Raw genomic sequence first — 72,089 nt, forward strand, 5'->3', positions numbered from 1 at the left:
ATTAATCATATAAACTAAATAAATAACCTAATCAACCATATAAAAGATAAACATATAAAAGAATCAAATGAAAAATTGTTTACGGATTATACACTAAGTGTTATAATTGCTTTTCTTTTAAAAGAATATAATATAGTAAATTTGTGATTTTCTCATTTTAAACTAGACTAAATAAACTATCAAGAATATTATATTGAGTAATTTCACAGTTTAGTCCAAAATGCAAATCTAGTGATGCAGCAAATGTATATTGTTTTTGCTTAAAACTACTGATTTTCTGCTTTTTAGAAATACCTAGGCTATGGTTAGTAACTTTCGATTTCCTACGCTAGACTTTTTCATATAAACCTAATATTGTTTTTGCTTTATATACATTATATTAGAAACTAGATGTTTGACTCGTGTATTGCACGGGTTGATTTAAAAAAAGATTAAACATTAAAGTATAAACATAAAATATTTTTTAATGTATAACTTTAAAATAAGAAATAGAGAAATGTATTTATTGCAATTCAATATCATATATATATATGATATTTAATACTTTACATATATAAGTATATGAGTTTAATTTTAAAAATTAAAATAAACCAAAAATTGACAAGTGTATAATATTTATTTCAAAAATACCACAGAATGACAAGTGTCAAAACTCATAAAAGATTGACATGTGGCAAAAAAATCTTCATTTATTAAGGAGGATAATACTAAAATGTAACTTTCACTTTTTGAGTGAAAGTTATTGTAGCACACGTCTCCATTCTTATGCACAAGGTACAATTGACATGTAACCATTTTCCAAACGCAATGTACAACTCACTTTTAACTTTCATTCCATTCTTTCGGTACCTTCCAGATATACGGCCACCACCAACGATTACAGTCGATCTCTTTTTGTTTTCCCTCTTGCTTCTCCTTCTATCCTCTCTACTCTCTCCGTTGTTCATGCCACAACCCCCAACATCACTTCATCTGGCTCCTACATCTTTTCCGGTAATTTTCCACTCTGTTTCATACTGATTTTAGCAATTTGTATTTCGATTTTGTACCTTAACAACGAATCAAAGGAAATTTATTTGTAATCATTTATGCTAAATATAAAGTATCTCATGTAACTTTCAACTCAATTTATGTCTGTGTATGTGAACATCAGACATACAACTTACCCTTTTTTTAATGCTTTATATATACAAAACAAGAAGATAATTGTGTTGTATTGATATCATATGCATTTTTAATATTTATTCGCTTTAAAGGTCTGCACCTAATACTTCTTGTTTTAACGTATAAAAAGAATGAAACTTCAAAAGGGATGTGCTCCCGGTTGCTACATATATCGATTGCAATTAGGTAGTGCAATTTTGATGATTTGCCTTTTTTTTGTTCTACGAAAGACTCAACCCTTTCTTTGTCACTGTAAATGCTTGTCTTTCCTTCCCATGTATGTAATTTTCTTATCATCACACCCATTTTCCCAATTTCTTTTTGCGTCTTCATATCTACTCAAAATAAGAGTTGGAACATACCTAAACAATAGTCACTTTCAGCTAAATATGTGTTTACTCATACTTTTCATCTTAAGGACTCAAACCTTTCTTTGTCACTTTAAGATGAAAAGTTTGTCTTGCCTTCTATCTATGTAAGTTCCTTATCATCACACCCATTTTCCCAAGCTTTGTTTTGATTTTGTATCTTCATAGCCACTTGTCTACCCGTACTTTTCATCTTAAAGACTTTCTCTTTCAACATAAAATTATAATATGTGTTTACTTGATACAGATCACCAACAGACACATAACTATGAAGTAAGTATTCATACTTGTCATCTTTAGCATCTCCTGTTTTAACATATAGAATGTGTTTTCGTTTGCTTTCTGTTAGAGCAGGTGTTTGACATTATTACTGTCTAATTACCCATCACCTACATCAATTGCATTTGGGTAGTGCAGTTTTTATAATTTATCTACCCTTTTTTTTCTATGAAGGATTAAAGGTTGTCTTAGAGATTAATGACCTGTGTTTAGTTGTGGTAAACATTTCAAATCATAGGTATTATTTTTTATTTTCCTTTCTTCTTATATCAGATATACTCACATTTTTATTGCTATTATCTATTTAAATACTCGTAATTTAGCTGTCACTATATATAAAGAAGGAATAATGGCAACAAAAATCACAAGTTCACCACGACCACCATTTTGTAAGGTGTTGTTTATTTTTTGGAAAAAACCTCTTCAGACCTCTTATTGTTGCGCGGCGCAGCACACACGCAACACTTTTCATCTCGCAGTTGGTTGCAGAAGTCTTCGGATTAAAAAACATTTGTACGTGTTTCCTTGGCGCAACATTTGTTTTGCCTCTTCTTACCTCTTCCAACCTCTCCTTTTTTTGTTTTTTTTTTTTGCTAAAATATTGATTATATATTACTGAAATCTTATTTCATGTTTTTTTTTCGTTTATTCTTGTTGATTTTTTTTTTTCGTTTTTTTATATTGAATAATAATAATTTGTGGATGAAATATCATTGTTTTATGCTAAAATATCTTTATTTTTTTTGTTAAAATATCATTATTTTTTGCTGGAATATCATAAATTCTTGCGGAAATGTCATACATTATTAAATTTTCGGTATTAAAAATTTATTTTTGAATTATAAAATCAGTTTATTTTAATTTTTAAATATCTGCAGCAGCATGCAGATGTTAAAAAAAACAAACACGCTTCTTAATACACTCTGCAGCCGTTTATTCCACCTCTTCTACTAAAAAGGGTTGCAAAGATGGTCTGCAGACTTTATGGATTTTTGCTTCAAAAAAAACAAATAACACCCTTGTTTGTTTTTTGGAAAAAAAAAACATCTTCAGACCTCTTATTGCTGCGTGGCGCAACACACACACAACACTTTTCATCTTGCAGCTGTTTGTTTTTCAGAACTCTTCAGATTAAAAAATATTTACGTGTGTTCTTATTGGCACAACACTTGTTTTGCCTCTTCCAACATCTTTCAACCTCTTATTCTTTTTTTTTTCCTTGTTAAAATATTGATTATATATTGTTGAAATCTTATTTCATATTTTTTTGTTTTGTTAATGAAATATCATTATTTTATGTTAAAATATCTTTTTTTTTTGTTAAAATATCATTATTTTTTGCTAAAATATCATAAATTTTTGCTAAAATGTCATACGTTATTAAAATTTATGTATTAAAAAAATATTTTCGGATTATAAGTTCAGTTTATTTTAATTTTTTAATATCTGCAGTTGCATGCAGATGTTAAAAAAAACAAACACGCTTCTTATTACAATCTACAGCCGTTTGGTCCACTTCTTATACTGCAGAGGGTTGCAGAGATGGTTCGCAAACTTTATTTATTTTTTTCTTCAAAAAAACAAACACCACAGTTATGTTTTTTTTTGTCCGCAAAGCTTCCTAGCCTCTTCTGTCTGCGCTGCACAGACCACACGCAAACATTAGTCTTCACAGACTGTTTGTTTTTTTTGAAGACTGCAGACCTAAAAATGTCTGCGCGTCCTCTTTTTGACACATATGTGGACCAGAGTCTTCTAACATCTTCTAGCCTAAAAAAACACATATACTTTACTTTTTTTAGTTTTTTTTAATTTATATTTATTCCAACTTTATTAGTGATAAACAATTTGAAAAAAAAAAAGTTACAATACTTACAAAAAAATTCGATGACACAAACATGATATTTTTGACAAATTTATAAATAAAAGTTTATTACAATAATGATCGTTGAAGTTGTTTATATATATATATATATATATATATATATATATATATATATATATATATATATATATATATATATATATATTTTGTGCCAAATTTTATAAAACATTATTAAAAAAAGCATCGTCAATTTCTTAGAAAAAATATTTATGAAACGTTTTTAATTGATTTAATTGAAAAAAAATCGAAATTTATTTCCATTCATTTATATATCAAATTCTTTGATTCATAATTTAAACGTTTAGGCATAACTTTGCGAAAAAAAACTGTTGGTTTTTATTAAATATATACGTTAATTTGTACGATTTTTATTTTCACTTTTTATATAATAATACATAAAAGTTGATTTACATTTATTAATTATTTATAACAAAGTCATAAATATATTAAAAATCACTTTGTAGTTAAAAAATCAGTTTATTTAGATTTTAATTTATTTTAGTAGCCTGCAGATGTTAAAAAAACAAACAGTCTTTTTTTTTCAGACTGCAGACATTTGACCCACCTCTTCTGCTACAGAAGTCTACAGATGTGGTCCGCAGATTGCAGACATTTTGCCTATGAAAAAAACAAACAACACCTTAATGAATCTTGAAGACCTCGAAATTTTGTAGTTATTGAAATTAGCAAACGGTTTTATCTACCTAAATAACTTTATGGTGTGTTTACGGCGACCCTTTATGAATCATGGAGCCAAATATGGATTGTAGCCTTAATTAAATAATTTTATCTAGGGTAATTATTTTTAAAGAATTATTATATCAAACTAATCGGAATCTCATTTTGTAGATGTTAATCCCAAATAACAACACCAGTCTTCATCCTCCTCTTCTTCTACCAACTAAAAACTCTAAAATTCTTTTCAAATCCATCATTCCTAGTGTAAATACTGAAAGATTTAAAATCACTAAATCTCTTATGGAATGTAAGCATAAAGACGGGAATCTATAAGTGTGTATTTTCATAAGATGAAAACATAGTTTGATAGAATGGCTAACCTTGGTATTTAGATTTAGAAGACGTATACCATTTACTGGGTATTGTGCTCTCTTCCCACTTCATTTCATGACTACTTTATGAACAACAAATTGGACAATCCCAATATAACCTTCATGGAGTTTCATGAGTAGTTGATAATAGTTAAAGCTAGCATATAAGAGACTATTAAGTTCGTTAACCCCATCTTGGCCATTGATCTTGGGTCTGCTAAAAGGAAAAGGTTTTCTCATCCTAAATGAATAGGAAAGGCTAAGGTCGGACAGTCTGACCAAGACCATAAGAGAAAGGTCTAAACTGAGATAACTTCCACCACTAATTTGAATGAGGCCATATGTTTCTACGGCCAAACCAAGGGACATTAGAAATGTAGATGCCCTAGATACCTAAATGATATGAAGAAGGGAAAAGGTCAAAGTGGTTGCCAAACCAAGAGACTATCAACAATCTTGAGGACTATCAACAGTCCTACGCGATCACAAGAACCTTATGGGTTATCAACAACCTAATAATACACATAAAAACAATTAACAAATAAGACTCAACTAGTCTAGCATGCACACCACTATGACATATGTAATACAATGAGAAGAATCACCTGAACGAAGAGCTTAAATCCACTACTAAAAGTGTAACACCCAATGTTTTAAAAACCGGTTTTTTAGTTGAACCGGTATGGTGACCGGTTCTCGGTTCGACCGCCGAGTCAACCGGTTTCTATAGTTTTCATGTTTTTTTTTCTATTTTCCTACACATACATAAATATATAAATCATGAATTTGATGTTTACAAATTCAAACATTAAAATACATATAAAAATAAGTTGTAGATGAATCCAAATACATTAAAATAACACATAACCATAAGTTTTAGCGTTTTACATCAATCCATATACGTCAAAAAAAATAAAGTATAATACTGCAACAAAATATAGTTTTAAATGAATAAAAACACATCAAAAAATTTATAACATTTATCATATGTTTTTATTTAGAGAAAACTAAATAGATATGAAAAAAAATCACCAAAGTTTATTGTAAATTGTCCTTTTTCATGTGTTTTTATTCGATTTAACCGGTTCAACCGGTTTATCTTGACCGGTTCAACGTTTTTTTTTCTAAAAACCGACCGGTTCAATCTGGTTCAGAAATCAATGTAAAACGGGTGATAGTTGAACTGCTCCCTCCACCGGTTCCTGGTCCAACCGGTTCGACCGACCGGTTCAAACCGGTTTTTAAAACATTGGTAACACCAGTTTCGAGAAGGTTCATTTCTAACCCTTAACTCTTTAAGTTTGCATTCCTGGTGCGTATGTTATGCGTACTCGAGGTGTACGCATGGCGTACTCATGCATGAGGAACATGGGTTCGTGGGCGTACGCAGGGTGTACTAAGCATGTACGCGGTGCGTACGCTGTTCATACCAAAACCCTAATTTTGAGGGTTTGCATCCTATATAATCCCCTTTATGGACCCAATACCTTCCCCCTCATCAGGCTCCACCTAAAAATCGTCCCTCTAGCTAACCCTAATTGTAGAGAGTGCACGTTAAGCTTATTTGTGTGTTTTGGTGGTATTCTTGAAGAAGAAGAAGAAGAAGAAGAAGAAGAAGGTGGAAGGACTTTGGAGCTTGGAAGAAGTTTAGATATGGGATTCTCACCTTGCTAGCAACCTTCAGGAGGTAAAAAGCTCCTAGCTTGATCATCTTTTCTTATAGATCTAGTTATTCCTTCATTTAGGGCCCAACCTCGGTGATTCTTAATCATGGCATGCTCTTAACCAAATAAGTCGTCCTTTCAGACCCATTGAGGGGTCTTGAGTCATAAAAATGAGATCTTGATGCTTAGTTCTTCCCAATGCATGCTCTAGAATGTCTTTAGGGATTAAGAAGTTAGGATTGTTGATATTAAGCACTTAATGGACATGCAAAGTCATAAAGTTGGAAACTTTATGACTCTTAGTGGTAATTTGGCCTTAGGTCTATAATTGGAACGTAAGAGCTTAATGCATCAAGATTTTATTATGGAAAAAGTGACTTCGGTGCGTACATCGTACGTAGCTTCTGAGTACACCGTGCGTATGGGGTCAACGGCTCGATCCCGGTCAAGGCTCATGTACGCCCAATGTACAAGCTGAGTACGCCCCACATACTCAACTGAGTTAACCGAGTTTACTTGTTGACTTTGACCTTTGACCAAGTTTGACATACGGGTATTTTGGGTACTTTGAGCTGTTAATTAAAATTAGGTCATTGGTATTGGTTAGGTGATTGTTGAGCCAATTTTTGGAGTCGTTCACGGTGTTGTGCATTTTTCCTTTTCTTGTCCGATTGTGAGATGAGTTCTTCCTCATTATCCTTGGGGGTCGAAGGCACCGATGTCGACCCGATAAATTAGGTATCCTGGTTTGAAGGATATTGATATGCTATAGTGACCTGTTAGATCTGTATGATTAAATGTATTAGATGTTTATCCTGTGTGTGTGTGTGTGTATATATATATATATATATATATATATATATATCGAAATATGTTCATTGGGTTGAGGTCACTGCTTTATGTGGTAGTCAAACAGATTGATGAAATCCAATCGGGAGATTGTGGGTCAGGGTAATCCAACCGGGAGGTTGTGGGCCAGGGTAATCCAACCGGGAGGTTGTGGACCCAGTGTTATGGCAATCCAACTGGGAGGTTGTGGGCCCAACATGCATCATATATGTCTATTTATTTGTTATGTGTGGTATCTTGGGGAATCTCATTAAGCGTTGGACTTACGGTTTTAGTTTATATTTCAGGTACTCCAGATGATCGGGGCACTGCGACGGCGTGATCGGGCACATCATCCTTGATTTGATTTGATATGATTTCCTGGGATACTTTGATTTATGATTTTCTACTTTTGAAACAATGATTTGTAAACAATGATGTTTTGGGTTGTATTTTTAAATGAAATTTTTTACTGTGATTTTGAGATGTTACACAAAGTCCCACAGAATCAGCTATATGAAGCTCCCAAACCAATCACAAGCTAAACCTCATAATATAGCTCAACACATCTCAAAGTTTGATAAAAAGTCATACTAGTAAAAAAGTCAACGACCAACGGTCAAAGTCAACAACCAAAAGCCAACATAGTTGATCACCACATCGTGGACATGCACCTGCCATAATGCGACAATCCCTCAACAAAACAGTCGTGAAGAATCCACTCTACGTTGTCACAATGTGAAAACTGTCCATAAACCACTTAATGGGTTAAGCTCTTAATCCATTAAGTCACATATTCATCTCTTCCAGAATACTTCCATATGTCTATAAGCTTCATAAAAGCCCTTGCTTTATGGACATGCATGTCCAATGCATGTCTTGAACTTGGTTAGGTGAAAATGGTGAAAATAAGGTCAAAATCCCATGTATTAAACCAAAACTCAACCAAAATCCAGATTTAGCACACCAAAACTCAAAGAGACCCCAAGGATACATAAAGTTGCCAACTTTATGGAATCCAATTAATCAAACTACCCCAAACATGAATAACAAAGCATAAAAGACTAAATCTAGAAGCATAACACAAAAAAATAGAATTTGAGGGCTTGCAATGGTCCAAAATATGTGCTCTAAGGTGGTGACAGAACTTGTTTGTTGGAACTATGCACCAAGACCACATTCTTTTTCTCCAAGGCATCAAAACAAAACGAAAAGCTCACAAATTGGTGAAAGAGGATATGGGAGGCTCAAAGTTGTGAAATTGAGGCCATGGTTTCATTTAGGAAGGTTGTAGGCCGAAGAGGATGTCCTAACCTTGAAGTTATAGACTTTAAAAACGGAAGAAACCCTAAAAGATCATGGGCTTGGGCTGCCACAGCCACCACGTCGTGGCGCTTACTAGAAACGCATGATCATAAAAAGTCGTGTCACCTCGTGGTGCTTCCTAGACACGCGTGATCATAAAAAATCATGCCACGTCGTGGGTATCCATACACCACGTCGTGGAAAATAATTTTCCTCAAAAACCAAACCTAGACTCCTTCAGGTCACCACCGATCCATCCTGCAAAATAGGTGTTACACTTTTTAAAATATGTTTCACCATAAAACCATATACTTGTGAAATTCTCAATCAAACACATATATTAACAGGTAGATACAATATATAAAACCAAAAACACATATAGCGAAGATATTGTTGGAATAATCTACAAATATCAAAATAATAATCTATAAAACTAATTGGATATGAACTTATTGGGTCGCATACTCAGATACATACTAATATTATGGTGTGTAAATCTATTTGTTATCATTTGATAAATAATTAGATAATAGTTGTTCAATATTTATTGTTCAAAGACATAATAAATAGATAAATATTTTATTTATCAAATATTATATAAAAGTGTTTTTAATTAAAATTTTAATTTAATTAATATTTAGAATTAATTGATCATGAATTTGGGCTTTTACTTTAAAGGTAAGAGAAAAAACTTTAATAGTCCACCAACTAAGTATTAATGGATATTCTTATGACTTAATCGCATAACAATCATTAACATAAACTAAGACCATCCAGTATGGGCAACGCCATACGGCGTTATGCTAATTTGGCAGCTCCCATAATGGCGACATAACACCAGAACATCGCCCCCCTCTCATGTTATTTGGTGTTATGTTAAGAAATATTACCATGGCCACGACAAGTAACATGAGAATCAACCAATCAAAATCCATTATCTCTCTCTCTCTAACTCTCTTTGTATCTCTTAACATGTTATAACATTTGCACACCATTTCCTACATAAATCAAATGGTGTTAAGGATGACATGGAATATGAGTTGGCAAATTTTGGGTATGATAACATGTCTTAACATGTTTCCCACACCCACCAGCCTAACATACTAACATATGTACTTTTTTCCTTAATTGCTTGTGATAGGCTCCGTCGTCTGCTCTCTGTCCTTACTCTTTTTGTTCGTTTAGTGGTTTGATATGTTGTTTGGTCTAACGACCATTGTTCCTGCTTTATGTGGAAATATGTGAATGTCACATATTTGTGTTAACTTTTCTCTACACCAACAATCGATGTATTAATTATTGAACCCTGTACAGTTGATGTTAGTTGATGTAGTAAGTTCTAATTGGATCAATGTATATTAGGGATAATTACAAATTTAAATTCTTAAATGTTTGACATTTATATAATTGTTTTGAAATCATTAATCCCTAACGTTTGTGTTATAGTTACTTTTAGAACAAATAAATAATTAGTTTAAATTATTTATTTATTATTATTGATTGTTTTCTTCATGTCTTGGCAATCATTAAAAATCAATTTAATTGGAAATGGGTTCTCATAAAGTTTTGATGTTTTTAAATACTTTTAGAAAGTATCAATATAATTACTATTTTGCATACTTGATATAATGAAACCATAAAAGCCATTTATCATATTATTAGGTATTTATATGTTGTTCTTGTATTTTTTTTTTTGACATATTTTGGTTGCTTATGATTATTGTTACAATTATAGTTCGTGGTGAATGTTTTTGGTTATCTATACTTGTGTATTTGATGCATCAATTAGTTTCTTATTGTATTTTAATTGTTCTTGTGATAATATGTATTACAAAGAGGAAACCCTAGCAAATCAGACACCAAATGGGTCAAAAACCAAGACTTAATTGGAAACTAACGCCCAAGCTATCATGCCTACTTGGGAGCAATTAACAAGGCTTAAATCAAAACAACTCAAAGTCATACAAACGCACCAAGAGTCGATTCACAACCCAACATGCTCCACCGAGGTGAGGCTTACCATACTTGGCACCAACCAACAAGGCCTAAGACAAGCCAGTTAGATGGGATACACACCAATAGTCGATTCGCCAAGTAGGTAGCCCAACAAGTTTAGTCCAAGATAGGGTTGCCACCTTTCCTTTCTTCTCATCGAATCGCTTGGCAATGCCTCCCTACCATCAAAGGTAGGTCGTGGTGGGCAACATTGGCCAATTGCCGATTGAAATAACATACCCTTCTTCGTCGTATAATATTTATGATTTCTCTAAATTTTCCAATAATTGCTTTGCATGCACCTATCCACCAAATATTATGTTCTCATGCTACATTAACAAGCAAAATGTTAAAGCTCAATAATAACAACAACGTGAATCTTAAATTGCTCACTTAAATATGTGCAAAACAACATTTTCATGGGTATAGTACAACAACCATAAAACTAATTACAAAATATGTATAAAAAAGACTAAAAAACATACGGAAATCTTGTTTTCACAAGTGAAATCTTAAAATGAAGATTTTCACAGCTCTACATATGAAAATGTTGCTTTAACAAATATAATACAACATATATATATATATATATATATATATATATATATATATATATATATAAAGAGAGAGAGAGAGAGAAAAAAAAAGTGAATATGTGGTTGTTATGTACCTAAATTTAGGTATAAAACCTTTTAAACGACGTTTGTTTTAAATAAAACAAATACAATTTCTTTTTTTCTTAAGTTTGTTTTAATAGAATACCATTGAATCGAGTTCAATTTATGGAATGAAAAAGATCAATTATATATCATTTTATTGCAAAACATCATTGAAGTTTATAGGGAATGTAAAAAAAACTTTTTGACAAATATAACTCTAACATTTTGTCCTTCAATTGCAAAACTATATCGAATGATTTGTGAAAAGCTTGATTGAGTTATTGCATATTTCTTTTATATTTTATTCTATTAATTTTCATTTAAAACTAAGTGGGGTTGATTAAATGATTATGACTTTTAATGTTTTAAGTTCTTAGACACAATGAAGAAAAATAACATAAATTTGATCGGTTTAGTAAGTAACATGATTAAGGAAGAATAATTAACGAAATATCATGATTAGTTTGGATATACCAGCCACATATTCCCTAAGCCGATATATATATATATATATATATATATATATATATATATATATATATATATATATATATATATATATAGAGAGAGAGAGAGAGAGAGAGAGAGGTTCAAATGTTTTTAACAACTATTGTGTGCCTGTGTGCACCAATAAGAATTCAGGAAATAATTAATTATTAAATAAATCATTTAAGGGTATTATAGTAATCTTGGCATATTTAAATATGGTAGATAATTAATATGTTCTTAATTATTCCTTTAAATATGGGATGTAGTCAAAATCTGTTGAAAAAAACCCTAGCCGATCACGTATCCAACGATTTATCCTCCCTCTCGTTTTCCCAGCATTGGTCCCTGCTATTCAACGGGGTTTCGGAGGTTTTGGGCTACCGTAGAAGGGGAGATGTGCTAGAGGTTCGATCAGAGGGCAGGAGGGGTTCCGACGAATCTTCATAGGCCTTGATCGATGGGAACAGAAGAGAAAGAAAGCGAGGGGAGGAGGCATCGATCTCCGATGAGTGACTAGACCGAAGAACAAAGGGAGAAGCAGCGGGGTGGGGCTGTTGCTCCGATCGAAGAAGGTCAGGAGGTGGAGAGGATGTGGTGGTGGTCACTGATTCTTCTTCTCCGGTGAAATCTAGGTATTTTTTTTATTCATGTCTTCTGATTATGGTTTTAGTTAATTATTTATATGTCAATTAGTTTATTTGTCAAGACAGGAAAAATAAAAAAACATTGCAAGATAGGATAAGTAAAATAACATGTTGTTAGAATATATTGATTTGAAGATTACATTATGTTAGAATAAGTTACAATTTTTTAATGTTTGCTATATTCTATCAGAATTACAACCCACATTGCCAATTTAAAATATTGTATGCATTCTGCCAAAATTTAAAATGACATATATATATTCTGTCAGAATAATGATAGTGCAGTAATGGTAATTGCACTTTAGAGTTAATGATTCTTTTAGAATTTGTGTTTGCCTTTTTTGTAATAGATTTGCTATGATATTTTTCCACATAATGAACAGGTTCAGTAAAATCATTCTTAAAGAATACGATATTTTTTTTAACCATTCTTAGTTTTTGTTGCATTTTTTATAGGAATTTATTGGAGAATGGTTTGAAGACATGATAGGAAATGCTTGAAGAATGAATCAAAGATTGATCACACTCACATTTTAAGAATCTTGTTATGTTTTAAAGAATTACACTTGTTATTCTTTCAGAGTTTTGTTATTATTCAAGAATGTTCTTTGTATCACAATCATACAATGTAATTATTTGATATATTATTAGTGCAAGAAGACATGTATTCTTTATAAAATGTTAGTGTTGATAATATGTTCTATACTTCTTTAAGCATGTTAATATATATATATATATATATATATATATATATATATATATATATATATATATATATATAAATATTGAATATAATCATATTCTGCAAGAATAAAATCAAAAATATATTTACTAGTTTATGGTTGATTTTTATGTCATTCTAACAGAATGAAATTGGATATTATTAAAAATTATATTCGAATTAAATTTAAAAAATTCAGATTTTTAAAAATAAAGGTATTAATTAACCCTTAAAATCTGGAAATTTCCTTTTTTAATATAGGTTAATTGACCAAAATACCCTTATGTTGAAATTTATGTGATTATATGTTACATGTTACCCTATTTTAATATCATAGACCCTCAGATCAAGATCATTGATTCTATTCCATCCGTTGGTCCAGATTTGTGCTTACGGGCACACAATAGATGTCAAGAACATTTGAACCTAGCCCTATATATATATATATATATATATATATATATATATATATATATATATATATATATATAGAGAGAGAGAGAGAGAGAGAGAGAGAGAGAGAGAGACACACACACACACACGAAAAAGCTTATTTTAATTCGTATATTGTTATCAACTTGTCTCATTTTCTCTAGAGATAATTTATTCGTAGATACGACACAAACGTTTAAAAGATGAAAAATATTTTTTTACCTTATATATGAGACCATAGTCTAATAGTCATGCCCATTTTGAGCGTGTTCGACAAAACTAGCTAGTAGCGAGTAGCTGCTAGCCGATAATGTTTTGTTAAACGCTACGTGATGTAGATTTTAGATTTAGAGTGTTTAACTAAACACTTAAAATTGCTAAATGAAGTTTTTTGTTCAAATAAAACGTTTTATCAAACTCTAAAAACTGAAACCTCTCAAACGTTTCATCCCAAACACATTTTAAAAATAACATTTTCATAGTCCAATATGATTTTTCCTTGGCCCATTGATAATATATTATTCATTTGATGATTTCGTAGGTGCTATCGACGAAATTAATGATTATTTTTGAAAATTTTCCAACTTTTATAAATATCTTAAATTACAGTAAATTAGATTAAATGTTATTAACCTTTTTCATTCAAAAATTATTGTTAGATAAACATAACGTATGATGATGAATTATTATTACTATAACATTTAAAATTAGTTAAAATATCTAAACACCAATGATATATACTTATAATTTCATTTAAGTCCATCAAAATTTGTTTTGTAGTAATTAAACTCTAATTTTTTATTTATTTATTTATTATTATTATTTTTTTTGCATTCTGTTAAAATATATAATAATTATATATATTATTTCACTAGGGGGAGATATTCAAATAGGAATAAAAGAAGGTTATGAATCTCTTATGAACCAAATTCACTACTAAATTGTAAATACAAACTATTAGGCTGAAATGGGCACTATGAATTTAACCGTAAATAACACCAAATCATTACAATTATTAAACTTAACTGTGAATTTATAGTTATTATGAATTTATAGTTATTAAACTGTAAATACAAAACACTACCTCCATTTTCAGCCAAATTATTTATGTCCACAATTTCTATACGAATGTGGTTCGTAAGTGGTTTATAACTTTTTATTCACTATCAAATCTATTTCTATGTCAGTAATATTTATTTGTTTTTTTTGATAGATTTGAAAATCATGAAGTAATTATTAAAAAAAATAGAAAATGGAATCTATAATTATATATATATATATTTTTTTAATTTTTGATTATAAGAGTAAAATATGAACAGTTTCAATAATTCAGTGGCAAATTATTTAATGAAAAAAATTTAATGACTAAATATGAAAAAAATCCTTTCAAGTCATTATCCCCAAATTAGAAATTAATGGACAAAATTTATGTAATTACTTGTTACATAAAATTTTGAATTCAAATATCACAAATTTTTATTGGAATGACCATTTGCTTGTCCTGTTAGGTTAGCCTGACCCGTTGGTTAACCGACACCGATCTCTCTTTCTATATTCATCGCTTTCGATTGCGGTGAAGAGATTGCGTTTGGTACTCCTGTTGTGTTCTTCCTGTTGTCTCTCTGAAATCAATCATCGCCCCAAAGAATTTTTGATTCATTCCCTCTTTCATTCACCTTAACAATTTGCTTCTTCAAAACCCTAGTTCATGGACAACTCCAAAGACCAAGGCAGCAAGATCGCCAACACCGATGAAAACCCTAGCAGCAATACTCAATCACCTGTTGATTCTTCCCTTATTCCTGCTGCCACTGTAGAAAATGGCAATCCAAACCGCCCTTCTGCGGCTCCTAGAACTCCCTTTACCAATCTAAGTCAGGTCGATGCTGATCTTGCCCTCGCTCGTACACTACAAGACCAGGTATATCTCTTCGTATCTGTAGACTGAGGTTTGTTTTTTATTTGGATTGCAAGTTCTTTGTCTTTTATTCTTTGTTTTAAACTAGGTGGAGTTTGAGGGTATGAAATTCATTATTTTGAACTCTGGCCTTGATTGTTTCTAGTAAGATTCTTGCTCCAATTGAAACTAATATTTAGGGGCGAGATGCAAGCATCGGTCTTATTGTGCTGTGCATGAACCCTAAATTTAAATAAGAACATCATGATATTGATTGTTTGATAGTTTTGTGGGTAGTGGGTTTGTGGTTTTCTCTTATGTGATATCTCCTGTTAGATTTTTTTCCTTATGAAATTGTGATTGGATTCAATAGGAAAGGGCATATATGATGTTGAGAATGAATGGCGATGGGAGTGACCATGAGAGTTGGGAAACAGGAAGTTATGTGCATGATGATGATGATGAATTTGATCATCACAACAGTGAATACGAGGGTTCTGAAGCCAATGAGGAAGAAGAAGATGCATTTGATGTCCATGCTCATCTTGATCTTGGATCTGGAGAGGAGGATAGAGGTAACCACGGTGTTGAATTAGATCCTGCTTCTTTCCCAGATGATGAGTCATATGCAAGAGCTTTACAAGATGCTGAAGATCAAGAAATGGCTGCTAGATTATTGGCCCTCACTGGCATACATGAAAGTGAGTTCTTATCATGAATTTCATTTTCTTATTATTTTACCATCTTTATGATCATGTCATGTCGACATTGATTCATATCCTTTCAGTGGAAAACATAGATGTCTAACAAAGTCTTTGCTTATTGCCAGTGGTTACAGAGGAAGATGATGATATTGATGATCACGGTGGTAATTCTCAGGTGATAATTTGTTATGCCCTTTGGTTCATAATTATTATTTAGATGAATAACAAAAACATGAAGATAATGATTCTTCTTATCTGATGATTTCAACGATATTTCTGGAAGAGTAGTTAAAACTTGTAACACTAACAGCGATAATAGTAATGCATATAGATTCAACAATCCAACATGTTACAATATCCCCTTTAAGTAATTAATCCGTTTTCTTGTTGTGATAATAACTATACTACTGTTGAATGATATAAGTGTAAAAGATCAAATTCCAAGTATGATAAGCACATCAACTAGTATCCAAAAGCCTCATTATGTACTATGAGTGTATTTATTAGGAAAAAATAATTTAAAATCCTAGACTAACTGAATTAAGAAACTGAATCTGAGGCATCTACACTCTACACTATAAAAACAAGGGTGATATTACTAAAAAAACACGATATACTTTCATCGTTTAATTGATTGTTCAATGGTTAAATCTGTAAAAATCAGTTTGTTATGTTAATTATGTTTTGTTTTGTTTTCCAGGGTACATGGGATGATGTTGACCCAGATGAACTATCATATGAGGTAATAATTTAATTTGTAATCTACTTATTATAATTTCATTTCTTACACAAGGAGTTGCTCTTGTTTGTGCAAAAGACATAAATGCCCTCTTCCTTTGTCATTGAAAACAGTCTTGGAAAACTTGAACTGGTTGGTATAAATGGGACAACATTTGCAAGCTCTCGATCTCCTGTGCAAAAGACATAAATGACCTCTCCTTAACATTTTATCTAAATATATGTAAATTGTTTTAGGAATTACTTGCACTTGGTGAAGTGGTGGGGACAGAAAGCAGAGGGCTCTCTGCTGATTCAATTTCTTCTTTGCGCTCAGTAGTATACAAGATCCAGAATAATCAAAACGGAAGCAGTGATACGTAAAACACAACAAACAAACTCTTCTATTTTTTTTTTATTTTTTTTATTCCTCATTTTATTTATTCTGATACTATTTGTTTGTTTATTAATTTTGATTGCAGATGTGTTATTTGTCGGTTAGATTATGAAGATGGGGAAAACTTGATCTTGCTGTCTTGTAAACACTCTTACCATTCTGAATGCATAACCAACTGGTTACAAATCAACAAGGTATGTCAAATCACTCCCCATTTTTATTTTTATTTTTATTATTATTAAGTCTGCATTATAAGAAGACACTTGTACTATTGTGGTGCAGGTGTGCCCTGTTTGCAGCACGGAGGTGTCAACATCATCCGGAACTGGAACCACAGGCTGTTGACTCGGATGATGAATGAATTGATGGATGGTTTTATCTTTTTACTATTGTGTGAAAACTGAAAAACACCAGACCATAAATAATATGATTTCTGACAATTGTATTGTTTGTTACTTGTTAGTTATATATTATAATCTCTATATAATATGCTGTAGTTGGTTAGCTACCTACCTTACCTTTTTCATGGAACTTTGGTATTTTTCTCATTTCTCATTTGTATGAAGAATGTGTATTGGATCCTGACTCTTAAGTCAATTTTTGGAATCGTTGTTACAAATTCTAGAGGTATTGGTATTGATAATGATAGTAACGACAACGATGCATTCATGTTGAAGTTACAAGATAATCAATTTCAAACGATTTGTTTCCTCTATATTTGGATGACACTACACTGTTATAATACGACAAAATGAATGTATTGTATGGTCTTATAAGAAGAGAAACTCAATTCGAAAAAATTGAGGATTCGTAAAGCACATCGAAGTTGTGTGATTGTTTGCAAGGATTTCGATATTGAATACCTAGGTCAAATTTGGAAGCCCCTCCATATACATATTTTCAATTCAAGATTCTATTAGTAACAAATATGTAAAAAATTTATTTTATTGATAAGTATTTTTTTTTTCCAGCACCATATTAATAATTGATAAAGAATAAATTCTTTTATTTAAATTTATAATTCTATGGAACAACCATTATACATTGTTTCTAAAAAAACCATCCATATTTTCAAATTATTGTATCATAATATCAAATTCAAAACTGAACATATCAACTTTTTGTTATTTATAAATAAACATCTATACTGATATATTTATAATAATGTTTTTTTCAAAATTTGAATGGCATTCACAATGTGAACGAATATATAAGGTTCACATATATTATGCAACATTACAATTTCATCCTTAAATTTAAATCCTTTTGGTCAAAACATGTTTAAGCACTCATGGTCAGCAAAGATTTTGAGTTTTACCTCATAAAAATACCAACAATGCATTATATAACAACTCCATTCGTTATTGAAAAAAGTTTTCTTTTGTTCTTCAAGACATCCAACCTTTGACGAATCCACTTGGACACATTTTCACTCACCATATAACCCACAAGCTACACTTATTAAGCCAAAATTCACGTGTACATATACAAAATGTCTTGTAATCTTTCGTTGTAAAGAAGTACGGAATATATCGATATGAATGTTCATTTATAATGAATAAAATATTATAAAATTTTTCCTTCAATAAGAAATAAGTCCTTAAGAACAAAAAAGAAAGATAATGAATTTTTTAGAACAAGAAAAACCTGCAACCACAAATAATAATGATTAGATACAGTTTTATAAAAATAGAGATTATTTAAAAAATAAAAGCCAATGTAATGGCATACTAACTTCTTCTAACAACTAACTATCCATTCAAAATAATAATAATAATAATAATAATAATAATAATAATAATAATAAAGATAGTATAGTTAAATCAGATATTAGCCGGGCCATTGTGAAGTTTACTTTGTTAGCCCTAATAAAATCTACAACATAATTTTTTCATCGATCAAAGTAGCTGTGTCACAAAAATTGTGTCTATTGCAAGGGTTTTTGTAGAAAATATTAGGCGTGATTAGAGAGAGGGTTTTGTAGAAAACATAAAAAATGGCGTCGAGAGGAGGAGGAGGAGGAGGAGGAGGAGCAGTCGGAGGGAGAATACCGGAGTTGGAGAAGATGAGCGTCGAACAGCTGAAAGCAATCAAAGAACAGACCGATCTAGAAGTCAATCTTCTTCAAGACAGCCTCACTAACATCCGAACCGCCACTACTCGTCTCGATCTCGCTTCCATAGCTCTTCAAGATCTCTCCATCCGACCTCAAGGTCTTCACATCACCGTATACGCACATGTTTTTCTTTGTGAAGTTTTGTTAGTTCAGTGTTCTTAATTCCTTCTCCATGTTACAGGAAAGAAAATGTTGGTTCCTTTAACAGCCTCCCTCTATGTTCCTGGCACCCTCGATGACGCTGAAAAAGTTCTCGTTGACGTTGGTACTGGATATTTTATTGAGGTTCGTACCATCGTTTACTATTATCGTGCTATGCTTTTGCAAATAGAACGCTCATAGTATTCCTATTCCTATTGGTAGCAATTGCTCTAGGGTTTAATGTAGATTTTGATATTCTTTCTGGAAACATTTTTACTCTGAATGCGAGTTAAGAGGAGTTGAGAAGAGAGGGATTCCCATTTTATATTTCTATGCTTCATGCTTCTAGTTTTGGGATCTAATCCAGGCTACAAAGACTCACATCTCCTATCCGAGAACTAGAGAGCAAGAAAAGTTTGAGAACCTAAAACTTTACATGACTTTTTGAAGATCAAAACCGTGTATACAACTTGTAATCTTTGTGAATCTAGATAATCTACAGAAGCTGCATCTAGATTGAGTTTGCCCTTTACATTTTGTGTTATCATTTCTCAATATAACATTTTCTCCCTTTATCTTTATTTGTATGTGTATGTGTGTGAATAGAAAACAATGGAAGAAGGGAAGGATTATTGTGAACGTAAAATCAACCTGCTGAAATCAAATTATGACCAACTTTTAGAGGTATGTTTTCTTTCAATAAATCTCTGTGTTTTTGCATTTCTTCACTAATAGTAATAGGCAACAACAATATGTAAACCTAAAACTTGTAATTTAAGTATATTCTATTATGTGTAAAAACTAAAAAGCTAAAAGTAGATTGCCTATATTGGTAATAAGAGTAAAATAAGTTGTTGTTTTGTGATTATTATTATTATTTATTTGTGAAGGTTGCAAGCAAGAAGAAAAGCATAGCCGATGAGGCAGGAATGGTGTTGCAAGCCAAACTGAAACAACTCTCTGCTGCATCATAAATTTCATGGTTTTATTTATCGGATACTGTATTTTTGTTATGGGTTTTTATTGGATTTTAAAGTAATGTATAACTTTTCATGCATCAAGTACAAGTCATTATATCAACATCTGTTTAGGGAACCAAAATGATTTTCCCTCTTTCATACAACTTAGCTTTGCTCAAAATGCTTATGCACAAATGATGTAGTTTTTGCCGAGCAAAATGAATGTTATTGGTTTCGAGTTCACATTAAAAATATGGAATGATGAAAAATCTGTCGTGAACTTGTTTTCAACATACAAGTGTTTGTTATAACGTTTGAGATGATGATGACGATTTGGATTATAATTTTGTAATCTATTTGCATTGAACTTGTTAAAAGTTATTTTATTTATTTACCGATTTAACTTTTCTGTATTGCGTTGTTTCTAATATAATTATTTGTAATGATAAATGCAAGGTAACAAAACGAACTATTACATGAATAATTTTGGATAAGATTATATCCTAAAACACATGCTAGATTGTGACACACATGATTATGTGGATTGTCTCATTGGAAGGAGAAAAATTATGATTATGGAATATGCTCTATAATCGTGATTACAAGCATCTTGTAACTTTTCGATGCTTAATTTTGCTTTGACTGTGAAGGGATTAATCATCATAAATTGTTTGTTAGCTTTCTCTTGCAATATTAAGGACTTTTTAAACCAGGTAGCCCGTGTGACCCCTCAAATTTCATCTAGAAGCTTCTTATTTTTCGTATTTTTTTATATTGCGGTGCAACTTCGGTAAAAGTATGGGTTATCTTATACTATTATAAATCCAAAATATTTGAAGGCCAAATTTAATAGTCAATTTTTTTTTAAAATAGCCCAAAATGTTTAAGCCCAATCTTTTAATGAAATAAAAAATAGCCTAATGTCCAAATCTTGTATCCATTTGATAAAAAAAACATGAAAAAACAGAAGGCTGATCGATCATCCCCTGCTGCCTTCTCTGAGTTGCTGTTGCTAATCCGTCATTCACTGTTGCCGTTTGCTGACGACGTCTAACGACCATCTCTGACCAACGGGTTTCAAGTTCACATAGTCACATTGCACAATGAAGCAAGTAAGTTAACTCAATCTTATTCCTATTATTTATTGTTAGATTATTTTAAATTTTCATTATTTGATATTATGTTGAAACTTGAAAAACTAGAAATTAGCGTTTGTTTAATTAGGGACTTAGGGTTAATAGTTAGTGATTATTTGTTGTTAGAAACTTGAAATTAGGTTTATAGTTGATTTTGATTGTAGGGTTCTATTAACAATTTTTTCAAAAGATAGACAATTGTGTTTTTCAGCAATGAAATTGTTGAAGACCGATTTGTGAAATAGAATATCTTATAGTCTATTTGTCACTTTATTATGTCTAATGAAATTGTGGTTTTTGTTTGTTTGTTTTTATTTTATTTTATTTTATATTATGTGAATTTTTTATGCTACCTTTTTTCTTATCATATATTACGCGGAATTCAAGTGATTGATCGTGCTGATAAAGCGTGCACTTGAGTAAAGGAAATAATTTGGTGAAGAGGTTGATCCAGTTGAGCTCGGTAAGAGTTGGTTTCATGGGGTTGTTTGTCCGATAGTTATGTTCATGTGTTCCGCTTACCTTCATCCTCTTCAACAAACCATCATAAATACTTAACCTTATTTTTTTTCCTTTATCACTCGCATTTCCTGCTCATTAATATACAAACTATAAAGAAATCAAATTTGCTATAAAGATGAAAGCTAAAAATCGATTTATTGATGTAGGATAAGAAGCAAATATGGCTTCAAAGTCAAATTACAAAATTATTGACCGTACAAATTTAAGATCCTATAGAATATAACAAATTGGTCCAATAACTTTTGTGAGAATTATACTTCATTCAAATTCAGTAATTCACTATAACAAAGAAACCAAATTTGCTAAAAAAAATTAGATGTATTGACCTTCCATGGATCCAATAAGTCCCGTGAACCAAAGTTTTGTCTTTCTTGGTTTCACAATTTCAACTCCAACGGGTGATTTTGGGTTTCAATATCCAACTCATGGATTAACCCTATGCAATAATAAACCTTGAAATTGGAACTAAAATCAAATTACCAAAGGATAAATGTGTAATTATACATACAAGGAGCAAAAACGATATGATTATTCCTCTTTAATTCAACATTCAACACTCAAAGAATTCAACGACCTTGATAAGATCAAAAGGAAAAATTCAAAGTTGTTGGCTAGTGATCGACACTGCCGATGTTTACTGTTCCATGTCACAGGAGTAGGAGAGACTAATAGAACGAAAAATCATAAGGAAGCATGGTACTCACCACTTTGTACAGAGATGAAACCAGCCTCCCGTTTACTGTAAGAGAATGGAGGAATGAAATAAAGGGGACACAGACACATATGGAATTAAATGGATGAAGAGGTGAATGGAGTTGTGGAGTGCAAAGGGGAGTTGAATTCCGAGAAGATTATCGTGGGGAAAAGAATTGAGATCAAGGACATGGGGGAAAATACTGGAAGAAATGGATGGTAGCTGTTGCACTAGCCCATGGTCGGCTCAGTCATTTTGGGGGCTCTAAGCAAGCCAAAAATTTGGGGCCCTTTGGCCTTTATTATACTCGGAAATCAAAAACGGATGAGATGAATATTTCGCAGAAATCAGAATCGGTAGAAGAATGCAAAGTCATTTTAGTTTCATAAATGCAGCGTTCGTTAATTTATTCTTCTGCTTCATTTATTTTGTGATTACCGGATTGAATTTTTTAATGGACTAAACCTTTGGACTTTGAAGAATATGTGGCCCTTTAGAATTAAGGGCCCTAAGCCCTACCTTAAAAATCCTCTACATAGAGACGGCCCTGCACTAGCCGATTTACCTGAGATCATGGAGGAACCGAAACTCTGCACGTACCGGAGGTTGAAGATGGAGTGATCACAAAGGTCGTGGGCAACCTTGGAGGTGATTATAGTTTTGAGCCTGAAACATAATAGTCATTTCACGAACTATGAAATATGTTTGTGAAAAATTTCTAAATTTGTGAAATAATGATAGAAGTAAAAATAATACTGGATTTGAAAATTTTGATTGTTTATGATTATTCACATATAAGTAAAACAACTTGTAAAATTATTTAAAAACATTTCACAAAATTCTACACTAAAACCAAAAAACAGAAACAATCTAACAGAAAAAAAAAATCATATTCAAATGTTTTTTTTCAGGCCAAAAACTGAATTGTTTGTTATTTACAATATTTCACCATTGACACATGTTTACATTTCACTCAGCCCCAACATAAACAAAACCACTCTCTCGTACCGATCTTTCCCGTATCACCATGGAAACCGATCGCACAACCGGCAGCACTCCTGGATCCATCGAATCGCCGCCTCAGCTTCCGCCACCAGAACCCCACCATCACCACGACCACACCAGCGCCTGCGTCAACTGCGGCGGCCCTACTTCCTTCCCACCACCACCAACATGGTCCGAAACCTCTCCTCCGCCGGTCTACCGCCCCATTCGCGCTCCCGCAATCAACCTCCCTCCCAACAACAACGCGCAACAGACCATTATACTGACACCAGTTCCTCAAGCCCAAAAGGTCTCCGTCGTCTCTCCACCCTACCACTTCCAAACCCCGACCAAAATTATTCACTCCGAAGACGATATCCGCCGTTTCCGTGACTCTGCTACTTCCAAAAACTACCTCGGCTTCGTCGTCGCTCTCTCAGAATCCATCCGCGGCCACAAGATCTCTGATCCATGTCACATGTCTCCCACAATCACCTCCATCATCTCCATCCTTCAAACCCTACTTCAATTTGTAGATGAAATTCCTCCTCTCCAACAGTCTGCTCGATACGGTAACCTCGCGTATCGGGATTGGCACAGCCGTATGACTGAAAATGCGGATTCCTTAACGCTCCAATTCCTCCCCGCCGATCTCAATTCCGCCACCGTGGAGATAACCCCTTACTTTACCGATAGTTTTGGGAATGCGAGCCGAATAGACTACGGAACTGGACACGAGACTAATTTTGCTGCCTGGTTGTATTGTCTTGCGAGATTGGGAATCATCAAGGAAGAGGATTACCCAGCTGTTGTTTCTAGGGTTTTCGTGAAGTACCTTGAACTCATGCGAACCTTGCAGCTGGTTTACTCTTTGGAGCCTGCTGGTTCACATGGGGTGTGGGGGCTTGATGACTACCACTTCTTGCCTTTCATTTTTGGGTCTTCGCAGTTGATTGATCACAAGTATATGAAGCCCAAATCAATCCATAATGGTGATATACTCGATAATTTTTCCAAGGAGTACATGTATCTATCTTGTATTGCCTTTGTAAAGAAGGTTAAAAAGGGGCCATTTGCAGAGCACTCGCCATTGTTGGATGATATTAGTGGGGTGCCGAATTGGAAGAAGGTGAACAGTGGATTGCTTAAGATGTATAAAGTGGAGGTCATGGAGAAAGTTCCCATTATGCAGCATTTCCTCTTTGGTTGGCTCATCAACTGGTAAGTCTATGTTATCCTTCCAGTCTTCAAATCCATTTGTTAAAGTTAGGATTTTTAATTTCTTGCTTATCCTCATCATGTAAGAATATCTCTAAACATGGTTTTGAGTTTCTAAACATCCTTCGGATATAAGTTGTTGGATCATGATCACTAGCCATTCTACATAGTAGATTTCTTCAAACTCTTGACCTTCTTGAGGAAAATAAAACATCTGCTCAAATTTAGTATAATTTCTGGCTTTATACCTTTTTTACACCAAAATGAATTTTGTCAATCAAGTAAATATCAAATACTTATGAGTTATGACATCAAATCCCAAATACTTATGAGTTATGACTTCAAATCCCAAATTTAGTATAATTGCATAGGTTGTATTAGTTAAATAGGAATTTAGAAACAGAATATTAGAATACCCATAAAAAACAATGCTACAAGAAGTATGAAGATTACAAAGAATTTCTTAAAAAGTGTCCTGAATATTATTGATGGATGTTTGTTTTGGCAGGGAGTAAATTTAGAGGGAGGGAGCAGTTTTGAGTATTGAGTTTTGAAGCAAACATGTTGAACTTCAGGTTTAGACACTACACTTATTTAAAAGATGACTTTTTATATTTTGCTTAACATGATCATGATGATGTATTTGATTGCTATGCCAATATTTACTTACTTAACATGTGTTTAGTTTTGTAGAATATTACACCTTTTTCCTTGTCTTCTATTCCTAAACTATCTATTCTAAAACATCAGAGTACAGCCTATTCTAAAACATCAAAGTACAGCCATTCCCGAGTAAAATAAGAGATTTTATTATAAAGTAAAGGGTTATTGTTAGAAAAATCTCATTATTTTGTCATGGAAAAATCACGACTTTTATTTTTTGAACAGAAAAATCTCAATTATCTAATATTTTGTTTTGCCCAAATTAACGGAAAAGTCCTTGTTTTTATTTAACGGAAAATGATAGATTATCGTGTAAAATTAAATCATCGGAACTCTTTTGTTCAAAAAATAAAAGTTGAGACTTTTCCATAAACTTAGACGAAATAATGAGATTTTTCTAACAATAATCCAATAATAAATGGAAAATAATATTATATAAACTAGACCGATCAAACTCCACAACTTAATGCTTTTGCACCCTTTCTAAAGATTCAACAAAATGAAGATTCGATGACACAAATTTTAAGCATTGGCATCGACAAAAAGCGAAGACAATAATGGTAGGATGCACACATTTGTGTGAAAGGAATTGTTTACCTCAATTTTTTTTTTAAATCGTGTCATTTATAGTACTTCGTGTTTGAAAAAAAAAATGAAGTATCCATTTCGCTCACAGAGGTTCATTAACAAAAGTATTGCCCATTTGTTTGGATGTTAAGGGTGCATTAAACTCAAAACTCCTTGCACATCAAAACTTCAACTTTCCGACACAAGACAATGTTTTTCATGACAACAACTACAAGTGACAGCATATCATGCAAAGTAATCCTATTTTTATTCATGTGAAAAATCGACCCTGACGTGACAATTCCATCATATTTTGTTTTTAATGACCCACGAACACAAAGTTACCAAGTATAGGAATGAGGAATGAATGGTCTACCACTTAAAGACGCATTTTGGAAAATTTTTCAACAAACCCTGCTACTTCGAAAGAGACAAATTTATGCATGTAACAAAAGTAGAATCCCTATGTGCATAAAAGGATATATGATGACAACGCACCTCTTAATGATAATTACTGTGGTCGAGGAGGTGTTAACTTTCCAAAAATCTACTAAAGGAGAACATACATGATGCAATTTATGTTAGACACCAAAACCGAATAGATTTCGGAATTTTTTTCTAGAATTAATCAACATCTTCAATACAAGATGCAATTTATGTTAGACACGACCAAAACCGAAAAGTTTTTGGAATATTTTTCCAGAATTTATCAACATCTTCAATCTTCAATCGTTCTTTGATTTCTCACATGTTGACCTTAGTGCTGGTGAACTCACACAATGTCAACAATGTCCCAATTTGCTGAGGTTGTTTATGTAAAGTATATATTAACTGCAAAATTGTCTTTCCAAAAAAGTCATTATGAAAAGTGGAAGACTTCAACATATATAAAGGCATAAGGAACCGTGTCGCATAGATGTGATATACATTAACAATTGGCTCTATAAAAAATAAACCTCAGAAACCACCAACTAACCAGGAGAAGTAAGAGTCGAACCATCAAGAGTATGTAGTCATATAACATGCATCATGTATATAGTTCAAAAGAAAAAGTCACCAAAGTACAATGTCTAAATGAAAACTACTATGGCTCAAAAAAAAGATTGAACTATTGCAACTATCACATAGAGAATTAAATAGTTTTTCCCTTTGACTTTATTTGTATATAATCAAGTACATAATTCTAATTTTAGAATATGATACCGGTACTAAACCTTGCACACATCATATATGACATCCCTAGTATCGCTACTAGATTTTGGCACATACAATTGTATTGTGATTAAGTGTCTTGTAATTAAGGTGATGTACATACAATACATGAATATGTACTCATAGTAAACTCACATCCAAAGACTGTGATGAAAACACTTCTTCTAACTTTATAGCCTTTTAATCACCACCTATTAATTTCAATAAAGGTTATAATAAAATGACTAAAATACCCTTATATAATTCTTTGATTCATTTTATGCGTTTTACACTAATTACTAGACTCTATGGAAGCAATGTAAGTAATTGGATGTTAAATAAATAAGCCAAAAACAAGATACAAAAAGTTGTAGAAAACATGACATGAAATCTTACGGCCCGTGTGAATTTACATATGGCCTATGCATGACCCATGTATAGTCTATGCACGTGCATTGGAGAATTTTCTCATGTGGGTTATGTAATTTGCTCCAAGATCTCTAATTCTTCCCAAACACTTCTGATTGTTCTTATTGGTTATTATAGCTCTAACTTACACAAGTTGACATTATTTTATATAGCACAACATCTATGTCTTAACCAATTAATAACTTTTTTTTTGAAAGAGCCAAACCAAACATCTATGTCTTAACCAATTAATAACTTAATGTCTCCATGTGCCTAAGAGTGTACACATGACACCACTAGATTATTTCCTTAAGCCTTAATTATCAATAATTATTCTCTCAACCTAATTCCATTTTTTGTTCCTGATTTAGTTCCAACAAACATGAATCTAAGCTCATCAATGTGATTTAGAAGCTTAACATTGAAAACTTTAGAGATTGTGAACTTAACCAAATCCTTATATTACATTGAAAACATCGCGATCTTGTAATCATGACCTAAACGTTGGTGTCCTAAAATGGACGAGGCTTCCAAGTCAAGTCTTTTTTTTTTTTCACATTCTCGTCTACATTACATGATAATAGATTTTGAGAATTGATCATCCATAAGTAATTTATAGAGGTTTTGCCCTAAGAAACCAAAACCAACCACAAAATTTAGGCTAACAGTTCCTTTACCATTACTAAAAGTTAATTCATATGCATAAGCATTTAGTTAAGACAAAAATATCAAATTTCGTATAATACCCAATCAAGGTTTTAAAAAACGTTCAACGTTATCTAGTTGATGACCTTAGGTTAAGGGATTAATCGGGGACCCTAAATTGCTATTTCGTTGGATTTTAAAAAATAAAATATGAATAATATCATAACAAATGTCATAAATATCACTAGTATCATAACAAAGTAGGTTAATATGATTAATTAATACAACAATAATCATTCCTTAAATAGTTTCTATTGAGATAGAACTTCTTTAAAGTATTAAAATTTCATCATTCGCTACTATTGTGCTCTATGTGTAGGCGTGGATTAATCGCTAGAAGCCTTCTAGTCGGTCGGGTAGTGCCTAGGGACTAATCGAAGATTAATCGGGACCTAGACATGATTTTTACAGCAATGTGCTCGATACATAATTGTGTTTCAAAATCCATCTTCCAATACTAATGCAAAGGTACCAACAATTTCAACACTTAAATCATCACCATTCCCAAAATGTGAGATATATTAGGATTCTTTATTATAATTTATCCCCCCTCCTACATACACATGACGACAGACTCATCTTCTACTTATCCTTATACATATTGTAATTGATCTTAGAGGCACCAAACTACATAAGGATGGAGGTCATTATGAAGTGGATTAAGAAGCCCTCGTTTATCTACATATTTATGCCTTTGAGCGTGTTTTCTGTTTTTCTTATCATCATGATGTGTTCACACACACCACTCATACCATCATATTTAGTAATTAACATCTTAAATATGAAAGTCTTGTATGATCCATAAGCGGTAACCTTGAATTGTTCCTCCATTGAGTCTAAATATATGTTTTTTATTGTCTAGGTTTCGAATGGCTTTACGAATAGATAACGACATGGACTTTTTTAACAATCATGAATGACATGTTATTCATTGCTCCCATTCTGATAGTGAGTGCAACAAGATAATAATATCCAACTCATGATCTAAATAATTTATTCAAAATTCAACTTTATGTTATTTCTTTGTGTCGAGAATCCATGCAATTCAAATGTTCAATTCCTTCATTTGCGGTTAAAGTTGCTTAGGTTATAGAAATATTAGATGTATGCATAAAAGTGACTAAATACATTGAATCATAAATTATAAAAACATATATATGAAAGATCTTACATGCCCAAGTGTAACATCCCATTTTTCAAGTAGCTTCATATTCATCCCTCAGATTTGAATTATGTCAATTTTTGGCCTTTGGGTTAGAAGGAAGTGGTAAGAAAGGACTAAGCATGAAAGGTTAGAAACTGGGCGAGTACGCCCAACATAGGCTGTGGTACGCCCAACGTAGAAGTTTAAATGATCGCGGGTGTAGGAGGAGTACGCCTAGCATACGAGAAGTACGCCCCGCGTACTCCTAGAGACCCTAAACCCTAATTTTGGGGCTAACCACTATATAAAGAACATTATGGCTCAAACCTTAGCATCCTTATCAGCTGTCCCAACCTCAGAGAAACCCTAAAACGCCTCACTTCTTCATCTTTGGGTGATTTTGACTTCAAGAAGCCCCTTTTGGGTGGTGTAAGCTTGGAAGAGGAAAATAAGAAGTTGGCAAGGAAGAACTTGGGAAGTTGGAGCTCATAGATTTGGAATAGCATCATCATTTGGAACTCTATGGAGGTATAAAGTTCATAGCTTTACCTAAGAATACTTAGATCTATTGTAGTTTGGTTTTGGAGTCATTTTGGTCCCAAGAATGAACCTTTATGATGAAATCTCGTTTTTGAGCTTAGGGTTGCCACCCTCAGAGATAAAAGGCTCCCGTAAGCAGTAATGTCTCCATATTGAATGTCTTAATGGGTTCATGCATGAGATCTAGCCCGCTTCATGGAAGTAATGCATCATTTTTGGAGTTTGGGATTGTTTGGGCCAAGTAAAGTCACGAAGTCAGTGACTTTATGGATTAAGACGTGGAAAAGGATCAGGATCTGTGATTATAGCTTCTAAAGTGGAGTATTAAGCCCTTAATGAGAAAAGGACTTAATAGGGGATTTACGCTGAGCGTACGTGTAGGTACGACTAACGTAGGCACCTTCTAGCCTGTACGCTTAGCGTACGTGGATGTACGCCCCGCGTAATCTGTCAGTATGGACTTTGTGTTATTGGGTCACGATTTGGGCCATGCTTGGGTATTTGGACTTAGATGGGCCATCATGAGTCAGTTGTTATGGGCCAAGAATATGTTTGAGCTTAGGGTAAGGCCCATTTAGGGGATTGGGCCCAATGTAGTAAATTGGGCCATTAGTGGGCCACTAGGGGATTTGGGAAGACCATCCATTGTTGGGCTTTTTATATTATGATTTTGAGCCTTTGATATGGACCAAGTTGGACTAGGGGTAAAATGGTCATTTTACCCTAAGGAGGATTATTTTGTTGAACTAAGTGATATTTTGGTATTGATAGCTTTGGGAGTCGAGAGATCAGTTGTTCGGGATTTTGGTGAGGCAGCGCTTCAGGAGTTCGATTCTTCGGTTCAGATCAGCAGTGCAAGGTGAGTTATCCTCACTATATCAACAGGGTCTAAGGCACCAAGGCCGACCCTTATTGGATTGTATCTGGTTATGGCATGATATGTTTATTGGTTTGCATCCTGGTAGTTAGGATGAGGTTATGTTTATGCTTAGTGACCTGGTTAGGACGGTGTCCTGGTTATAGGATGGTATTATGTGATATGCTAGTATGATCTATTAGATCGGTATCCTGGTAGATAGGATGTTACATGATGTTATGATCTGTTAGATTGGTATCCTGATAGATAGGATGATATATGATGTTATGATTCGTTAGATCAGTATCCTGGTAGACAAGATGTTATATGTTGATATGATCCGCTAGATCAGTATCCTGGTAGATAGGATGTTGTTATACTGTTATGATCTGCTAGATCGGTTTGTATGTCTATAGACTGTTATCTGATATATGTGCACATGTTTGTTTGGCGGTTGAGGCTTATCTACTTTGTGCAAAAGCCAATAGACCTGGGCATTACAACCTGTTGGTTGTGAGTCATGGGTATTCCATCCCGAGGATGATTGGACTCATAGTATGTGTGTAACGACCCAATTTTCACATCCAAAAATTTTTGTTTAAAAACTTTACTTTAGAAAATATTAATAACTAAAAACATCGTTTGATCAACCATAACATAAAGTGAACCATGTCTGAAAACCAAAACATACAACTAATCAAAATATCAGAGTATCAATCCCAGTGAAGCTCGTAATTGCGGAAACATGAGAGTGTGTGTGTGACGTGCTGCTACCGTGCCAGCTCCTTTCCTCTGGCTGAGGAGGCACCTGAAACCAAAATTGAAAACCGTAAGCACAAAGCTTAGTGAGTTCCCCCATAATACCCCATACCATGCAAACATATAACGACCAATGTTCAGCTAGGAGTTACGGGCCTTGCCCACACTCGGGAAGATACGGGCTCAGCCCACACTTCGCTAGCCGGGAGATACGGGCCTCGCCCACACTTGTGAAGATACGGGCCCTGCCCACACTTCGCTATCTGGGAGATACGGGCCTAACCCACACTCCAACCTCGGAGAGATACGGGCCCTGCCCACACTCAACCGCTAACCCATAACATACAAGTATCACGCAGACAACAAGTATAAGCAACTCTATCATATTAACACATATATCATACTTGACTAAACTCAGAGATACGGGCTTGGCCCACACTCTAGTACTAGCATCTCGTCTACACGGGTCGACCTTGGTGCCTTAGACCCGTTCCTACTGGAAAGGAAACTCACCTCGAAATAGCTGCTGGTCTGCGTGGGAATTGATCACTTACTACTGCTGTTGCTGCTCCGAAAACCCTCCGGCTGCAATTCCCACAATATACTCAATCAAACACTGCTCACTGACCTTTGGGTAAAATGACCATTTTACCCCTGACCTTGCCCTAAGTCAAAGTCAGAGTCAACTTTCAGTTGACCCGACTCGCCGAGTTGGCTTTCCAACTCGCCGAGTCCCTACCCAAACGACTGCCCTGAATCCCGATCCTACCCGTCGAGTTAGGCGACGACTCGACGGGTTCACCTTCTTAACCAATATTCAAGTCCTTCATCCTACTCGCCGAGTTGTATGAACAACTCGTCGAGTTCATCTTCATCCGATGAACACTTATGCTAAGACTCGCCGAGTTGTATGAACAACTCGTTGAGTCCATCTTCATCCGAAGAACACTTATGCAGAGACTCGCCGAGTTGTATGAACAACTCGCCGAGTCTGTTCTTGATCTAAGGAGATTGCCTTGAACTCGCCGAGTCAGGGCATTGACTCGCCGAGTACCTCCATAGATGAGTTAAGCTTCCGACTCACTGAGTCACACCCCGTGACTCACTGCTCACTCGACACTACGAAAAGGGGACAAACTCGGAGACTCGCGAACAGACTCGCCGAGTCATATGAACGACTCGCCGAGTCGTTGCCATGCACCCACTAAATACACGGATTTGCTCGATTCCAGTCCATGCTATTCACAGATCTGGACTTCTAGGACACGAATCACACGTAAAGTTTCCAACTTTACGTGTGGATATTCACCAATATGGATTTTAGGGCTCAAAATGCCTCAAAAGGGTAGATTTAGGGTGAACAAGCAACATGGGGCCATAAAGCTAACAGATCTGAGCTCCTGGAGCTCAATCTTGCCTAGATCTAAGGGCCAATCAGCCTATTACGAAGTAATTTGCACATACAAACTTGGGGTTTGGCTCAAGAATGACTTACATGAAGTAATAAGCATAGAAACAGGGGAAAAACGGATTATACCTCAAAGGAACTGCTGAAAGAGTGCAAAGATGCCTGGATTCCTTTCCTTCCTCTTGATCTACTTCCCCTTTTTCCTCAAAACCTTCAAGAACACACACAATAGCCTCAAACTCTCAAGGAACAAGCTTATAACGAGGGTTGGGAGCTTCTGGGAAGAGAATGGGGGCTGGCCTGGGCGGATAAGTCCTTTAAATAGGGTGCAAACCCTGAAACTTAGGGTTTCATCCAACAGTTGTGACTCGCCGAGTCTAGGATATGGAGTCGCCAACTTAAACGTGTCCCGGGTCCCGCATCCACTCGGCGAGTCGGACCTATGACTCGCCGAGTCCAAGGCTAAAAGAAAGGAAATACTCAAATAACATTTACATACCAGGAACCGAGTGCTACAAATCTCCCCCACGTATTTTAGACTTCGTCCTCGAAGTCTGCTGCTCGATCCTGAAACAGCTCGGGATAATGCTCCATCATCTCGTCCACCGGCTCCCAAGTCCATTCCGAACCCTTGCGGTGCTGCCATTGCACCTTCACTAGCTCCACCTTCTTGTTCCTCAAATTCTTCGACTTCCTGTCGAGGATTGCGACTGGGCGCTCAATGTAATTCAGGCTGTCATCAACCTGAATATCCTCCAAAGGTACTACTGCAGAATCGTCCACTAAGCACTTCCGCAACTGAGAAACATGGAAGGTGCTGTGGATCTGGCTGAGCTCGGCTGGCAGATCCAACCTATACGCTACCTTGCCCACCCGGGCTACGACCCTGAACGATCCGATGAATAGCGGGCCCAACTTGCCCCGCTTCCTGAATCGAATGACGCCTTTCCAGGGCGACACCTTCAGGAGAACCATATCCCCGACTTGGAACTCCAAATCGGATCGACGCTTGTCGGCATAACTTTTCTGCCGACTCTGAGCAGTCTGAAGCCTGCTCCGGACCTGCTGTATCCTCTCGGTCGTCTTGAGCACCACTTCGGTGCTCCCCATGACCCTCTGGCCAACTTCACCCCAGCATATCGGGGTCCTACACCTCCGTCCGTACAACATCTCGAAGGGAGGGCGGTCGATACTCACGTGATAGATGTTGTTGTAGGAGAACTCGGCCAGGGGAAGATAGGTATCCCAGCTACCACCAAAGTCTAGCACGCATGCCCGCAGCATATCCTCCAGAGTCTCGATGGTCCGCTCGCTCTGCCCATCCGTCTGCGGGTGAAAGGCAGTGCTAAAATGCAGATGAGTGCCAAACTCGTCGTGGAATCTCTTCCAAAACCTGGAAGTAAAACGCACATCCCTGTCCGAGATCACCGATACTGGCACCCCATGCCGTGCCACAATCTTCTTGATATAGATGTCGGCCAATTTCTCGGCCGATATGCTCTCCTGAATCGGAATAAAGTGAGCACTCTTGGTCAATCTATCCACGATGACCCAAATTGAATCCACTCCACGTGCGGTCTTGGGAAGCTTCGTGATAAAATCCATCGTGATATCTTCCCATTTCCACAGTGGAATATCCAACGGCTGCATCTTGCCATGTGGTCTCTGATGTTCGGCCTTGACCTTCCTGCAGGTCAAACATCGCTCGACATACCATGCCACATCCCGCTTCATGCGGGGCCACCAATAGTCTAGACGAAGATCCCTATACATCTTCGTCGCCCCGGGATGAATAGAGAATCGGGACTTGTGCGCCTCCTCTATCAAAATCTGGCGCACGCCTCCGTGATACGGCACCCACACCCTACGGTGTAGTGTCAATAGTCCTCGGCTATCATAATCAAAGGAGGAAACCTGACCTACCACACGCTCACTCTTCCGATGCTCCTCCTTGGTAGCCTCCTGTTGAGCCTCCCGAATCTGCTCCAACAGGGGAGTCACCAAGGTCATCCTCATACAAACGTCCTTGATTGGCGCCGCCTTGCGGCTAAGCGCATCGGCCACCACATTGGCCTTCCCCGAGTGGTAAAGGATCTCACAATCATAATCCTTCACCACGTCCAACCATCGACGCTGCCTCATGTTCAGATTCGGCTGATCCATGAGGTACCTCAAACTCTTGTGGTCCGTGTAGATGGTACATCGAAACCCGTAGAGGTAATGCCACCAAATCTTGAGGGCAAAGACCACCGCCCCCAACTCCAAATCGTGCGTCGGGTAGTTCGCCTCGTGAGGCTTGAGCTGCCTCGAAGCGTAGGCAATGACATGCCCCCTCTGCATCAGTACCGCGCCCAACCCAGAAATGGACGCATCACAATAAACCACAAAATCCTCTACACCCTATGGCAGGGCTAAGATCGACGCCTCACACAATCTCTGTCTCAGCGTCTCAAATGCAGCCTACTGCTCGGGTCCCCACCGAAAGACCACGACTTTCTTCGTCAGCCGCGTCAGGGGTACGACTATCTTGGAGAAATCCTGGATAAATCTCCGATAGTAGCCTGCCAATCCCAGGAAACTCCGAATCTCAGATGGAGACTTCGGAACCTCCCATCTCATCACAGCCTCGACCTTGGCCAGATCGACCAGAATCCCATTTTGGTTGACGAGGTGTCCAAGAAATTACACCTCGCGCAACCAAAACTCACACTTGGAGAACTTGGCATACAAGCTCTCCATCCTCAGGGTCTCCAACACCTCTCTCAGATGCTCCTCATGTTCCTCCCGAGTCTTGGAATAAACCAAGATATCATCGATTAAGACTATCACAGACTGATCCAACATCGGTCTGCATACGCGGTTCATGAGGTCCATGAACGCGGCAGGAGCATTGGTGAGCCCAAACGGCATCACCACGAACTCATAATGGCCATAGCGCGTTCGAAACGCGGTCTTCTGCATATCCTCCTCCCTGACCCTCATCTGATGATAACCCGAACGCAAATCAATCTTGGAGAACCAAGATGCTCCCTGAATCTGGTCAAAGAGATCATCAATCCTCGGAAGCGGGTAACGGTTCTTCACCGTTACCTTGTTCAGCTCCCGATAATCTATACACATCCGATGCGACCCGTCCTTCTTCTTCACAAATAGAATCGGGGCTCCCCAGGGTGAACTGCTCGGACGAATAAATCCCTTGTCTAGCAGCTCCTGCAGCTGCGTAGACAACTCCTGCATCTCGGGAGGAGCCAACCGATACGGTGCCTTGGCTATCGGAGCCGCACCAGGAACAAGGTCAATCCGGAACTCCACCTGTCGCTCCGGAGGTATCCCAGGAAGCTCCTCTGGGAAAACATCTGCAAAGTCTCGGACCACCGGAACCTCGCTCACTGTCGCCTTACCCGCCTCCCGGGTATCCATCACATACGCGACATATCCTGCGCATCCCTGCTGAAGGTAGCGCCTAGCCCTCGCTGCTGAACATACAGCGGGTCCATACTGAGGCCTCTCACCATGAATCACTAACTCTCCCCCGCTTGGGGTCCTGACCCGCACTAGCTGCTGCGCGCAATCTATCACCGCCCCATTAGGGCTCAGCCAATCCATGCCTATAATCACCTTGTTCCCACGCAACGGAATGGGAACCAAATCTACCAAATAGCGCTCCTCGAACAAACGCAGCATGCAATCTCGAAATACCATCGATGCTCGCACCGATCGATCGTCAACAATCTCCACCTCCAAAGGGCAATCTAACTCGCCCGATGACTCGTGAAACTTCTTGCTAAGCGCAAGGGAAACAAATGATCGGGACGCACCCGAGTCGAACAACACCTGAACTGGAAGGCCGTTCACATGGAACGATCCTAAAGCATACATATACATACAGAGCACATATCAATAACATATCATCATAAAAATAAGATAGAGGGAAAGAATCATACCCGTCACCACATCAGGTGCGGCGCGAGCCTCCTCGGTAGTTAGCTGAAATGCCCAGATCCTCACCACTGGAGCCTCTGCCTTGCCCTTCCGACCATTCGTGATCCGCAGGGTCGCTGGAGCTGGCGCCTTCACTGGCGCTGCAACTGTCAACTGGGGGCAATTGGCCTTCTTGTGGCCCCTCTGGTTGCAGTGAAAACACAGCAACTCTGACGTCTGAATAGCTGAAACTGGAGTAGTACAATCCCTGCTAAAGTGCTCTGCCTTGCCGCACTTGTAGCAGCCTACTGATCCCATCCTACATGCCCCCACATGCGTCCTGCCGCATTTCCCGCAGCGGCTCGGTCCTGACTGGCCTTTCGGCCTACCATCTGATCCCTTGGGCTTCTTCCCCGAAGCCCCTCCTGCCTGACCCTCCTCTAACTTCCGTTTCCGGATGTGCTCCAAATCTATCTCCCTCTCCATTGCCCTGGCAATCATGGAGTCCAGGGTAGGGCAAGCCGAAAAGCTAACATGCTCCCGGATGTTAGCTCGTAGCATATCATGATAACGAGTCCTCCTCATGTCCTCGTCACCAGCATACTGGGGCACCAACAAAGCCCTCTCCCGGAACTTGGCGGTGATCTCCGCTACAGTCTCCGTCGTCTGCCTCATGTCTAGAAACTCCCTGGCCAGCTGCTGAAGCTCGACAGCTGGCGCAAACTCTGCCCTGAACCTGGTCACAAAGTCCGACCAGGTCATCGCCTCGATAGCTGAGGCTCCCAACGAGTCACCCACTGACTCCCACCAATCCCGGGCTCGGTCCCGTAAACATCCTGCTGCATACCTCACCTTCGACCCCTCGGGGCAGAAGCTAGTCAACTGGGCAGACTCGATGTCTGCAATCCATCGCCTGGCAGCAATGGGGTTTTTCACCCCATGGAAATCTGGCGGACCACTGCCCCTGAAGTCCTTGAAGGACAGCGTGCGATCCTCCATCAACTCCATGATCCCTTCCTTGATCGACCCAAAGAGAATGGGGGTTGACTCAAGGATGCCTCTGGTGATCTCTGACGTGATGAACTCACGTAGTCCCTCACCAATCGGCTCGGAACCTGATCCCGAACCTGACCCCTAGGGGTGTAAGTGAGCCGAGCTACTCGTGAGCTACTCGGGATCGACTCGTTAAAAGCTCGACTCGAGATCGAATTAAACGAGCCCGAGCCGAGCTCGAGCCTAGATATGAGGCTCGTTTACTAAATGAGCTCGAGCCGAGCTTCAATTAATGGGGCTCGCGAGCCTAAACGAGCTTAAACGAGCCTCTATATATATATATATACACACACACACACACACACACTCACATACACACACACACACACACACACACATATATATATATATATATATATACATAGAGGCTCGTTTAGGCTCGATTAGGCTCGCGAGCCCACTAAATTGTTCATGAGCCGAGCTCGAGCTTCCTCAAATTAAACGAGCCGAGCTCGAGCTTGGTCATGCTCGGGCTCGGCTCGGCTCATTTACACCCCTACTAACCCCTCTCCTGAACCGCCATCTACCGGTCTCGATCGAAGTACCACCATTCTGCAATACATCACCACAATCATTAGTGATACTGATACTTCCTGAGGGATCACAACCACTTACAAGTTCCCTGGTCTTATCTTGGCCTTCCTTGGTTCGGGTACGGATCCTCTGCTTTCAGTAGTACGGGCCCATACTACCTTCCACATCTATCCGTACCTTCTTCAAGGAACGCCTCGACTCCACCAGATCCCTTTCACTACTGCTGATCACTGCTATACTCATCCTAGGCTTGCCCTAGGGAAATCTCTAATTCCACTCTAACCAGTCCTCAGCTGCTGCAGGCCTCCTTGTAATGCCAATTAGCCATTACGCGAATACCATCACATGTGACGAGGCTCAGATAATCCTTCGAGTACCCGACTCGTCCCTACAACAGTTAGACTCAAACAAGAGCTGCGCAGTAGGATCAAATTCGGCACTCTAAGATTATTCAACCCTGATCACATGTGACGTGACGCATTCGCCCAGTGGCTAACTCCCATTATTCAGAGTCCCACGTAGCACGAAGCAAGCAACATTCAGACAAGGGTAACAATCTCGATTAACTCTATCCACTTTCAGGAACTGAGCTAGCATAAAGTGCTAAGCTCATACTACCAGGCATAACCTAATCAGGCTATCCTACTTACTGTCTACTCTATAACTAGCATGCAATTTCTCATACAACCGAAACACAATTAGCAGGCACATAAGGCATCACTCCTAGATCCTTAGTCCTATTCTAGCATGCTGTTCTACGAAAGCTGATAAACACAACATAAACTTGTAGGGGTACTTTGGGGAATACTTACTTGAGCTCGGCCGGTTGCGCACATCACACACTTCGTTCTTTCTCCAAAACTCTTTTCTCAATTTTTGAAAACATTTTCTTTTAGAAAATCTTTTAATCCCTCGATTTGAGTTCAGACACTCCCGAAGGTGTGTCCGAATCCCTCAAACCAGGGCTCTGATACCAACTTGTAACGACCCAATTTTCACATCCAAAATTTTTTGTTTAAAAACGTTACTTTAGAAAATATTAATAACTAAAAACATCGTTTGATCAACCATAACATAAAGTGAACCATGTCTGAAAACCAAAACATACAACTAATCAAAATATCAGAGTATCAATCCCAGTGAAGCTCGTAATTGCGGAAACATGAGAGTGTGTGTGTGACGTGCTGCTACTGTGCCGGCTCCTTTCCTCTGGCTGAGGAGGTACCTGAAACCAAAACTGAAAACCGTAAGCACAAAGCTTAGTGAGTTCCCCCATAATACCCCATACCATGCAAACATATAACGACCAATGTTCAGTTAGGAGTTACGGGCCTTGCCCACACTCGGGAAGATACGGGCTCAGCCCACACTTCGCTAGCCGGGAGATACGGGCCTCGCCCACACTTGTGAAGATACGGGCCCTGCCCACACTTCGCTATCTGGGAGATACGGGCCTAGCCCACACTCCAACCTCGGAGAGATACGGGCCCTGCCCACACTCAACCGCTAACCCATAACATACAAGTATCACGCAGACAACAAGTATAAGCAACTCTATCATATTAACACATATATCATACTTGACTAAACTCAGAGATACGGGCTTGGCCCACACTCTAGTACTAGCATCTCGTCTACACGGGTCGGCCTTGGTGCCTTAGACCCGTTCCTACTGGAAAGGAAACTCACCTCGAAATAGCTGCTGGTCTGCGTGGGAATTGATCACTTACTACTGCTGTTGCTGCTCCGGAAACCCTCCGGCTGCAATTCCCACAATATACTCAATCAAACACTGCTCACTGACCTTTGGGTAAAATGACCATTTTACCCCTGACCTTGCCCTAAGTCAAAGTCAGAGTCAACTTTCAGTTGACCCGACTCGCCGAGTTGGCTTTCCAACTCGCCGAGTCCCTACCCAAACGACTGCCCTGAATCCCGATCCTACCTGTCGAGTTAGGCGACGACTCGACGGGTTCACCTTCTTAACCAATATTCAAGTCCTTCATCCTACTTGCCGAGTTGTATGAACAACTCGTCGAGTTCATCTTCATCCGATGAACACTTATGCAAAGACTCGCCGAGTTGTATGAACAACTCGCCGAGTCTGTTCTTGATCTAAGGAGATTGCCTTGAACTCGCCGAGTCAGGGCATTGACTCGCCGAGTACCTCCATAGATGAGTTAAGCTTCCGACTCACTAAGTCACACCCCGTGACTCACTGCTCACTCGACACTACGAAAAGGGGACAAACTCGGAGACTCGCGAACAGACTCGCCGAGTCATATGAACGACTCGCCGAGTCGTTGCCATGCACCCACTAAATACACGGATTTGCTCGATTCCAGTCCATGCCATTCACAGATCTGGACTTCTAGGACACGAATCACACGTAAAGTTTCCAACTTTACGTGTGGATATTCACCAATATGGATTTTAGGGCTCAAAATGCATCAAAAGGGTAGATCTAGAGTGAACAAGCAACATGGGGCCATAAAGCTAACAGATCTGAGCTCCTGGAGCTCAATCTTGCCTAGATCTAAGGGCCAATCAGCCTATTACGAAGTAATTTGCACATACAAACTTGGGGTTTGGCTCAAGAATGACTTACATGAAGTAATAAGCATAGAAACAGGGGAAAAACGGATTATACCTCAAAGGAACTGCTGAAAGAGTGCAAAGATGTCTGGATTCCTTTCCTTCCTCTTGATCTACTTCCCTTTTTTCCTCAAAACCTTCAAGAACACACATAATAGCCTCAAACTCTCAAGAAACAAGCTTATAACGAGGGTTGGGAGCTTCTGGGAAGAGAATGGGGGCTGGCCTGGGCGGATAAGTCCTTTAAATAGGGTGCAAACCCTGAAACTTAGGGTTTCATCCAACAACTGTGACCCGCCGAGTCGCCAACTTAAACGTGTCCCGGGTCCCGCATCCACTCGGCGAGTCGGACCTATGACTCGCCGAGTCCAAGGCTAAAAGAAAGGAAATACTCAAATAACATTTACATACCAGGAACCGGGTGCTACAATGTGGGCATTCCAACCTATTGGTTGTGGGCCTGGGGTATTCCATCCCGAGGATGATTGGACCCATAGTATGTTGTTTATAATTATATGTGTATTGATGTGGGTATGGGTATTTTGGGGTAACTCACTAAGCTTTCGGGCTTACAGTTTCAGTTTATTGTTTCAGGTTCAACGGATGACCGCAGGAAGGCGAAGGCGTGACCGTACACTTCCTCTATTGATGATTATGATTTCTGGGAACTCTGATGTTTAAACTATTTTGAAAACAAATTGTAATAACCGAATGGTTTTATATGATTTAAAAAGTTTTAAATTTGCTCGAATTTTACGGATGTTACACCAAGAGTCATTATATAATGATATTGCTAATAATATAAATTCTTATATGGGCGCACCTTATAGCAACTTACCACTAACTGATTATTTATTAGTATAATTTGATTATTAATAAATATATCAACACTTGTATTTATTTGGAAAAACATTAGTTTTGTGAAAATAATATTTTGGGAATTATTATTTCTAGGAAATAATAATAAAGAGAACAAAACTATCTTAATATACATAAGGTATATATTTAAATGTTATGTACAACTTTTTGGTCACTTTGAGTAACCATCAAGTTAACATATGTAACTAGCTAGTTGAATAAAGTAAAAAACATTTCATTTTTGTCTCCTTTGACCTATATGAAATGATGGTGTTAGACATGCATTTTGATTTGTTTATTACCTCATTCCATGCTTATAAGAAAGCTCCATGCTTATATTATTTTATGTCCACATTTTGTACTAAGTGTTGGTATAAAAGAAAGGCTTAAAGATGAGTTTCGACTAGTTGTTTTACTCACTTTTCTCTTAAAAAATTGCAGCCAAAATTTGGATTTTGCATGCTCTCACCTTCTTCTTCTTTCTTCCATTTGGTGCTAGAAATGAAGGCTCTAAGGTTTCTTCTCTTTAAACACTTATTCGGTATAAGTCTTAAAGTGTAAGAACAAATTTATGACAAGTGTTCACTAGCATATTTTAGTGGTTCAAAGCTTGTTTGTTGGATACATTATAACGAACTTCTACTTGGAGTTTTAAATCCATTTTCATCAACTTCCTAATTGCCAAATGAACCAATGTCTTCAAAGGTTTTTACACTTTCTTCTTCTTCTTTGGTTATGTTTAATATTTCTAAGTTCTTGCAAAATGATCATTGGTGGGTATAAAAATGGTTTTAGTTTATTCAAACAAAATTGCTTCTATTGTTAATTACGTTAATTTTTAAGACTAAAATTGGACTATTTTGAATAAAAACCCAACAATACATCGGTAACTAAAGATGATATACATCAACAACATGCATAAAAATAACTAAGTACAATAAGGGATAAATTATAGCAACAAGCATATCTGAAGATTATCGATTAACAATACCTAAATAATAGTTTATGATGATGTATTGCTTGGAAACCAGTTTCACATTGGGTATAAACATCAACCAAACATAATGAAACAAGTAATATACAAAAGTATGATACTCACTTGTGTAACACCGTGTTTCAAAAAGTTTATTTTTTTGGGATTATGGGCAATAATGTAACATCCTGTTTCCTGTCATTTATGGGCTGTGGGCCGGAAATTGATTGTGTAAGGCTTTGGGCCTGAAGAGGAAAAGTTTAGTCCTTGTGGAAGGAGGTAATGTTAGTTAAGAGATTTAACCCTTAAATAGTGTTTAGGACCGAATGGTAGAAAGGGAAAAGTCATAGGTCGGGTTATGGCATGAAATATGGATTTTTGTTCAAGAAGTTTTTAGTCCAAGATATTTAGATAATATTTTAGATCTCTTCAACACCTTTCCGTGGATATAAAGAACATCAAAAACAGAGTTGGAACGAAGAAGTTACGACCGTTTGAAGTTAGGACGATTTTTGGGTTAGCCGTATAAGTTGGGCGTACGGGGAGTACGCTGGGTGTAAGGGGGGTACGTTGGGTGTACCAAGAGTACGATGGGCATTAACGATCAGTTCCCAAATCCTATTTTCATGGTTTGAGCCCTATTCAAGCTCCTTAACTTCCCCAAACCCATTCCATTCTCAGCCTCCACCTCTCCAACAACCTCTCTTGATATCCTAACCCTAGTTTGAGCCATGAGCAAAAAGAAGGTGTTTTTAAGTGCTTTGGAGTGTTCTTGGTGCACCGTGGAGAAGAAGGAACTCATTGAATAAGCATTGGTTGCATTAAAGCTTGTAGATCCAGACCCTGTTCACCTTGATCTTTCTTTTGGAGTTATAAAGTTTGAATCTTGGTGATGGAATTGTTAGATCTAGCTAGTTTTGGGTGTTATGAGCTTTTGGTCACTTTAAGTGCATAAAGTTTAGATCTTGAAAGTTTGTGACCTTGTTATGGATAAAGTTGGAAACTTTGTCCATCTAAACATCATATTGATTCAGATCTAAAGGTTAGAGACTTGGACTTAATGGATTAAGTTGAAAAAGATGTAGTTTTGGTCCCTTTAAGACTTAAAGACTTGATCTTGTTTGTTGGGACCATTCTAATGGATAAAGTTGGAGAATTTATCCATTATGGAGCTATTAGGAAACATAAAAATGTGATCTTGGTCCTTCTATCCTTTCCATTAAAGAGTTGTAATGTCTCAATGGATTAATAAGTCAGGGTTTTAGCTTTTGGACCTTTCCTAACTGGAAAGTCATAAAGGTGGAAACTCTAACATTTAAAACAATGTTTTGAGGCTAGATCTGAGTTTGGGTGAAAAGTCCTTAAGGGATTAAGTTCTTAATGGAAATGATGGAACTGACTCGTGTATGCTAGGTGTAGTTTTGATACGTTGGGTGTACTAAACCATCCCATGTATGTTGGGCATATGTTGAGTACGCAGGACGTACTCAACCAACCTTGGACTTTGACTTTTGTTGAATCTGTTGACTTTTTGACCAAGTTTGACTTTAGGTCAAACTTGAGGATTTTGATTGGTGATTAAGATTTATATGGTTCTGGTGTTTGTGGGTCTGCAGGAGCAAACAATGTCGTAGGGAGCATGTTGCAATGTTTATTGGTTTTCTTCATTTAAGTGAGTTTTCCTCATTATACTCGTGGGTCGAAGACACTAATGCCGACCCACTTGGTTATTTATCTTGGTATATAGGATGTTGCCATGTTATAGTAATTTGTTAGATCTATATCCTGGTATTTAGGATGTTGCTATGTGGTAATGATCTGTAGATCTTCCTGCTTATCTGTTTACTGGCTATATGTTTATCTGTTGCATATGTCGACATAGTGTGGTTGGGTTGAGAATGTATTGCTTTGTGGTGCCATTCAACAAACCCGGTATGGTAAGGTTGAGGCCATGTGCCAACAAACTTGGATGGTTGGGTTGAGGCTAGTTGCCAACAAACCCGGTATGGTAAGGTTGAGACAACGTGCCAACAAACCTGGATTTTTGGGTTAAGTCCACGTGCCAATAAACCCTGGGTGGTTGGATTGAGGTCTTACTGATGGGTTTGAGCCATAAGAACTTTCCTATGTGCACATACAAACCCTAATTGCTTGGATCTAGGTTTCTCTAATTGAACATGCATGTATCCAAGACTTTCATTCATAGATCTAGTGTAAACTAACAATTCATAACATATGAAAAAACAAATCTAGAAGAATACCTTGAGTTTCTTGTTTGATACTTCTTCTTCTTGGAGCTTAGAGTCACAATTGTCACTCCTCTAATGGCTTAAAAACACCAACTAGCAAGAAGATGATTTGAGAGAGAGGAAGGAGGGTGAGAAATCGGCCCTAGGGTTTCTTGCCTTGCATGAGTGTCGATTTCCCTCACCCTAGGGGTCTATTTATACTATGGGATACTATGGTTTCACCTTTAACCCTAATTGAATAACTTAGATTTTAAGCAATCCAAGATCCTTCTAGATTTTAGGCTTGGACGAATTTAAGGTTCCCAAACCCTAAATTTCGTCCACCCCGTTATCTATAAGGATACATAGCCCAAAACACAACTATCACACATTTGACAGTTTATGCCCCTTTATTCAATTAACCTTTTTAAGTCACCAAATTAATTCTTAATTAATATATGACTTATATTAATCAAATAATATTATTAATCCTTTAATATATTATTCTCATAATATAATAATATTTCTTCTCTCTTAACAAATCATCCTGTCAAGTTGCTATGGTGAAGGCAACCCAAAAGGACCATGCTCAACCGGGTCAAGTACTTACCAAATATAGTTACAGCCTTAGACACTAATCCAACACTTACAACTCTGTGTTGTAAACCAACAAACTTGGTATGATTGGGTTGAGGTCAAGGACTAACAAGCCTTGTATACATGTTTGTTGTATATCTTATATGTTTGTGTGGTGGTACTTTAGGGGAACTCACTAAGCTTCGTGCTTACAATTGTTTGTTATGGTTTCTAGTACTTCAGATGACCAGGAAAAGTAAAGGCGTGGTCGTGCACATCCTTCGGATTTTATGTTATTGGACTTTGGGATACTCATATTATGAACTATACTTTTGAAACAATTATTGACTTTAGATTGTTTTGGAAAAATGAACATTTTACTATGACTTTTGGGACGTTACAAATAAATAGATCAAGTAAAGCTTTGGGCTTCAAGGGATTAGGGTTTAGTTCGACATGTGTTAAGCCAATATTAACTAGATAGAAGTGTGAGGCTCGTCAATACCTTTCTGTGGATACAAAGATCGCCGAAAACGGAGTTGAAAGTAAGAAGTTATGGTGGTTTGAAGCTGGAATGAATTTGGGTGAAAAGTCGTGGCCACAACGTAGGGATCAGAGCCCACGACATGGAGATCAGTTAGGCCCAAGCCCATGATTCTTAGGGTTTTCAACGTATTTAAGCATAATGTTCCACATTTTGGGCATTTTATCAGCCTCCGTTACCTCTAGAACCCATTGGAAGAATCCCTAGCCTCCACCTTCAAGATTTGAGCTTCTCCTCTCTCCTCTTTTGGATGATTTTTAAGTTATTTTGTTGAAGCTTAAAGATCAAGAAGGTTCTTTTGATTGCAAGGAATGATGATTTAAGTTTGGATCCATCAAAGGCACTGCATTTTGGGACCATTATGAGTCTAAAGTTCCGATCTTGATATCTAGTTCATTAGATCTTGTCATTTGGGGTTTTTTGCACTTTTGGTCCATTTGATGAGTGATATTGGAGTTAAGTGGACTCCAACATTTTTTGATCAGTTTGGAATGTTTCTTGGATCCCATGGACTAAGAAAGTTAAGATCTTTTGTCTTCCCTTTTAGCCATGCAAGTTATCTTGGTCTTTTAGGTCATTTTGGTGTATTAAAGTTTAGATCTTGAAAGATTGTGACATCATTATGGATATAGTTGAAAACTTTATCCATCTATACATCTTTTTGATTCAGATCTGAAAGTTGGAGACTTAGACATAATGGATTAAGTTGAAAAAGATGCATTTTGGGTCCCTTTGAGACGTAAAGTCTAGATCTTGGTGGTTTGGACCTTCCTAATGGATAAAGTTAGAAAGTTTATCCACTAAGCCCTCAGAAAGGATTAGATCCGAGCTGTGGAGCTCTTGAACTCAGAAGAAAATGGATTAAGCTCGTTTGAGTTGTCCAGACCAATCCCCACGGTGTGGCCTTAGGCTGCCATGGCATGGCGGCTAGGGGATTAGCGACTATTTTGGCATTTTGTGCCCAGGGCGTAGCAAAGGAAGGCTACTATGGGGAGGGCTGCTGATTGGCAATTTTAACTTTGACTTCGACTGTTGACTTTTTGACCCGTTTGACTTTTGGTCAAACTTGAGTAGAATTGAGCATGTGGCTAAGGATTTGTTTCAGTTTGGCTTTAGGAAGCTTGGGTTGGATGTTCTGTTGTTTAGGTATTTGTTTGGCTTCTGTTGAATTGTTCATGTGAGTCTCTTCACTGTACTCGTGAGTCGAAGGCACCAATGCCGACCTACTGGATTATGTTTGTAGGATGATAGTTGTCGTTGTGACACTTACATATATGCCTGTATGTGCTTGTTATCTTTGTCACTCTTTCTGATATGACTGTATGTTTACCTGTAGGGGTAAAATAGACCAAGTACCAGTTGAAAGATACCAAAGGAATTGAAATAGACTCATGGGGTGAAATAGACCTAGTATCGGTAAAAAGATACCGATAGAGTTGAAATAGACTCATGGGATGAAATAGACCTAATACCGAGATACCGAAGGAGTTGAAATAGACACAAGGGTTGAAATAGATTCGATATCGGTTGAAAGACATTGAAGGAGTTGAAATAGACTCAGGGGGTGTAATAGACCCAGCACCGGTTGAAAGATACCGAAGGAGTTGAAATAGACTCAGGGTGTGAAATAGACCCAATTTAGTTTCGAGCTGTTATGTATGTTTGATATGTGGTATTTTGGGGAACTCACTAATCATTGTGCTTACGGTTTATGTTTAAAATGTTTTCAGGTTCTACTGGTTTCAAAAGGAAGGGTCCGACTTGATCGCACTGCATCCCCTGGAGATTTATTCCGCATTGAGTATTTATGATTTTACTCTAATGTTTTGAGAATACTTTTATCACGTTCATCTTTTGGGATAATGAATAAATGGTTTTGACTTAAAATGAAATTTTTACTCAGAAATTTTGGCACGTTACAACTTGACATCTCCTTTGGACACAAATGTGATGTTTATGTGGATTAGGCTCAATGATTGATCACATACATCATTGTCACGCAACTAGCAGTTGGGTTAAACGAATGTCACCATAGTGACAACATTGAGATTGGTTTAAGTTGAAACAAAGCCTATGATACCATTTGCTGGGAAAAAAATCCCACCATAGTGACAAACTATTTATGTGAACTAGTTGCTTGTTGGGTTGTACCCATAGGGTGATCCAACGAAGCCCTATGTTAAAATGTCTATTTGTCTGCCAGTCGAAAACTACCATGAAAATTCCAAATTTTAATTTGTTTTCTTCGAAAACTTTCATAAAAACCACATTGTATGGTGTTATAGTTGTGTGTAGTATGGGATCTTATAATGGTTCTTGCAAAAGGATTGATGAAAACCAAACCAATCATGTGGTTTTCCATATTTTACATTATTTTATTTTGATCAATCCAATCAATTAAAGTTCAATTAAAGTTTGGGACAAAATCATGGTTAATGTGATGCATACTATGTGTGTATGATGTTATAAATTCGCTTAGATACCACATGTTGCATTATATTTCCACAATCAACGACCAAACATCACACAAACACAAACTAGATTATATCTACTTGTTAGGTATTTGGTATTTACCGGTTTTGGAGCTTTGGATGACGAAGAAATCATTGTTCTTTGTTCAAACATTGAAATTGTAATGGTATTGTTTCCCTTTGGAAAAATTGTCTAGGTATTCTAAAGTTTTCACATATTGATGGATTCTAGAGATAATCATCTTCATGTGTGCATGTTGATCCGTTCAAAACTTGATAAACGCTAAAACATAGATTTTTTGTACATGTTTTATACATGTATACATGATGCCTTTATAATATGACATATTATTGAAATATTCAACAATTTAAAAGTTTTATAAATGTTGCAATTGTGTCTTTCTTTATTTTTAACTCATACGTCATGGATAACAATCGGGATTTTCAGGTGATATATATACATATATATATATATATATATATATATATATATATATATATATATATATATATATATATATATATATATATATATATATATATATATATATATATATATATATATATATATATATATATATATAGCTCTACTTTCAGCTTGATACTGACCACTTCTTTCTTTCCTTTGGACAACGACTAACCTCCCATCGAGCTTTAACAAACAAAGATGTCTTCTATGTGAAAGCATTACAGGGAATGCTCTTATTATGCATTAGAATCATTGTTCCAAATACTTCAATCTCTGATTACATTACATTTCATATATATATTTGCAACAAAAATGTAGATAACTTGAAAAGAAATGGTAACAATTAAACGATTGAATGAAAGGATCGAGAGGCTCACTCCCAGTTATTTGCAACAATGTCAGCCAAATCCACCACCCTTTGCGAGTAACCCCATTCGTTATCGTACCATGCAATCACCTTCACCATGTCATCTCCCATAACCATGGTCAACGACGAGTCAACAGTCGATGACACGTCGCTGCATCTAAAGTCAACAGACACCAGAGGCTCGTCGCACACCGCCAGAATACCAGCCAACTCATTGTCAGCAGCCTCCCTGAACGCCGCGTTGACCTCCTCAGCGAAGGTCTTCTTGGAAACCTGAACCACCAAGTCCACGACGGAGACATTGGGTGTGGGCACACGGAGAGCAATACCGTTGAGCTTCCCTTTGAGTGACGGCAACACAAGCGCGACGGCCTTTGCTGCTCCGGTGGATGTTGGGACGATGTTCAGTGCTGCAGCTCTTGCACGTCGGAGGTCACGGTGGCTGGCGTCGAGCAGCCTTTGGTCTCCGGTGTAGGAGTGAGTTGTGGTCATTGTTCCCTTTATGATTCCTGTCAAGGTACCATATCTTTGTTTACATTTTACAACAGGAAACTTAATTATACGACGGATGATGATGATCGGAAAGGGAATTACCGAATTTTTGGTCAATGACTTTGACAAAAGGAGCGAGGCAGTTGGTGGTGCAGGAGGCGTTGCTGATGATCGTGTCCGAATGGCTGTAAAGTTCGGCGTTGACTCCGACGACATAAGTAGGAATGTCACCTTTTCCCGGCGCAGTGATTAGAACCTTCTTGGCTCCGGCCTGAAGGTGCTTCCCAGCTCCATCTCTGTCGACAAAAACTCCGGTTCCTTCGATCACCAAATCAATGCCCAATTCCCTGCATTCATACACTCAATTCCTCAAATAATTACCTGCAACATTAATACGTAGTTAATTTATAGAAAAAAGAACGTACGCCCATGGGAGGTCGGAGGGGTTGCGGCTGGAAACGACTTTGATGATCTTGCCGTCAACGGAAATGGCGTTGTCGCCGGAAGGTTTGACTTCAGCGCCAAAGATGCCGAGAGTGGAATCGTACTTGAGAAGGTGGGATGCTTGTTTGACACCGCCGGTGTCGTTAATGGCGATGACATCCAGAGGTGAATCCTTCCTTCCATGCCAACACCTCAAGAAATTCCTTCCGATACGCCCGAATCCGTTGATCGCTACCTTCAGTTTTGCTTCCGTCACTCCCTTAGGAGTCTTGCTTCCACCCACCTGATCATCACCCATATATATATAAATGCTTCCTTATTATATACTGTATCTTTTTTTTCGTACGTACGTTATACCCTTAAAAATATGGCTAGAAGAGGATACACAGATAATGTTATATTCCATGATCTAAAACTTAATTCAGACAAGTATATATTGAACAAGTTTCATCCAAAACCACACATATATACTTGACACTACATAGCATTCGAATTCAAGAATGAAGTTTGAAACAGGTATGATCGAGGCACTTACAAGAGTTGTCTGGAAGGCAACCATTGAGACGAAATCATCGGAACCTTTCCTTCCGAAAGGAAGAGATGCAGATGAGCTGCGAAGGCCGGCGAACTCCGAGAAGCCCTTACCATTGACCTGCAAAAGTTTATTATAAGAAAAAGAAGGAAAGAAAGAAGGTGGGATATATATATATATATATATATGATTTGATGTTAATAAGAAGATGGATAAAGTTATAACCTGGAGAGAAGCATTGGCCATGGAGAAGGCTGTAGAAGCCATGGTTGTGTGCAGGAGCTAGAAGGTTAGGGGTTGTATGCTTATAGTGTTAAAATGAAGTGTGGATGAGCTTGGTGATCACAGATAAGCCTATCATCCAATCCAATCCAATCCTATGGCTGTGGATGTATATAATGTTTGTGTGTCTCTCTTTCATCTTTGGTTTTCTCTCTCTTCCCAAATATGCTTCTTATAACGACCATGCTTTCTTTTTAACCATTTATCCATTGATTCTAACTCTTTTATCTACATATTACACATATAGTTTATCTATTTAACACAAACAAGTTATTAGGATATGTTTATTAGGTGATTAGTTGAAAAACTATTTTATAATTGATAAAAACAACATTTATTAAATTAAAGTAAATACTAAATAAAAGTTTTTCGGTTGTTTATGTTTTATTGTAATTTTTTGCGTTTCATATCATATTCATAATATTATCATGAATTTCTAGTATTCGAATACCAGAATTTCAAATTTTATCATAACTAAATTTTAGATGATCGTCTAATTCTTCTGTATGTACGTAATGACTGTGTTTTTTTAAATTATTGTCATTCTTTTAAATATAATCATGGAGGACAAATGTATAGAGGATAAATGTCCATTACTATGAAATCTGTGAGATCATTTATCATTTGTTCAAAATAAAAGTTTGTATTGTTATATAATTTAATAGATTGAGTAAATAAGCTTAAATAATATTAACATAAGACAAATCTTAAAAAAAAATAGAAATATTAAAAAATATATAGGTAAATAAAAAAAAGTATAAAGGAAAATCTAGAATTTCAACAAATCCGAGGATACGAATCGAGTCGAAATTTTATATTGATTTTATATGATGAATGAGTACCTTAAATTGGTAAATAGAAAAATAGAATGTTACAAACAAAAGTAAATTTGAAATTAGCATTCATATTCGGCAAAAAAAAAAAATATAATTAATAAAGAGTAAAGACTAAGACCATCTCCAATGCATTGAACTCATATGAGTTCAATGGATTGACACATATACATTCCACTCACTATACAACTTTACCCATTAAACTCTACACTCCATTAAACTCTATGCAATTTAATGGATTGTCACATCATTTATTATTTTCTTTTTATTTATTATTATTTTTAAAAAATTAATTAGCATGAAATTAAAAATTAAAAACTACAATTAAAATTAACATTAATTAAAAAATTAAAATAAAAAATAATATATATATATATATATATATATATATATATATATATATATATATATATATATATATATATATATATGTGTGTGTGTGTGTGTGTGTGAGAGAGAGAGGAGAGAGAATATAGAGTTCAATGGGGATTGAACTCCCCATTCCATTGAATCCTAGTCACTTTCCCACAATGGGGATTTTGAGTTTAATGATATTAAACTCCCCATTAAACCCTCCATTGAACTCCCATTGGAGATGGCCTAAGTTGGAGAATAATAAAAAAAGTCATACGTCCGATGAAACGTCAATACGAATAACTTTTTAAAAAGGGTTATTAATACAAAACTTGTTAAGTTTTTCAAGTTTTGTCATTGTGACCCTTTTTGGTGCGTAAATTCATGATATTTGAGAAAATTTGTTCATTGTTGCCCTTTATCCATTTTTGACATTCTACAACATGTCACCCTTGTCTACAACATTCACCACCACCACAATCTACATTGTTGCCACCACCATAAGCAACCACCACCCCTTTGGCGTGTTACCTACTTGTGCAACCGTCCTCCGCCACTGGACCACAACAAATCACTACCATTTTTAGATCTACACATACAATTTGAATTGCCTTCCCTCCACCATCAAACCCCACCAAAGACCACTGTCTTCCGACCACCAAAGATACCCATGCCACCCTCCTCCCTCCGCCACATAAAACAAAACCCCTTATCTATCCATTACAATTTTCACCACAACCCTTGCTGTGACAACCAAAAATTTCTATCTTATACAACCGTTCAATTCAATCAAAGTCAGACTCGTTTCTGTTATCTTTTAGCATTGTTTAGGGTCTGTTTGAGTGTCCTAAGCCTAGTACAATCAAGGTTTGGGTTTAGGGATGAGTTTTCTTAAGTCATAGTATTTCATTGCGGGCCAAACACTCGTTCAAGAGGAGTGTACGGTGGTACACATGGGTGTACGGCCGTACACCCCCTCATGGCCATAAACTCTCCCTATATAAATGATACTTAGCCATTTTCCAACACTTTTTACACTTCCAAGCCTAGATTTCAGAATTCTCTCTCAACTATCATCAAGTTTCTCACCTAGATCTTCAAAGATGTAAGTGTTTCCTACCTTGATTTGTTGCTTCATTGCTTTACTAGTGAAAGATCCATGTTTTCATTCCATAAATTTCATCTTTGGCTAGATCTTCAACTTTCACCAAGAACACCTACTTGCCCTTGGGCAGTGAACTTATTAGAAGCCTTCAAAAGTGTAAGTTTCTCTTCTGTCTTCTAGTTAGGCTTGGGAATCACTTCTTTTCTAGCCTTAAAACATCATATAATGCATGAACACAAAGAGTGTATGGCCGTACACCCTTCATATGGCCGTACACCCCTTGTTTAGTGCATGTTTGGCCTCAAACTCATGTTATATTCCAACATAAGATCATGGATACTTTGCTAGATAGAGCCTTAGACCACCTTTTTGGCATGTTCTTCAAGGAGTGTACGGTTATACACTCCATGGCCGTACACACATGTGGTCGTACACACATGTGGTCGTACACCACTTGGCCATACACACACTAGTGTGGCCATAAATCCATTTTATGCAATCCTAGGTACTTCTAACACTTCTATCTAAGTGTTTCCTAGTTTCTAGGGTGGTTTTCTTGCATGATTAGTTGTATACACACTAATTATATACATATATGTATCATTATATGCTTAATAGGATCCTTTTGTGCTCGAGGCTTCACTTGACACTTAGCATCCTATATCGAACTTACACTCGTATCTAATACTACAGGTGAGTTCATACCCCTTAACTTATCTTTTAAATGATTTTAAATGCTTTTATAGGGGGGGGGGGGATACAAGTTGAAACATTATAGTTATTGAATCAATCACATGTGATTAATAACTATCAAACAAGTGAATTTCTTATACTTCAAACTGTTTTATCAAACAAACTCTTCAAAACATTTTATAAACTGACATCAAGTCATCTGTTACCATTCAAATGGTTAAAACTCTTTTATATGTTAAACCTTTTATTAAACTCTTTTAAACTTATATATTGTCAAAATCATGTGTATATATATATATATATATATATATATATATATATATATATATATATATATATATATAGTTATATAGGTAAGGTTGAAACGACTTAGGACTGATAACTCACTTTATTTCATGTTCCTTGTTTGGTTGTGGACTTAGGGTATCCGGTTGTTTGTCTGAGTGTCGTTTGAATCTTAGTTATATATTATGTATATATGTATAGATATAAAAGTTTTTACATCAGTTCAACACCTTTGGGCAACAAAGGTGTACAAACATACTCAGTCATTCAAACAACATTACTAATAAACTATAATAGGTATAGTTTAGGGAACTACTACTCACTATTTCTAGTACAATATATGAAACATACAAGAGTCAGTTCATTCATGATTCAATACAAACTTACTATTATGAGAAATAGAAAGAACATACTATGATGAGAAACTAAGGTGTTCTTTGTTTTTTCGAAGCGAAAATGTATTAAGTCTGCGGACCACCTCTGCAATCCTCTGTAGCAGAAGAGGTGGAACAAAAGGCTGCAACATTTAATAAAAAGTATGTTTGTTTTTTAACGTCTGTAGACCGCTGCAATAAGTTAAAGTAAGGCGCGAAGAGGTTTGAAGCAGTTAGTTTAGTGCTGCGCCATGCAGCACACGCGCAACAGTTTTTAAGTCAGAAGTCTTCAGGAAAACAAACAACTGCGAAAGGCCAAGTGTTGCGCGTGTGCTGCGCGACAGTAGCAATAACTGGTCTGAAGTGATTTTTTTTTAAAAAACAAACAACACCTAAGAGAACATACTATACACTAGAACAGAGAGAACATACAATACACTATAACATACTATACAAACACTAGAATACTATAACATTAATGTGAGCCACTACTTCATGGCATGGCAATATACTGTTGTGTCACGTTTTGTAACCAGAGTCTCCTGGAGGGTGAGCATGAATTTTTGTATAGATCTATACGAGACTGGCCGTCCTACACCTTGTTGTTAGCTACAGTGGGACCTGCAGGTCTACGAGTGACGAATGTCATACCATTTCGACGTCTTTGATGGTCGTGTTTTTCTAGTCAATCAAGTATGGTTACAACCTCATCACATTTTACCTTAATTAACAAACCGGTTTAAGGTAGTTAGTACATGGTAGTTACTTATATACAATACTACAGTACATCTTCATTCTCCCATTGCATTCACATTGTGATCTTCTCGCATAAATGGTAATGTAAACTATATTTTGGTAATGATAGTCATACTTGGGAAAATTATGCACTTTTACAAACAAACAACATTCAAAACATTCGGGTCTTGGTAGAAGGCTACAGTTTTAGTAGAGAATATAGGATTTTTTAGGAGATACAAACATTTACTATAAACACTTACAAACATTTACAATAAACATTTACAAACACTTTCATTCAAACAATGACACTAAAATACTTATGAACTCACCAGCTTTAATGTTGATCTACTCTTTCAAAATAACTTGTATTCCCAGGTCACCAGTAGACAGGTACCGATGACCAGGTTTTGAGAATACGGAGCTTTCAAGACTTGTCTTTATTTTGATTATTCATTTTGATGTCTTATAAACTATACACAGAACATACTTGTATTAAAATTATATTATTAATGCAATGGATGATGTTGTTGCTTGTTTACTATTATGCATTGTTGTGATACTGTACATGATGTCCTCCACCCCAGAATGTTTCCGCCGTTCCGGTTTTGGGGTGTGACACTTGCCACCACCAGAAGCAACCACCACAACCCCCTTATCTCCCCCTTATGACAAACACAACAAATGTGGTGATGCCACTAGCACCACCATTTGAAAATAAGAACACACAACATGGGGGAGACTAAAGGTGGTGGTGGAAGCAATGGTGGCTAGGTTTAATGTAACACCCGTTAGTTAGGGCTAGACATTTAAGGGGTTTAGTTACAATTATTCGTTTTATTTAATAATTAAAATCCTCGAATATGATAATTATAAAGAAATAAGAATCATGCGTACACAATACGACCTATATAAGTGTTAATTATATTTATTTGTTGAATACATGTTTTATGGACAAATATTATGGGCTTATAATATTTGTATAAAACATTATTAAAAACTTAACAAATTGGGTTAAATAAACGTTTAAAAATAAAATATTATTTAGGATAAATAATCTTAACAAAAGTTGTAGTAGTCGTGATTATGAACCCGTGAGTATAAAGAACGCGAAAATCTGACTTCGTATGAAGAAGTTATTATTTTTCGAAGTTTCGCGTTCGACATGATACAATTGTATGTGTCCCAGAATACAAAACGAAAAAAGATTCCTTGTTGGCAAAAAAATGTAAAGGAGAGTTGATGTCCTAAAAAATACCAATCTGTCGATATAAAGAACATTGAGAACGTAGCTCGTATGAAGAAGTTATAAATTTAGCAAAGTCTTTACAGTGTAATCCTTACAGACTAAAAAATAAAAATAGATTGTGAATTAGCCGATGAAATCCGAATGAAAGGTTTAGTACTCGTCGATACGAAATCGGGGATATAAAGAACGTCGAAAATGGAGCTCGTATGTGAAAGATACGATTTGCTAAAGATCGCGACAATTTACCTATGAGGATGTCGTAGTATGACCGAAGTGTGACACATGTCAGCAGGAGAAGTCAAGGGATCTAACTATCAGATCGTCGATGTGGACCAATGAAAAGCTGTCATGAGGCTAGGGCGCGACGCACTTTTTGTAATCTTCTATATATAGGGCCAATTTTTGCTTCAATTGTTGCACCACTTCTCTCAACTTTCTTTGGAACTTTTCCCGCACCCCGAGGCCCGACTTTAAGAGTTCTGGAGTATTCATAGCGAAGCACTTTTGCATTAGAGAGCCCAATAATAGAAGTATTCAGAGTCAAAATTCTACCCGCGACTTTCTGAACTTTCGCTAGAAAACTGGTTGTCACACCCCGAAACCGATGGCGGAAACGTTCCGGAGCGGAGGACGTCATGTAAAGTATCGCAACCAATGTACATAGCAAGCATAGTAAACACAACCATTAAATTACATAGAAATATTTACATTTGTTTGAAAGCAAAGTAATACATGTTTTATATATACATCAGTATAACAAAAGTAAAGACGAGACTTCTATATGCTCCATCTTCTCCAAAAGTAACGGGATACATGTCTAACGTGAACCTGAGAATACAAGCAATTTTAGAAATATCAGCATAAAGCTGGTGAGTTCATAAGCGGTCTATTTCTGGTGAAAGAAAATATTCCTTTAAGTTTACGAAAAGTTATTTCCCAAGAAAATCCCATTTTTCTTATAAAAGAAGTTTGGTTATCCATATGTTAAACAGCCTGTTTATGAAAAGTTATATTATCCCAGGAAAAACCCTTATTTTCCTTAAATGTTGGTGGTTGGTTATCGATCCGGAATGAATTGTACAAGTATCTACCATACTTGTATCGTTAAGTAAAGTTTCCCTGAAAGTTTTGTTATCCTTGAAAGGTACTTTAGTTTTAACACATATATAAAACTAATCAGTATGTTGTGAACTAATACCTAAGGGTATTACTGATACCCTCTAGTAATCAAAACAATTATTACTTTGAGGTTAGTTCACTAGATTCATTATTACTTAAATGTAAATCTCCATTATCTAAGTTCCGAGTTCTATAACCATACGATAAACTAGATATGGCAAGTAAGAAGGCAAGTATCACTTTATGACTTTTGTCACCCGTAGACCTGTCGGTCCCACTGTAGCTAGCAGCAAGGTGTGGGGTAGTCAGCCCCGTATAGATCTGTACACTCAAGTCACGTTCTCCCTCCAGGAGATTCTGGTTATAGGGGCGGTCCTCCACTCGCGTATCTTCGTGGAGTGTTACTGAGGACGTGTCTCCAATCTTAAGAATAACAAATTTACAAGTAACAATATGAAAAAAATCCTGTTTTATGAATGGCATGAAATCCTTGTGAAATATAAAATATAACATTTTAAAATGAGTTTCGCAATTAGTTTGAAAACTAACTATATAAGTTAAACGGTCGGTAATACGGTTTTCTGTGTTAAAATCATACTGAACATATAACATTTCATACGAAGATAATAAGTTTGAGTACAATATTCCCTTGTACTTTTTCTTGTATTCCCCCCTGAAAACATGAAAAACACGGAAAAAGGTGTAGGGGTATGAACTCACCAGACGAGTATGTGCCGGGTAGGACTCTAGGTGTCAATTCAGGGCTTGAACACATGCGAGGATCCTATGTAACATGAGGAGATACATAATTGTATATAATTAGACATTGAACCACTAATTTAGTAAGTTAATACACTCCTATGCGAGAAAACACCTTATCTCAAGTGTTGGAAGTGATACGGGTTGCATCTAAGGAGTGTAGGGCTTTGCTAAGGAGTTTACTCTTCAAGTGTAAACCCTTAGGGGTGTTTACGGACCAAAGACCATAGCCCCATGAGTTTATGGCCGTAAACTCATGGTTGGAGTGTTTTTGGATGTTTAAAGGTCTTATATTGCACAAGGGAAGGTTCTAGGGTTGATTCAATGGCTTAGGAAGTGATCGGGACTTGAAATGACCTTGGAAATGAAGTTTACGGTTCTTGAAGGACCCTTGGTGAGTTTACTGCCGTAAACACATGGTTTTATGGCCTTAAACTCATGTGTGTCTCATTTTTGAATGATTTGGTGCATCACATGAAGGGATACAAGGTTCTAGACATTAATCCAAGCTATAGGAGGAAGTTAGGGCACCATTTGACCTCCTTAAGGGACTTTACGGTCTATGAAGGGGTGTTTACGGTCCATGAATGTTCATGGGCTGTAAACTCATGTTTACCCCCCTTATGACAAGTTTTTGGGGTTCTAAGCTCATACATGCAAGTCCTTAAGTCATAGCTAAGCACTAGAAGGGTCTTGGAGGGGTTTTGGGGCTTCAAAACCCACTTATGGGAGTTTACGGTTTTGGAAGGTGTTCCTCAACCGTAAACACATGATTTTGAGAGTTTTGGATGATTTAAACACGAATTTGCATTCTTAATAAGCTAAACAACAAGCTAGGATAGATCACTTACGATTTTGGAGCTCGAAAGGGGCGTTTTTGGATCAAAACTCGAGTTGTAGAGAGAGATTAGAGAGAGAAAGTTATAAGGAGGTGTGAAAAGGCTCAAATGAAGGCCTCTCAACCTTTATATAAGGTTTGAGTTTGTGGCCAGGTGGGGATCCACCCAATCCCGACATTAAACGAAGTTTACGATTTTACCCGATTAAATGTTCGTAACCCGACTTAGTCGTAAACTAAAAACTTTTCCAAATGAATTCGAGGGTGTTACACGTGTTTTTATTTCGTTTAAACACTTATAAAAATAAAATAAAAACTTTTATTGATTTGCCTAACCCAAAAGTTAACGAAAAATTTTAATAAAAATAAATTTTATTAACGGAAATGGGTTACAGCGACAGAATAAATTTCAGGTTGTCACACTTGTATATTGAGTTAACTTACTGTTGGACTACGGTGTTTAAGCTCATAACTAAATTGATATAAACTGCAAAATAGACGCAACGTCCTTTTGGGGTTGCCTTAATAATCAGAAATAACTAGAAATTATATTAGGAGAGAGAGAGAGAGAGAGAGAGTAAAGATTTGTTAATATATTATGTTGTTAATATACTAACTGGAAATAGATAATTGATTTATTAATTTGTTACGTGTTTAATAAATTAACATGAGATCAATAGTTAAATAATTGATTTAATAAATTGTTAATCGTAATTAATCTGAAATTAATTAGGGATTAATTTGAATTAATTAAAAGTGTAAGGGGTGAATTATAATTGTTTAATAGTTGAATAAAAGAAGAAATTCTAGAACCATCCATGGTATGGACAAATTTGACTTGATTCCTAGGGTTTCTGGAAGCTTCCTGGATGCAGATAAGGAAAAGATTTGAATTGGGATTAAATTTATTATTTAATTAATTCGAAACTGACTTTTCATGTGAGTTACCTAAACTATAAATAGGACCCCAAGACCAACAAATTTCATTCATACATTTACCTACAAGCTTAGGAACGAAGTTAATATTCATATCCTCTCTCTCCTCTTCATTCTTGGATTTCTAGAGTTTTTAGTGTGAGCCATTAGAGACATCATACTTTTGATGCTTGCTTTCTAAATACATAAAGGAAAGGATCAACGACTTATTTGCTATAATAAATATAAAGGTGTGTAAACTCTAAATTCATGAATTTAGATTCTCATAGAGTTCCTTTAGGGTTCTTGAAGTTAAAAGTATGTTGCTATCAATTACAGAAAACATATATCCTTTGTTTGGGTGTCAAACCAACAAATAAATGGATAAAAGTAATAACAATTTAACACAAGTCACTGCCACTAAATACTAAAGATAGTATAGAGTAAGCAGGGTTGGTCCATAGTAATACGAGACTTAATGTTGAATCATATTCTCACACAAATTCATTAACAATTGATAAAGTAAAGGGGGTTGTTAACATCAAATTAAATTTTATAACAGAAAAATTAAAGACTAAATTCAGAATTTAAAAGATATTTTTGGTTTCAAATCCTATTCAAGCACTATTTTGAAAGATATAATGTGACTTTGATTTATGTTTATCTAGGTTGGTAATTAAGATATTAGTAAGCTCTGATATCTCACAATTGACAAAAGTATTTTACTCAAAACATGATCTTGGAGTAAAACTTCATTTAGTTGATAAAATCCAAACAAGCCCTTAGATTAAACCACTAAAAGACCTTAAGTTCAAGCAATTATTACCAACAATGTCAAATATTTCTCATAGGCTTAGAAATGTGAACATTTAATCTTTGATTACACTAACTTTTGATTCCAAGGAAACCAAGTAAGTGTTTGTAACCAATTACAAATCATAAAACATATATAAATTTCATAATTTGGCTAACAACCATGATATGAACCCTAATTCTTTGATCAAGTGAAAAGAGTACAAATCAAGTATATGATGAAGATTAAATCCAATACTACTAGATAGAAACATGAATTAAGTTCACACCAGAATTTAACAACAAGTATTTAAGGATGTAGAACCGAAAATGAAAAGAAAAGTTAGTTATACATGGGTAAATAAAATTACAAATTCAACAAGTTTAATCTTCAAACAAACTTACAAATTCGAAATAAAAATGTTTCTAACGTGGTCATTGATAATAAAATTGATGAAAAGTCTTGGTTGAAGTCCTTTCAAAAATGCCCAAAAGCCCACTTTTAATCGGAAGTTATATATTCAAATTGAACTGCTAGACCATGTTACACAGCCTGTGTAATGCCAAGGAATCGTTACACGGCCGTGTAACAAATATATTTGTTGAAATGCTCCAAAACATGCTCGTGTAATGCATAGGCATCGATACACGGCCCGCATAATGACATGAAAAAATGTGATTTTTCCAATTTTGCAACTTCTTCAATCCGACTCTGAAAATTCTGAAATTTTACCGAGAGCTTCCCTCAAACATCCTAAGCATGCTCCAATAATTGAATCACCCTGAAGCATCTACTAAAATAGTGAAAATTAGATAGATCATTGATTTGTCCTAAAAATGCAAAATTCATGTAAAATTAGATTAAAATGCAATGCAATGCTATGAATAATCATGAAATAAACATGTAAAAATGTGCAATTTATCTACCTAACAAATCTCCCCAAGCTTGAACATTTTCTTGTCCCCAAGAAAACAAGACATGGATAAACCTCGGGAAAGATAAAATGCAAATGCAAATGTGAATGCAAACAAGAAATAAAAAGAAAGAATTCCTCAAGTTATTCATCTCGACAACATAATCATGATTAAAGAGTTGTCAACCTATACCCCAAATACACGCTAATGTACTGAATTCCAAATCAAGACGGTAGAAGATATGGAACACAAGGATTGCCAATCACTTAGCTTAAATTTATAGAGTCATAGTATAACGCATATCCAAGTAACTTTTACTAACAAGCCAGGTGCATCTCATTTTATAGGACGTACTCATTGAAACACTCATCCACTCGTGTATGAAGTCATTTCACAAGACGTGTTAACTCGCTCCTATTAAAGAATCTACACTCGTTATTTAAGGTGGAGGGAACTCAGGTGTCGGTAAGGCATATCCCCTTCTCCCTAGTCTTCTTTACGTGCTCTTCAATAGCTTGCAGTTGCACAATCTTCATGTCATCTTCCAAATCATGTGTCAACTCTCAACAATCCATAATAAGAGACAAAGCTATAAAATGTAAAAAAAAAAAAAAAAGGTGCAAAAGAAATATACAAAATTATGTACAAACACTGAACATACAAAACAAATAGAACAAAACCATATAACATAATTATTGGCTTCAAATAAACTAGTAATACTAAACGAGCCAACAAAATCAAACACAAACGATTTTCCTGTGAAAATATCATCATGACAAAACTTTTTATAATAAGCTAAAAAAATTTATAAAAACTTATATACAAAACACAACAAATTGATTTTTGAAGAACTCTTTGTTTTTTATATAAGGAACACAAACTTGTAAAGATTTGATTTTGAAATTCGTCTTTCATGACTTCACGGTTTTTACTTAAAGGAATAATTTGGTTAAAAATAGCAACAAACTTCTAAATATTTACAACTATTAAACTTTAATGAAAATAACAATCAACTTTAACAACTATCTTTTGGAAAATTGATTTCAATTCAAAATACACAAAGATAAATATTGGAAAAGTTACATAAATCCTAATTTTTTATAATTTTAATTTTTTTTAAACCAAGCGAAGTACATATATAGAATACAACAAAAGGCCAACTAATCTAAACAATAGAATACAAAATGAAACAAACACATATATACAAACGACTAATCTATATAAAGCTAAAAGTGAGACTAGGTAACCATACAAACTTCTGTGCCACGCCATGAGAGAGAATGGGATACTTACCCTAATCGACACACGCAATTGATGGGTTTTGGACATAAGAACATCCTATGTGCTCATACAAACCCTAATGCTTGGATCTAGGTTTCTCTATTATACATGCAAGTTATCCAAGACTATAAACCCTATATCTACCATATGATAATCAATATAACATATAAATTAGGGTTTAGATCATACCTTGATTGTTATGTAGCAATAACAATCTCAAATCCTTCTTGTATTGACTTTAGAAAGCTTAGAGTCACAAATGTCACTCCTCTAATGGTTCACAAACACCAAGAGCAAGAGGATGAAGAGCAGAAGAGAAGGAGGCTGCCGAAAACATGTGGAAACCCTAGAAGGAAGCTTGTCCACGTTTTTGGGGCATAAGGGCTCTTTAAATAGTGAGGCTATTAGGGTTATCTAACAAGGAAACCCTAATTTGGATGCTTAAGCCCTAAGCAACCCATGGGCTCCTTCCTTAAAGGCCTTGGGAAGATTTCTAATGGGTTTCCCATAGAATTCGTCCACCCCTTTAATATGGAGTCCATTAGCTCAATATTCAACTGTCATACAATTGACAGTCCTAGTCCCTTAGTTTAATTAATGTCTTTTTGTCACAAACTTAATTCTTATTAATTCTTGACTAATATTAATTAAACAATATGATTTCTCCTTTAATATATTATTCTCATAATTTCTTAATAAATCATATTTAATCCTTTCTCTCCATTATTCATCCTATCAAGTTGCTTTGGTGAAGGCAACCCAAAAGGACCATGCACCATCAGGTCAAGTACATACCAAAATAGTTATGGACTTAGACACTAATCCAACAACAATGACATACTCACGGGTATTTTAAAACACCCTATATTTGATTATCACCTGTTGTGGCTCGAATTATTTAAAAGGAGCTGATTCTCATAAAACACCTCAATGTACTGCCACCAAGTGAATTAGAAAATAACTATGTTCTCATTAGTTCTAAAATTTCACAAATTAGTGACACCACATGTTAACAGGGTATAAGCAGACAAAATTTTGAACTACAGATGGAAACGGGGGTGGGAAACACAGGGGACTCTAATCCCCATCCCCGAATCCCCATTCTAATCCCCATCCACATCTCTATTGGAAAATATAAAGAAACCCCCATCCCCACCGCTAATGGGGACTGGGATCCCAGTGAGGAATCAGGGTTTCTTTTTTTTCTTTCAATACGAAAACCTTTACATAAATAAAATCTCTAAGTTTCAATTTTACTAACATAAGTTTAAAGATTATACAAAATATAAAAATATCCATAGATTGCATAAAAACTATAAACAAGTTTTCTACCAAATTTAAATACATACATGAAAAATCAAGTAGAAAAAAATATCATAGTGATATTTGGGATAAGATCGATAAACCAAAGAGAAAAAAATTATAAGAGGTTAAGATAAATAAAAAATATATATATTTTCAACCAAGTAATTACTAATGTGTTAGGTTACTTGGATCAAATTTTATAAATTGTAAATTATACTATAAACATATGTTTGTATTATTTTTATATATTAATATATACCGAGATCGGGTCTAGGGTCGGGATTAGCGTATCCCCATCCCCACCTTTTTATTCAGGGATTCCTCATCCCCATCCCCATCCTCAGATAACTTGGGGATTCCCCAGTCAAAACGGGTGCGGGTTTTGGGTTTCCCATCGGGTATGGGGTTCTTTCCCATCCCTACTTTGAACTTGACCATGTAATTGTGACAAAAAGTTAAAGACATCCTAGAGACGAGAAGAAAGAGGGGAGAACAATACATGAAAATGACCCTAAAAACCTACATGAAAAAGTTAAAATCAAATGAGAAATTCAAAATTATTTTGTGATTTTTTTAATAATTAATTTAAACAAAATTTATATGTAATGTAATGAAATATATATATATATATATATATATATATATATATATATATATATATATTGTTTTTTATGTTAATGCAATGAATGGAAGACAATGGAATTCACCCCTTCTCAAGCTTAAAAATATGAATCGTCCTCGATGTTTGGGAAGAGAGCGGGACTGACTACTGAGGAGGATCGTGAGGTGGAAATGGGGGCGGATATTGTTGTAGAAATTACGGATTATATGGTAGAGGGTAGTGTGGATATTGGAGATATGGCATTGAGATGTTGGGTTATGTTGACTAACACTAGAACCAACAACTCTAAGGCGCTTGGATTTACCCTTATTACCACCCAAATTAGAATTTGAAGCCATTAGAGTTGTGAGAAATTTGACACTTAAGCACAATGCACAACCAATTCAAGGAATTAACACACAAATAACACTTAATTTGACAGTTTAAGCACACAGATTCAAGCTTTTTTAACTAGCAATGCAAAGGTAAAAAGTTATAATGAGAATTCTCGATTTTTGAGCTTGTAACTTGAAATTGGTTCCTGAAATTACTTCCAAAATGTTTCCTAACATTATACTACAAAGAATTCAACGAAATAAGGAAAAAAATTTGAACCCAAAATTTCTAGGGTTCATCAAGAATTCTGAAAATCACCATTAAAATGGTGTTCTTATGATGGTTGAGAATAGGGAAGAAGAAAGAGGGTAAAAATCCATACCTTTTATGATTAAATCGGAAAAATAATCAAATTATTGAGGGTTTTTGTGTGTGTTTCGTTGAGATAACTGTTGGAATAGTGTCTAAGCTGCAACTATATTAGGCAAGTATTTGACCCGATTGTGCATGGTCCTTTTGGGTTGCCTTCACCATAGCAACTTAACAGGATGATTTAATATGAGAGAATAAATATTATTAATATATTATGAGAATAATATAAGGAATAATAATATTGTTATTTGATTAATATAAGTCATAAATTAATTAGAATTAATTTGGTGACTTAAAGAGATTAATTAAATAAGAGGGTATAAACTGTCAGTTGTTTGATAGTTACACTTTGGGCTGTAAATCCTTTATGGATAGGGTTGGACGATTTCTAGGGCTTGGGATAAGCCACAAATAGTCCAACGGCTTATCTTGGAAAGGATTTGGATTGCTTTGAGTAAAGATTATCCAACTAGGGTTTAAGGGTGAAACCCTAGGAGCCTTACAAGTATAAATAGACCCTTGGGGCAAGGGAAATCGGCACCTATGCTAAAGCAAAGAAACCCTGGCCAATTTCTATTCCCTCTCCTCTCTCTCAAATCATCCTCTTGCTATTTGGTGTTTGTAAGCCATTAGAGGAGTGACATTTGTGACTCTAAAGCTCCAAGAACTAGAAGATCAAACAAGTGTTTCAAGGTATGCTTCTAATTCTGATTTTGTATTGTTCTTATACTCCATTAGTCATTATAAGTCTTGGATCCAATGCATGTTTAATTAGAGAAACCTAGATCCAAGCATTAGGGTTTGTATGTGCACATAGGAATGTTCATATGGCCAAAACCCATCAGTGGTATCAGAGCCTAGATTGGTTTCTATTAAATTGATGCATAATTGTTTGTTTCTTTCTTGAAAAATTCAAATTTTGTGGTTCTGTGTCATGAACTTGACGAGTCCCATGGTGGACTCGGCGAGTTGGCCTGACTCGGCGAGTCCAGTTGGGCACTCGGCGAGTCCGAGCGTCAGGAAGGGCCAAAATCGGGATTTTTTGATATTTATCTTATGGAAACTTGCCTTTATCATATTAGATCAACCCTAATCCGATTTTTTGATATATATGACTATAATCTTGATCTAATTAAAGATATTTATCAATTAATAAAATATTTAATTTCCTTATGTGATAATTAATTAATTATTTTGATTAAATTGGTAAATTATTTTGCAAGAAATCATTAAATAAATCAAATATGGATAATTATGGAATTAATTAATTAAGATTATTTGTTATTTGATCCTCCATGTTTTAAATGTTTAAAACTTGCCCTCAAGTTTTGAAATTTATGTTTTGTGATTAAAAGTTTAATTTAGACAATTTAAATTTCAAACCCTAGAATTTTACAAGTTTAAAATCCAACCCTATACTAATATAATATTACAAGATTAATATATATATATATATATATATATATATATATATATAATTAAAATGTTAGTCTTACCGTTAGTAGGCCTCATTCACGAAGCCGGTCTATAAGGTGGGTATAAGGTTGCTGCCTATAAAATGACGCTTAATGGGTGTACACTCACACCTACCGCTTGCTTGATCGGTGGAGGGTCGTTAGCCGAACGGGTAGGATAGGGCAACCTCATATCCTCATTAAAAGTATAATATGAAATACAAAGTAACTACATGTTTTTTCAAAAATTTCTCAATCTTAGTTACTTTAGGAAAAGTGAATTGATGCAATCCCATGAAATTACACTTTGCACCCTTGCTGAGAAGTTAGTGGAGCGTGTGTGGTTTACCGGCACACTAATTGGTTCTAAGAAAAGGTGGCAAATGGTGATTCATTGTTTATCATAGTTCGATGGAGCGTGTGTGGTTTACCGGCACATCGAATAAGTGATCGTTACAATGAAGGCACCATGTAAATTTGCATGGTAATTCACACCTGCTTTGTGATCCTCGGTATCCCAGTCACAAACAAGAGGGGCATATCGAGATTTAAACATGCCATTGAAAAGTTTCAATGAATCTCATCTAAACCTAGGAATTCTCAATACATTTAGAACTTAAAGTTATGTTTTGTGGTGGAGAATTAGTGAATCATCATTCACTTACCTTCAAATTGTTTGCATGTTAGATTACGGCATCCCTTTTCTAATATGTAAATATTGTTGTTGGATCCTAGCCCTAATTTTCTTATTGGGTGATAATTAGGGATTCATATTCTAATCTATCTTTGTCCTTTCTATTTATAGATGTCGAACGCAAACAACGTTGCTGCGAGTTCATTCACATTGATGAGCCTTTGTCAAAAGGTCACTTTCGATGGGACGAACTTTAGCGAATGGATAAGATACATTCGCACTATTGCTCGCTATGAGGACAAGGAGTATGTCCTCAATGAGAAGCTCGAGAAAATCAACCCTGAAATCGCTACTCCGGCTGAAATGACTGCTTTTGAAACTTACGAGCGTGATGCAACGAAGGTACATTGCATCATGATAGCCACTATGAACTCCGAATTCCAAAAGTCGTATGAGGACATGTACCCGTACGAGATGCACCAAGACTTGTTGGAGAGATACCACCAAAACGCGAGACAAGAGCGTTATGAGATTTTCACTAACATGATTTCCGCTAAAATGGATCATGGAGAGTCTCTTACCGTGCACCTGCAAAAGATGCAAAGGTATGTCGACCGTCTTCGCAAGTTGAATGTTGACTTTGGGGAAGACTTGGCGATCGACATAGTGCTTCACTCTTTTCCTCCAAGTTACAATCAATTTAGGATGACCTACCACATGAACAAAGAAGAGGTCACCCTAAGCAAGCTCCAAGGTCTCTTGAGGGTCGCTGAGAGCAACTTCAAGGAAAAGTCTGTTGTACCAACTCCCAATCCACCCGTTGCTCCTGTTTTGGCTATTGGACAAGGAAGGGGAAAGAATAGGAAGGCTTCATCTAAGAACCATCGCAAGGTTAAGTCCCGAGATGGTGCCTCTTCTAGTGGGACCAAAGTTGATCCTGCTAAACCCTGACCTAACCCAAAGGAGGCAGAGTGCCACCACTTCCACAAGATAGGACATTGGAAGAGAAGCTGCCCAAAGTACCTGCAAGCCATCAAGGAAGGAAAGATCAAGCCATCTTTCGCAGGTATATACACAATTAAATCTAACGATTCATCTCATGCTATTTCTTGGGTTCTTGATACCGGTTGTGGTTACCACATTTGTTCTAATGTGCAGGGACTAAGAAGAAATAGAGACGTGGAGCATGGAAGAATAAATCTAATCATGGGGAACAGAAGATCGTCGCTTGTGACCAAGATTGGAGTGTATTCTTTAGTGCTTAGGAATGGTTTATCTTTAGATTTGAACAATTGTTGCTATTCGCCAGAAATGGCTAGAAACATCATTTCATTTCATGGTTTGTTTAGACAACGTTTTAGATTTTCTTTTAATAATGAGAATAGTTCTATTTAGGCTTATCTAAATGGTGTCTTTTATTTTGAAGCTATACCATGTAATGGAATTTATGAAACCATTATGATTGTAGATAACTTAGGAAATGATGTTTTATGCATGGATTCTTCCAATAGTATGGATAGAGCATCCTTGTGGCATTGTCGTCTTGGACATGTCAACAAGAAGCGCATAGCCCAACTCCAAAAGGATGGAGTGTTGGAGTCATTCGACCTTAGGGAAGATGACACATGCGAGTCTTGTTTACTTGGAAAGATGACTAAGTCACCCTTCACAAGTACGTGTGAAAGGGGTGAGGGTCTATTGGACCTAATACATACCGATGTATGTGGACCGTTTAGATCAACCACGAAGGATGGGAACCGCTTCTAGGTGACTTTTACCGATGACTATAGTAGATATGGGTATATCTACTTAATCAAGCAAAAGTCAGAAACTTTTGAAAAGTTCAAAGAGTTCAAGAATGAAGTGGAGAATCAATTGGGCAGGAAAATCAAGATGCTTCGATCCGATCGAGGAGGAGAGTACCTAAGTCTTGAATTCCACGATTATCTCAAGGAGTGTGGAATAGTTTCACAATTGATGCCACCTAGGACACCACAATTGAATGGTGTGGTAGAAAGGCGTAATCAAACCTTGTTGGACATGGTTCGCTCTATGATGAGTCGTGCTTCACTATCAATCTCTTTTTGGGGGTATGCCTTAGAGACTGCCACCCATATCCTTAACTGAGTCCCTACTAAAAAGGTTGCCAAAACACCTCACGAGATGTGGACAGGGAAAGCTCCCTCGTTTGCACACATCAAGGTTTGGGGTTGTGAGGATTTCGTAAGACGAGATACTCACGACAAGCTCGAACCTCGTAGTGAGCGATGTATTTTCATCGGCTACACGCAGAAATCCTTTGGATATCTCTTCTATAGACCGAAGGAAAATGTTGTTTTTGTTGCGAGGAGAGGAGTTTTCCGAGAGCGAGAACTCATAAGCCAAGGAGACAGTGGGAGGCAAATCGAGCTTGAAGAGATTCAAGAATCGATAGATGAAGGAACCTCTACCGCTGGCACTCAACCCGAGGAGGAAACTCCGGTTGACGAATCCTTACCTCTTAGACGTTCCAAAAGAGTTAGATTTCAACCCCAGTTTTATGGTTTTCATATTACTTCCGAAGGGGACACGTATATTAGTGATGGTACACTAATAAACCTTGATGAAACTAGTAGCTATAAGGAAGCCATGGCAGGCCCGGAGTCTGCGAAATGGAAAGAGGCAATGGATAGCGAGATCCAATCCATGTATGATAACCAACTTTGGAATTTGGTTGATAATGTGCCCGGACGTAAGACCGTTGGGTGCAAATGGATCTTCAAGAAGAAGACCGACGTGGATGGAAAAGTACACACGTATAAGGCGCGATTGGTTGCGAAGGGCTTTACTCAAACTCCAGGAGTTGACTATGATGAGACCTTCTCACCAGTTGCGAAGATAAAGTCTATTAGAGTGATGCTAGCTATTGCCGCATTTCATGATTATGAGATTTGGCAAATGAATGTCAAGACCGCTTTCCTTAATGGTAAGTTGGCTGAGGATGTTTACATGGCTCAGCCAGAGGGGTTTGTGGATCCGAAGCATCCGAATAGAGTGTGTAAGCTTGAGAAGTCCATTTATGGACTTAAGCAAGCATCTCGCAGATGGAATCTTTGCTTCGATGAGAAAGTCAAAGAGTTTGGATTTGTACGAAGCGAAGATGAATCGTGTGTATATGTCAAAGCCAGTGGGAGTATAGTAAGCTTCCTCTTTCTATATATCGATGACATATTACTCATAGGAAACGATGTCCCGACTCTGCAGGAGGTTAAGTCCTGGCTCGGGAAGTGCTTCGCTATGAAGGACCTCGGAGAGGCTTCTTATATTTTGGGAATAAGGATAATGAGAGAAAGAAGTAAGAGACTAATAGGACTTAGTCAGAACACTTACTTAGATAAGGTACTAAAACGTTTTAGTATGGAAAACTCGAAGAAGGGAGAATTACCGATACAAAGTAATGCCAAGTTGAGTAAGACTCAAAGTCCGAGTACCGAAGCTGAAATAGCATAAATGAGCCAAGTACCATACGCTTCCGCAGTTGGCTCAATCATGTATGATATGACTTGTACTCGCCCTGATGTAGCCTTTGCTTTGAGCATGGTTAGCAGATATCA

At 36.4% G+C, this 72,089-nt stretch overlaps 4 protein-coding genes across 4 annotated transcripts; 3 read left to right on the forward strand and 1 right to left on the reverse strand.

Annotated features, from left to right (window-relative positions):
* Positions 1-14,972: 14,972 nt before the first annotated feature.
* On the forward strand, positions 14,973-17,701 carry LOC111886223 (E3 ubiquitin ligase BIG BROTHER-related). The gene is made up of 7 exons (XM_023882459.3): positions 14,973-15,403; positions 15,753-16,080; positions 16,209-16,258; positions 16,784-16,825; positions 17,059-17,180; positions 17,283-17,391; positions 17,480-17,701. The coding sequence occupies exons 1-7, from the start codon at positions 15,191-15,193 to the stop codon at positions 17,540-17,542; spliced, it is 927 nt and encodes a 308-aa protein (XP_023738227.1). The 5' UTR covers positions 14,973-15,190; the 3' UTR covers positions 17,543-17,701.
* Positions 17,702-19,084: 1,383 nt separating this feature from the next.
* LOC111886246 (prefoldin subunit 5) lies at positions 19,085-20,534 on the forward strand. The gene is made up of 4 exons (XM_023882486.3): positions 19,085-19,410; positions 19,495-19,598; positions 20,061-20,138; positions 20,345-20,534. Exons 1-4 carry the CDS (start codon positions 19,194-19,196, stop codon positions 20,426-20,428), a joined length of 483 nt encoding a protein of 160 aa, XP_023738254.1. The 5' UTR covers positions 19,085-19,193; the 3' UTR covers positions 20,429-20,534.
* A 3,178-nt stretch (positions 20,535-23,712) lies between these two features.
* Positions 23,713-25,641, forward strand: LOC111886219 (uncharacterized). Its single transcript, XM_023882453.3, has 2 exons — positions 23,713-24,970; positions 25,476-25,641. The coding sequence occupies exons 1-2, from the start codon at positions 23,793-23,795 to the stop codon at positions 25,480-25,482; spliced, it is 1,185 nt and encodes a 394-aa protein (XP_023738221.1). The 5' UTR covers positions 23,713-23,792; the 3' UTR covers positions 25,483-25,641.
* Positions 25,642-49,633: 23,992 nt separating this feature from the next.
* On the reverse strand, positions 49,634-51,646 carry LOC111886224 (glyceraldehyde-3-phosphate dehydrogenase A, chloroplastic). Its single transcript, XM_023882460.3, has 5 exons — positions 51,491-51,646; positions 51,269-51,385; positions 50,715-51,016; positions 50,392-50,636; positions 49,634-50,306 (listed from the first exon to the last, which is right to left on the reverse strand). The coding sequence occupies exons 1-5, from the start codon at positions 51,530-51,532 to the stop codon at positions 49,804-49,806; spliced, it is 1,209 nt and encodes a 402-aa protein (XP_023738228.1). The 5' UTR covers positions 51,533-51,646; the 3' UTR covers positions 49,634-49,803.
* Positions 51,647-72,089: the final 20,443 nt, after the last annotated feature.

The sequence above is a fragment of the Lactuca sativa genome, chromosome 4 (genome assembly GCF_002870075.4).
Source record: "Lactuca sativa cultivar Salinas chromosome 4, Lsat_Salinas_v11, whole genome shotgun sequence".
Classification (NCBI taxonomy): domain Eukaryota; kingdom Viridiplantae; phylum Streptophyta; class Magnoliopsida; order Asterales; family Asteraceae; genus Lactuca; species Lactuca sativa.

What these genes read in the sequence shown, in the direction of transcription:
- LOC111886219 (XM_023882453.3), top strand. Translation starts at nt 23,793, where the DNA reads ATGGAAACCGATCGCACAACCGGCAGCACTCCTGGATCCATCGAATCG.
- LOC111886224 (XM_023882460.3), bottom strand. Translation starts at nt 51,532, where the DNA reads ATGGCTTCTACAGCCTTCTCCATGGCCAATGCTTCTCTCCAG. An exon ending in TGGCCAATGCTTCTCTCCAG is followed by an intron (nt 51,386 to 51,490) that starts GTTATAACTTTA and finishes AAACTTTTGCAG; the next exon opens with GTCAATGGTAAGGGCTTCTC. An exon ending in TTGCCTTCCAGACAACTCTT is followed by an intron (nt 51,017 to 51,268) that starts GTAAGTGCCTCG and finishes GGTGATGATCAG; the next exon opens with GTGGGTGGAAGCAAGACTCC.
- LOC111886223 (XM_023882459.3), top strand. Translation starts at nt 15,191, where the DNA reads ATGGACAACTCCAAAGACCAAGGCAGCAAGATCGCCAACACCGATGAA. An exon ending in CTCGTACACTACAAGACCAG is followed by an intron (nt 15,404 to 15,752) that starts GTATATCTCTTC and finishes TGGATTCAATAG; the next exon opens with GAAAGGGCATATATGATGTT. An exon ending in ATCACGGTGGTAATTCTCAG is followed by an intron (nt 16,259 to 16,783) that starts GTGATAATTTGT and finishes TTTGTTTTCCAG; the next exon opens with GGTACATGGGATGATGTTGA.
- LOC111886246 (XM_023882486.3), top strand. Translation starts at nt 19,194, where the DNA reads ATGGCGTCGAGAGGAGGAGGAGGAGGAGGAGGAGGAGCAGTCGGAGGG. An exon ending in TCTCTCCATCCGACCTCAAG is followed by an intron (nt 19,411 to 19,494) that starts GTCTTCACATCA and finishes TCCATGTTACAG; the next exon opens with GAAAGAAAATGTTGGTTCCT. An exon ending in GTACTGGATATTTTATTGAG is followed by an intron (nt 19,599 to 20,060) that starts GTTCGTACCATC and finishes GTGTGTGAATAG; the next exon opens with AAAACAATGGAAGAAGGGAA.